The 72,089-nt window shown below is 33.1% G+C and overlaps 1 long non-coding RNA gene across 1 annotated transcript; it reads left to right on the top strand.

Moving 5' to 3' along the window:
• Positions 1 to 25,115: 25,115 nt before the first annotated feature.
• Positions 25,116 to 69,104, top strand: LOC129047820 (uncharacterized). Its single transcript, XR_010136459.1, has 4 exons — positions 25,116 to 25,351; positions 34,985 to 35,052; positions 40,579 to 40,664; positions 69,004 to 69,104. It is a non-coding gene; the product is annotated as an uncharacterized LOC129047820 (long non-coding RNA).
• The last annotated feature ends 2,985 nt before the right edge of the window (positions 69,105 to 72,089 follow it).

Below are 72,089 nucleotides of genomic sequence, written 5' to 3'. Positions count from 1 at the left end.
TATTTCTCCATCATTTTAAGAAAATTTACTCTAGCTTACAAGCATTGTGATATTAAATGTGGAGGATAGGGGACCTTAAAATTTACTGAAATACCTGTGCAATTATCAAAGATTTCTATTGCATGAATAAGGCACTGGTTGAAAACTGAAAAACTATCCTTCCACAGAATAAGTCAAAATTATTATTAAAATAATCCACACTGGAATGTATTTTAAAATTATTTTTGAGAAACAAAATGTTTCTTTGATCAGCATATGAATATATACTGGTTAAAAAAGAGGCTAAATAAATCAAAAAGTGATTTAAAAACTATGACTGCCTCTTTACACTGTTAGTGGGACTGTAAACTAGTTCAACCATTGTAGAAGTCAGTGTGGCGATTCCTCAGGGATCTAGAACTAGAAATACCATTTGACCCAGCCATCCCATTACTGGGTATATACCCAAAGGATTATAAATCATGCTGCTATAAAGACACATGCACACGTATGTTTATTGCGGCACTATTCACAATAGCAAAGACTTGGAACCAACCCAAATGTCCAAAAATGATAGACTGGATTAAGAAAATGTGGCACATATACACCATGGAATACCATGCAGACATAAAAATATGATGAGTTCATGTCCTTTGTAGGGACATGGATGAAACTGGAAACCATCATTCTCAGCAAACTATTGCAAGGACAAAAAACCAAACACTGCATGTTCTCACTCATAAGTGGGAATCGAACAATGAGAACACATGGACACAGGAAGGGGAACATCACATACTGGGGCCTGTTGTGGAGTGGGGGGAGAGGGGAGGGATAGCATTAGGAGATATACCTAATGTAAATGACGAGTTAATGAGTGCAGCACACCAAGATGGCACATGTATACACATGTAACAAACCTGCGCATTGTGCAAATGTACCCTAAAACTTAAAGTATAATAATTAAAAAAAACAACTATGACTGCCTCATGAAAAATAGCTGGTTGTAATTGGGTTGTTTATTTAGTAAACTGATGGGTAGTTGGATGAAATTAGCAATACTATTTTGTGTAAGTATTGATATCATTAACTATGCTCCTTATGAAATTGAGGTCCCTTAAGTTTTCAGAAAAAAAAAAAAAAAAAAAAAGTATTACCTACCACCTATCACCAGGGCAGCATCCTAGAGGTCATCTAAAAACCAATGTACTTTTTGGAGCATCTAACAAATAAAAGAATGGTCAAAGTAGTGTTTCAGCTTTCAGTAAAGAACTAATGAGCTAGCTAGGTTCTCTATATCTACTCCTAGCTTAACTTGAGGCCTGGAAACTGTGGACCCATTACTTGCTTGTACAGGGGCCTGAGCCTCTTGGTTCTAGCATACTGTACAGCCAATCCATTACAAATGTGTTAACCACACATAGGGTGTTAATTGGAGCTTGGCATCCTCTGGAGCATGACAAATTAATTCTCTACCAGTTAGAAATAAATAAAACTCAAAAGAGTTTTTATTAATTACCTTTTATTTAGAAAATTTAACCCTTTTTGGACTACCCCATTTACTTGTCACCAGTTTAAATAAAATTAAATAGCAATTTATACCTATATCTATTCTGGTCACACAAAATATATTAGTGTAGACTTGTGATTAACATGGGGTTTTCTTATATGTTCTATTTATTGCATGATACAATTTCTTTCCTTGATTGAAGAGTCACTCCACAGGTGATTGTTGCAAACTTGATGCAGTATAATCTAAATTTGCTTCAGTATAATCTAATTGGAAGGCATTATTGCATAACTGTTAGGAGAGTACCCAAAAAGACAGGTGGGACTGGACACAGATTTTCTGTCTTAAAACTGGCTCTACTAATTACTACATATGTGACTGGAAAAACTTTGATTCATTTTGTTCTCATATGTAAAATGAGGATTCAAAATATCTTAGGGTTGCTGTGAAGATTAGATGTAAATGGCACACATATTGTTGAGTGTAAAATCTCTGCATATGGATTGTAACAATTCATATCTATAAATCATGGATTATATTCAGAAAATTTCATCACATTTTCTGGTCTTGAACAAGTTTTACAAGATCATATATTTTTAAAATTCCTTTCAACATTTGGCAAGCCTGTAACTTCCTTTTGATCAGGTTAACAGAGTTATCAGACCCAGCCTTGTAAATGTACCTAGTCATGTTACTTCTCTTTACAAGATCCTTTCCAATAGCTTTTCATTACAGTCAAAGACAAAGCCCATCTTTTAATGCCCTCCCAGGCCTTGCATTCTCCACCATTCTCTCCACCACTCATTCTGCTCCTGGCACACTGGTCTGCTCTCTGACCCTCCAACCTTCCAAAGGAAGTAAGCTCCTGCCTCAGGATTTTTAATTTTTGTTCCCCAGGTTTCTGAATGATTTATTTCTACACATCCTTAAGGTTTCTAGTCAAATATCACCTTATTAGAGAACATTGATGGCCCCATTATATAAAAGAAAAAGAAATCTTCCATCCTTCGCCTTCCATCCTTTAACACTTTTTAGTTAGCCTAAACCAGAATATAAATTCCACGAGAGGAAGGATTTTTTTTTTAACTGCCTACAACAATCACAGTCACATGGCAGGGACTTAAATGAGTTAGAATGAGGTTTGGCTAACAATTATAAAATCCAAAGTGACAATGGCTTAAACAAAACAGAAGTTTGTTACATTCTTTTGTAAAAGTTCCCTATAGGTTTTCCAGGACTGGCATCATGCTCCCACTATCAGGATTGTGGGTTTCTTCATTTCAAGCCTCAACTTTCATGTGTCAGCTTCAATTCCAGGCCTCCAGACACCCTATCTGTATTCTAGCCAGCATAAAGAAGAAAAGAAAAGAAGGCCACCCCCACATCCCCATGTAAGGACACTTTGCAAAATTTGCACACATTACTTCCAGTATATCATGTTGAATATTAATTAGTCATACAACCAAACTGAACTGTCATGGAGTTTGCAAAATAGAGTATTCTGAGCAGATATGGCTAAAATTTTACAGTTATATTATTACAGAAAATAAGAAAAATAAATATTGGTGAACAATTAGTAGACTTGGGATATTTCTCGGTAAATATTTGCAGTAAAAATACGTTTAAAAAAAAACTAATTTTTACTTCAGTTTTGATTCCATGAATTGCAAAGCAAATTCATGCAAGAACAAAATATTCATGATATGGAGATATGATGATGATGGTCTAGCCATAGCTGTTTTTCATTCTTAACAAACTATTTTAATAATGAATGTTGAATATTCATTGAAATACTTCACTTTTAATTTAGAAGAAAATACACTGTATGTAAAAACTGAACATATACAGTAAAATATTTGTTTGGCCATAGACTCACAGTCACTTAACCTCTCATTCTTCTTTTTGATCTATCTAATAGAGAGTAAAGACTGATCAGCTCGCTCAGATATCCTGGAGTTCAATAAACCCTATTCTATTCTGTTTCATTACATTTTATATCTCAAAGTTAGTAAAGTCTGCTTTTTAACAAACAAAAAACCTACTAAAAACAATCTCAATCTCACTTTCTTTTAAAAAATAAGCTTCAATGAATTTCCCCTGTCAATTGCATTTTCTGCCTCTGACCTTCTCTGAGCTATTTCCCTAATGTGTGAGGCAAGGGATTCTGCCTGCCAGCTTCCTGAGCAGATCTAGGGGAAAATTAACACATCCACAACTGAGCTCAAGCATTGCTGACATCTGGTTTACTCATTTTCACAGCAAACTTGCACTGCACCCTATTGCCATTTTCTTATTCACTGTTTTATCATGTGGCTTATTTCAAGAAAATGCATTTAACTCTTAGGTACTACTCTGTGGTATGAAGTGTGGCAAATAGGAAATAAAATAACCTTGAAATAGCATTTCCACATATATTCGGCTATAATAATCACTTAATATCAAACCTCAGAACTTATGATATGCTCTTTTTGGTAGAAGCTTATGAAACCAGAGACAACATTGATATGTAAAGAAACTAACCTCACTTTCCAAGAAGAATAAGAATAAAGTAACAATTAAAAAATTACCTCTTTGTATAGGTTGGAGTTTATTGTTATCCCAGAAAGAGAATAAAGAATAACTCTTATTCATTTGTTGGTTTAATGATTTTTTCAATAGCAGGAAAATAAAACCAAAGTTGCAGACCTTTTGATTTTGAAAAATACCTTTGAAAATCACTGTGTTTATTTTTTGTGTTCTAGTAACTTGATTGCTCCAATTTATATAAAACTTAGAGAAATCTCTTTAATGTGGACCTCATATAATTTAGAATTTTTAATAAAATACATAGTACTAAAGATTGCTTAGTATTCTATGGCTAAAGATTCTGCTAAGAAATTTGTATAATAAGATTTGTATTATAATACACACAATGACATATAATGATCAAATCATGCTTTATAGAGAATAGAAAATTAATGAAGAATCTCTATCTGCCAATAATTAGTTTAATTTCAATGTTTTTATAAACTTAATATTAATTGAAACCACACGTAAAAATGTCTCTCTTCCATATCTTTATTGTGATTTCTGCTTCTAATCGGTCATTAACAATGCATTCTTGAATGTTCTGTTTTTTAAAAAATAGATAAATTCTTCAGTTATATATTATTAATCTGCACCAAAATTTCAGATCATATAATATTGTTACACTATTTGGGAGAAGAACTACAGAACTTATAAGGAGAAAAAACTGCAGCATAACATTTATGAACGTTGAAATAGAAAATTAAGAATTTTATGAAAGTGAAAGATGGTAATTTAAATGTCTGTGATATTTGACAACATTTATCAACTGTCACTTGGAAATGTATATTAAAAATATTTTTACAACCCTAATTATCAGGTAGAAATATGTAGGCATAGATATGTTGAAGGTAGGGTGTTAAACTTCAGCAGATTCCCCATGTAGTCATGAGAAAAATCTTTAAAAGGTAGCTAAAATTTTATTGCAAATTCCATGTTGCAGTTATAAATTTATATGGTTGTGTGGCTAATAAAACTCTACTTTTGCTAAAGTAAAATTATCTTTTTCATTATTAAAGAGTTATAATACCTAACTTTAAATTACATAAGTGAATAACAATTTTGAAAATGGATAGTTTTAAAAATCTTAAAAGTGCTTGAAAATAACATTTTTAAAACCAAATTATCAAATGAATTAGTTTTCTTCTATATTTTTTAATCAGCTTGAGTTTCACTAATGTGCACAGTTGTATTTGGAAAAGATATGAAGTTTTTACTCTTCATGAGACCACCCAAAAAAATCCATTGACCAAAAGTTAAATTTATTAGACCTAGTCACTCAAGGACAGTCCACCATAAAAGAGTCTCAACAGTTTTTTACAATGGGAGCATTAGAGGGAAATATTTACAGAGCTTTAAAACTGGTCTTAATTGTTTTAAGATGGATATTGCAAGATAGAGTACTGGTTGAGTGTGGTTAGAATATTTGACATAATGGCTTAGGATAGGTGTGTGTAGAGAGTCAACAATTTTGAAGAATTCTCAATAAACAAGCTGCTAGCCTTGATATGTACACTGTTTTAATTGGCTCATGATCCTGTCTTCCAGGAACAAGTATTTTCTACAGCAATTAGTTCAGTTATTTTTGATTTTCCTCAATGTTTTATAACATGGGAAAATATGCCTGTTACTACTGTCATTTAATATAGAAACACATTTTTTTTGGCTTAAAAACATTCTATTTGTGTAAACAGAAACACAAATTATTAATAAATAGTACAAATTTTTTTCTGATTACTGTTTGCAAATTTAATACAGACAGTCCCAAACTTAAGATGGCATGACTTATGATTTTTTGACTTTATGATGTTGTGAGAACAATATACATTCAGTAGAAACTGTACTTAAATTACTCATACAACTATTATATTTTCCACTTTCAGTACAGTAGTCAGTAATGACATATTCAACAATTTAATATAAAATAAGTTTTATGTTAGTTGATTTTGCTCAACTATAGGCTAATGAATGTGTTCTGAGACTGTTTAAGGTAGGCTAGGCTAAGCTATAATGTTTGGAAGTAGATGTATTAAGGGCATTATCAACTTAAAATATTTTCCATTTACATCGGGTTTGTTGGGATATCACCCCATCATATATTGAGGAGGACTTGTCTATATGTCTAAAAGTTTCTATTTATGCCTACTTATTCCTTTTAGTGCTATCTCATTACTTCCCTTTGTGTAAATAAACTACTGTACACACCCACAACCAAAGGCAAAGACTGCCACCCTACCCAACATGATAGACACGTCTAAGGAAAAATCTTTTTCCATGAAAACTACTCCATAAAATTGGAAGGAGTGACTGTTATACCAGACGCACATATATCAATGTAAGGACACAAAAAAACATGAAAAAGCAAAAACATAACACTTCCAAAGAAACACAATTTTCCAGCAACAGACTCCAAAGAAAAGAAAATCTATGGAGTACCTTAAAAGAAAATTAAAATAATGGCCTTAAAGAAATTCAGTGAGATACAAGAAAACACAGGTAGAGACTCCCTCCACCAAGAAATACGAAAGATCAATAAAATGAAAAGTTGACTTTTCTGAAAAGATAAAAAAATTGAAAAACCATTAGCTACACTAACCAAAAAAAGAGAAAAAACTCACTCAAGTAAATAAAATTACAAACAAAAAAGAAGATATTTACAAACAATACCATAGAAATACAAAGGATCATTTGAGATTATCATCAACAAATATACGCTAACAAATTGGAAAACTTAGAAAATGGTTAAGTCCTAGACACATATAACCTACCAAGATTGAACCAGGAGGAAACAGAAAATGTAAGCAGAACAATAACATTTAACAAATTTAAATCAGTAATAAAAAGTCTTCCAACAGAGTAAATTCCAGGATCAATGTCTTCACTACTAAATTCTACAAAACACTTAAGAACTAACATCATTTTCCCAAATTATTCCAAAAATTTTGAGAGGAAGAAATTTTTTCTAACTTATTCTATAAATCCAGCATAATTCTAATACCAAAACCAATCAAGAACATGAGAACAAAAAAGGAACTACAGGTAACTATAACTGATGTACAATGACAGATACATTTTTAAGAAAATAGTACCAAACCAAATCCAAATGCACATCAAAAAAATAAAATCATACCCTATGTTCAAATGAGATTTATCCCAGGGATGTAAGAATGGCTTGGCATATGCAAATTAATAAATGTAATGAATCATGTCGACAGATTGAAGAATACAAAACCATAATCATTGTGTTGACACAGATAAAGCACTTGATAAAATTGAACATCACTTCATGATGAAAAATCTCAACAAATTTATGTGGAAGAAACATACCTCAACAAAACAAAGGCAGTAAGACAAACCCACAGCTAACATCACATTGAACACAGAAAAGATTCCAACTTTCACCACTTTTATTCAACATAGTACTGTAAATATAGCCACAACAATTAAGCAAGAGAAAGAAATAAAGGGCATCAAAGTTGGAAAAGAGGAAGTTTAATTGTACTTCTCTCTAGGTGACATAATTTTTATATAAGAAAACTTAAAGATACTACCAAAACACTCTTAGGTCTGTTTTAAAAATTCAGTAAAGTTATAGAATACAAAATGAATATACACAAATAGGTAGCATTTCTGTACATCAATTAAAAACTAATGAAAAACAAGAAAGTCATCCTGTTTACAATAGCTACAAAAAATTTAAAAGTCTAGGAATAAATTTAACCAAAAAGGTAAAAAATATATTTTACAGTTTACAATGCAAACTATAAAACATTGATAAAATAAATAAAAGAGGACAAAACAATGGAAAGGCAATTTATGCTCATGCATTGGAAAAATTAATATTTTTTAAATGACCAAGGTATCTAGAGAAATCTGTAGATTTAACACAATCCCTACCAAAATACCAATGATATTCTTCACAGAAATTTAAAAAAAAAAACTAACCCTAGATTTCATGTGAAACCACAAAATATCTTGAATAGCCAAAGCAATAATGACCAAAAGAACAAAGCTGGATGCATCACACTATCTGGCTTCAAAATATACGGCAAAGCTATGTAACCCAAACAGCATGGTATTGGTATAAAAACGAAAGTTATGTCAATGGAACATAATAGAAACCCAATAAATAAATCCATATATTTACAGCCAACTGATTTCTGACAAGAGCACTAAAATCATACATCTGGAAAAGACACCCTCCTTCAACAAATGAAGCAAGGAAAACTGGATACTTATATGCAGAAAAAAATATCTAGATCCCCAACTCTCACCATACACAAAAATCAACTTAAAATGGATTAAAGACTTAGAAGTCAGGCCCAAAACTATAAAACTATTAGAAGAAAACAAGGTAAAATGCTTCAGAAGAAAACATAGGTAAAATGCTTCAGGATATTGGTCTAGGGAAAGATTTTATGGGTAAGACTTCAAACAATAGCAACAAAAGCAAAAACAGGAAAACAAACTATATCAAACTAAAAACCTTCTGTAAAACAAAGGAAACAATCCACAGGGTGAACAGATTACCTGGTAGAATGAAAGAAAATATTCACAATCTGTTCATCTAACAGGAACTATTACCCAGTATTTACGAAGAACTCAAACAACTAAACAGTAATAATAATAATCCATTTAAAAGTAGGCAAAAAATTAAATAAACATTTCTCTACTGAAGGCATACAAATGGTCAACAAGTATATGAAAAAATGCTAAACATTGCTAATCATCAAGGAAATGCAATCAAAACCACAATGAGATATTTTATCACCCCACTTAAAATGGCTGTTATCAAAAAGACAGGAAATAACAAAATTTGGTGAGGATGTAGAGAAAAAGAACTCTTATACACTGTTGGTGGAAATGCAAATTATTAAAGGCCTTATGGCAAACAGTATGGACATTTCTCAAAAAAACTGAAAATAAAACTTTCATATGATCCCAGCAAGTAGCTATCCCACTACTTGGTATTTATCCAGAGGAAAAGAAGTACTATATCAAAGAAATAGCCACATCTTCATGTTTGTTTATTTATTTATTTATTTATTTATTTATTTATTTTTGAGATAGAGAGTCGCTCTTGTCGCCCAGGCTGGAGCGTAAAGACACGATCTCAGCTCACTTCAACCTCTGCCTCCCAGGTTCAAACAATTCTCCTGCCTCAGCCTTCTGAGTAGCTGGGATTACAGGTGTGTGCCACCATTCCTGGCTAATTTTTTTAATTTTTAGTGCAGATGGGGTTTCACCATATTGACCAGGCTGGTCTTGAACTACTGACCTCAAGTGATCCACCCACCTCTGCCTCCCAAAATGCTGGGATTACAGGCATGAGCCAACACACCCAGCCACCTTCATATTTATTAGAGCACTTTTCACAATACCCAAGATATAGAACCAACCTAAATGTTCACCAACCTATGAATGGATAAAGAAAATGTGGTATATAGACACAATGGAATACTATTCAGCCATAAAAATTATGAAATCCTGTCATCTGTGGTAATATGGATGAGCCTGGAGGACATTATATTAAGTGAAGTAAGCCAGGCACAGAAAGATAAATACCACGTTTTCACTAATATGTGAAAGGTAAAAAAAAGATGAGCTCATAGAAGTTAAAAATAGAATTGTAGTTATTAGAGACTGAGAAGGGGAGGGAAGATGGAAAGATAGAAATGTTGGTTAATAAATACAAATTTACAGCAAGATAGGATGAATAAGTTCCAGTGTTCTATCACACTACAGAGTGACTATAGTTAATAATAATAAACTACCTATTTTTAAACAGAAGAAAGGATTTTGAATGTTCCCAATACACACAAAAATAAATGTTTGAGATGATGTGTATGCCTGTTACCCTGATTTGATCATTACATATTCTATACGTGTGCCAAAATATCACTTTGTATCTGATAAATATGTGCAATTATTAAAAGTCAACTAAAAATAAAAGGAAGAAAAATATCTATACTAACCAAACTGATATGCAAATATACAAATTCAACAACATGTCTAACAAAATTCCAATAGCATTTTTCAAAAAACAATTCTCAAATTCACATGGAACCACAAAAGACCCTGAATAGCCAAAGCAACCTTGAGAAAGAAGAATGAAGTTGGAAGGACCATATTTCCTGGCTTCAAATTATATTACAAAATATAGTAATCAAAATACTATAGTACTGGCATAAAAATAGACAAGTAGGACAATGGAACAGACTAGAGAGACCAGAAAACAAAACTCAAGCAAATAGGGTCAACTAAGTTTTGACAAGGACATCAAGAATATATAATTAAGAAAGGATATCTCTTCAATGACTGATGTTGGAAAACTGAATATTCTCATACAAAAAAATGAAATTAGAACATTATTGTACACCATTCATAAGAGTCAACTAAAAATTTATTAAAGACTTAAACTAAGTCCTAAAACCATAAAACTTCTAAAAGAAAGCACAGGGAGGAGGAGCCAAGATGGCCGAATAGGAACAGCTCCGGTCTACAGCTCCCAGCGTGAGCGACACAGAAGACGGGTGATTTCCGCATTTCCATCTGAGGTACCGGGTTATTCTCACTAGGGAGTGCCAGACAGTGGGCACAGGACAGTGGGTGCAGCGCACGGTGTGCCAGCCGAAGCAGGGCGAGGCATTGCCTAACTCAGGAAGTGCAAGGGGTCAGGGAGTTCCCTTTCCTGGTCAAGGAAAGGGGTGACAGACGGCACCTGGAAAATCGGGCCACTCCCAACTGAATACTGCGCTTTTCCGATGGGCTAAGAAACGGCGCACCATGAGATTATATCCTGCACCTGGCTCAGAGGGTCCTACGCCCACAGAGTCTCTCTGATTGCTAGCACAGCAGTCTGAGATCAAACTGCTAGGCGGCAGCAAGTCTGGGGGAGGGGCGCCCGCCATTACCCAGGCTCCCTTAGATAAACAAAGCAGCCAGGAAGCTCGAACTGGGTGGAGCCCACCACAGCTCAAGGAGGCCTTCCTGCCTCTGTAGGCTCCACCTCTGGGGGCAGGGCACAGACAAACTAAAAGACAGCAGTAACCTGTGCAGACTTAAATGTCCCTGTCTGACAGCTTTGAGGAGAGCAGTGGTTCTCCCAGCACACAGCTGGAGATCTGAGAACGGGCAGACTGCCTCCTCAAGTGGGTCCCTGACCCCTGACCCCCGAGCAGCCTAACTGGGAGGCACCGCCCAGTAGGGGCAGACTGACACCTCACACGGCCGGGTACTCCTCTGAGACAAAACTTCCAGAGGAACGATCAGACAGCAGCATTCACAGATCACGAATAGCCGCGGTTTTGCAGCCACTGCTGCTGAGACCCAGGCAAACAGGGTCTGGAGTGGACCTCTAGCAAACTCCAACAGATGTGCAGCTGAGGGTCCTGTCTGTTAGAAGGAAAACTAACAAACAGAAAGGACATCCACACCAAAAACCCATCTGTACAACACCATCGTCAAACACCAAAAGTAGTTAAAACCACAAAGATGGGGAAAAAACAGAGCAGAAAAACTGGAAACTCTAAAAAGCAGAGCGCCTCTCCTCCAAAGGAACGCAGTTCCTCACCAGCAACGGAACAAAGCTGGATGGAGAATGACTTTGACGAGTTGAGAGAAGAAGGCTTCAGACGATCAAACTACTCCGAGCTGCAGGAGGAAATTCAAACCACAGGCAAGAAGGTGAAAACTGTGAAAAAAACTTTAGACAAATGTATAACTAGAATAACCAATACAGAGAAGTGCTTAAAGGAGCTGATGGAGCTGAAAGCCAAGGCTCAAGAACTACGTGAAGAATGCAGAAGCCTCAGGAGCCGATGCAATCAACTGGAAGAAAGGGTATCAGTGATGGAAGATGAAATGAATGAAATGGAGCAAGAAGGGAAGTTTAGAGAAAAAGAATAAAAAGAAATGAACAAAGCCTCCAAGAAATATGGGACTATGTGAAAAGACCAAATCTGCATCTGATTGGTGTACCTGAAAGTGACGGGGAGAATGGAACCAAGTTGGAAAACACTCTGTAGGATATCATCCAGGAGAACTTCCCCAATCTAGCAAGGCAGGCCAACATTCAGATTCAGGAAATACAGAGAACACCACAAAGATACTCCTCGAGAAGAGCAACTCCAAGACACATAATTGTCAGATTCACCAAATTTGAAATAAAGGAAAAAATGTTAAGGACAGCCAGAGAGAAAGGTCATGTTACCCTTAAAGGGAAGCCCATCAGACTAACAGCGGATCTCTCGGCAGAAGCTCTACAAGCCAGAAGAGAGTGGGGGCCAATATTCAACATTCTTAAAGAAAAGAATTTTCAACCCAGAATTTCATATCCAGCCAAACTAAGCTTCATAAGTGAAGGAGAAATAAGATACTTTACAGACAAGCAAATGCTGAGAGATTTTGTCACCACCAGGCCTGCCCTGCAAGAGCTCCTGAAGGAAGCACTAAACATGGAAAGGCACAACCGGTACCAGCCACTGCAAAATCATGCCAAAATGTAAAGACCATAGAGAGTAGGAAGACACTGCATCAACTAACGAGCAAAATAACCAGCTAACATCATAATGACAGGATCAAATTCACACATAACAATATTAACTTTAAATGTACATGGACTAAATGCTCCAATTAAAAGACACAGACTGGCAAATTGGATAAAGAGTCAAGACACATCAGTGTGCTGTATTCAGGAAACCCATCTCACATGCAGAGACACACATAGGCTCAAAATAAAAGGATGGAGGAAGATCTACCAAGCAAACAGAAAACAAAACAAGGCAGGGGTTGCAATCCTAGTCTCTGCTAAAACAGACCTTCAACCAACAAAGATCAAAAGAGACAAAGAAGGCCATTACATAATGGTAAAGGGATCAATTCAACAAGAAGAGCTAACTATCCTAAATATATATGCATCCAATACAGGAGCACCCAGCTTCGTAAAGCAAGTCCTGAGTGACCTACAAAGAGACTTAGACTCCCACACAATAATAATGGGAGACTTTAACACCCCACTGTCAACATTAGACAGATCAACGAGACAGAAAGTTGACAAGGATACCCAGGAATTGAACTCAGCTCTGCACCAAGCGGACCTAATAGACATCTACATAACTCTCCACCCCAAATCAACAGATATACATTTTTTTCAGCACCACACCACACCTATTCCACAATTGACCACATAGTTGGAAGTAAAACACTCCTCAGCAAATGTAAAAGAACAGAAATTATAAAAAACTGTCTCTCAGACCACAGTGCAATCAAACTAGAACTCAGGATTAAGAAACTCACCCAAAACCACTCAACTACATGGAAACTGAACAACCTGCTCCTGAATGACTACTGGGTACATAACGAAATGAAGGCAGAAATAAAGGTGTTCTTTGAAACCAACGAGAACAAAGACACAATGTACCAGAATCTCTGGGACACATTCAAAGCAGTGTGTAGAGGGAAATTTATAGCACTAAATGCCCACAAGAGAAAGCAGGAAAGATCCAAAATTGACACCCTAACATCACAAATAGAAGAACTAGAGAAGCAAGAGCAAACACATTCAAAAGCTAGCAGAAGGCAAGAAATAACTAAAATCAGAGCAGAACTGAAGGAAATAGAGACCAAAAAAACCCTTCAAAAAATTAATGAATCCAGGAGTTGGTTTTTCGAAAGGATCCACAAAATTGATAGACCGCTAGCAAGACTAATAAAGAAAAAAAGAGAGACGAATCCAATAGACACAATAAAAAATGATAAAGGGGATATCACCACTGATCCCACAGAAATACAAACTCCATCAGAGAATACTACAAACACCTCTACACAAATAAACTAGAAAATCTAGAAGAAATGGATAAATTCCTCGACACATACACTCTCCCAAGACTAAACCGGGAAGAAGTTGAATCTCTGAACAGACCAATAACAGGATCTGAAATTGTGGCAATAATCAATAGCTTACCAACCAAAAAGAGTCCAGGACCAGATGGATTCACAGCCAAATTCTACCAGAGGTACAAGGAGGAACTGGTACCATTCCTTCTGAAACTATTCCAATCAATAGAAAAAGAGGGAATCCTCCCTAACTCATTTTATGAGGCCAGCATCATCCTGATACCAAAGCCTGGCAGAGACACAACCAAAAAAGAGAATTTTAGACCAATATCCTTGATGAACATCGATGCAAAAATCCTCAATAAAATACTGGCAAACTGAATCCAGCAGCACATCAAAAAGCTTATCCACCATGATCAAGTGGGCTTCATCCCTGGGATGCAAGGCTGGTTCAATATACGCAAATCAATAAATGTAATGCAGCATATAAACAGAACCAACGACAAAAACCACATAATTATCTCAATAGATGCAGAAATGGCCTTTGACAAAATTCAACAACCTTTCATGCTAAAAACGCTCAATAAATTAGATATTGATGGGACGTATCTCAAAATAATAAGAGCTATCTATGACAAACCCACAGCCAATATCATACTGAATGGGCAAAAACTGGAAGCATTCTCTTTGAAAACTGGCACAAGACAGGGATGCCCTCTCTCACCACTCCTATTCAACATAGTGTTGGACATTCTGGCCAGGGCAATTAGGCAGGAGAAGGAAATAAAGGGTATTCAATTAGGAAAAGAGGAAATCAAATTGTCCCTGTTTGCAGACGACATGATTATATGTCTAGAAAACCCCTTTGTCTCAGCCCAAAATCTCCTTAAGCTGATAAGCAACTTCAGCAAAGTCTCAAGATACAAAATCAATGTACAAAAATCACAAGCATTCTTATACACCAATAACAGACAAACAGAGAGCCAAATCATGAGTGAACTCCAATTCACAATTGCTTCAAAGAGAATAAAATACTTAGGAATCCAACTTACAAGGGACGTGAAGGACCTCTTCAAGGAGAACTACAAACCACTGCTCAATGAAATAAAAGAGGATACAAACAAATGGAAGAACATTCCATGCTCATGGGTAGGAAGAATCAATATCGTGAAAATGGCCATACTGCCCAAGGTAATTTATAGGTTCAATGCCATCCCCATCAAGCCACCAATAACTTTCTTCACAGAATTGGAAAAAACTACTTTAAAGTTCATATGCATCACCAAGTCAATCCTAAGCCAAAAGAACAAAGCTGGAGGCATCATGCTACCTGACTTCAAACTATACTACAAGGCTACAGTAACCAAAACAGCATGGTACTGGTACCAAAACAGAGATATAGATCAATGGAACAGAACAGAGCCCTCAGAAATAATGCCGCATATCTACAATTATCTGATCTTTGACAAACTGAGAAAAACAAGCAATGGGGAAAGGATTCCCTATTTAATAAATGGTACTGGGAAAACTGGCTAGCCATATGTAGAAAGCTGAAACTGGATCCCTTCCTTACACCTTATACAAAAATTAATTCAAGATGGATTAAAGACTTAAACATTCGACTGAAAACCATAAAAACCCTAGAAGAAAACCTAAGCATTACCATTCAGGACATAGGCATGGGCAAGGACTTCATGTCTAAAACACCAAAAGCAATGGCAGCAAAAGCCAAAATTGACAAATGGGATCTAATTAAACTAAAGAGCTTCTGCACAGCAAAAGAAACTACCATCAGAGTGAACAGGCAACCTACAAAATGGGAGAAAATTTTCGCAATCTACTCATCTGACAAAGGGCTAATATCCAGAATCTACAATGAACTTAAACAAATTTACAAGAAAAAACCAACCCCATCAAAAAGTGGGCGAAGGATATGAACAGACACTTCTCAAAAGAAGACATTTATGCAGCCAAAAGACACATGAAAAAATGCTCATCATCACTGGCCATCAGAGAAATGCAAATCAAAACCACAATGAGATACCATCTCACACCAGTTAGAATGGCGATCATTAAAAAGTCAGGAAACAACAGATGCTAGAGAGGATGTGGAGAAATAGGAACACTTTTACACTGTTGGTGGGACTGTAAACTAGTTCAACCATTGTGGAAGTCAGTGTGGCGATTCCTCAAGGATCTAGAACTAGAAATACCATTTGACCCAGCCATCCCATTACTGGGTATATACCCAAAGGACTATAAATCATGCTGCTATAAAGACACGTGTACATGTATGTTTATTGCGGCACTACTCACAATAGCAAAGACTTGGAATCAACCCAAATGTCCAACAAAGATAGACTGGATTAAGAAAATGTGGCACATATACACCATGGAAAACTATGCAGCCATAAAAAATGATGAGTTCATGTCCTTTGTAGGGACATGGATGAAATTGGAAATCATCATTCTCAGTAAACTATCGCAAGGACAAAAAACCAAACACCACATGTTGTCACTCATAGATGGGAATTGAACAATGAGAACACATGGACACAAGAAGGTGAACATCACACTCTGGGGACTGTTGTGGGGTGGGGGAACGGGGAGGGATAGCATTAGGAGATATACCTAATGCTAAATGGCGAGTTAATGGGTGCAACACACCAGCATGGCACATGTATACATATGTAGCTAACCTGCACATTGTGTACATGTATGCTAAAACTTAAAGTATAATAATAATAAAAAAAATAAAAAGAAAGCACAGGGAAAAAGCCCCTTGACATTGACAACAGCAGTTTTTGTTATTGTTGTTGTTTTGGTTATAACACCAAAAGCTCCGGCAACAAAAGCGAAAATAAACATTTTGTAAAAGCTTCTATACAACAGAAGAGACAATCCACAAAGTGAAAAAGTTATGTATGGATTGGGATAAAATATTTGCAAACCACACATCTGATAAAGAGTTAATCTCCAAAACTTACAAGGTCTTACACAACTCAATGCCAAAAAAATAAAAATTAAAAATAAATGATTAGATTATGAAGTGAGCAAATGAACCGAATAGACATTTTCCAAAGAAGACAGACAAATGGCCAACACGTATATGAAAAGCTGTTCAACATTATTAGTCACCAGGGGATTACAAATCATAGTGCAATGAGCTATCTTCTCATGCCTATCAGCATTGCTATTCTCAAAGAGACAAAAGATAAGTGTTGGCAAAGGTGTGGTGAAAAGGGAACCCTGATACATTTTCAGTGGGAATTTAAATTGATGCAGCCATTATGGAAAACAGTATGGAGGTTTCACAAAAAAATAAAAATACATAGCACTATCATACAATCCAGCAATCTCACTTCTGGGTATATAGCAAATGGGAACAAAATCAGTAACACTTAGACATGTTATTTCTGTCTTGTTTAGTGCAGCATTATTTACAAAGGCCAAGATATGAAAACAACCTAAGTATCCATCAATGGATGAATGGCTAAATAAATTGTGAGGTATATACTCACACTATTCAGCCACCTGTGACAACATAGATGAGCCTGCAGGATGTTATGCTAAGTGAACATGCCAGACACAGAAAGAAACGTATTGCATGATCTCACTTACGTGTGGAATTTTTAAAAGTCTAACTCAGAAACAGTCAAAAGGTGGTTACTGTGAATGAGAGGTTCAGGGGAGCAGATAAGGGATGATGGTCAAAGGGTACAAGTTTGGAGTTATGTTGGATGAGTAAGTCTAAAAATCTAATGTAAAGTGTGATGACTATAGTTTATAATATTGTGTTGCGTACTGAAAATTTGTCAAGAGAAATATATTTCAGGTGCTATTACCAAACACACACACACATACACACACACACACATATACAAACAAACATACATACACACAGAGTGAAGGGGAGATAGAGAGAGAGAGAGACAGAGAAAAGGTAAATATGTGAGGAGATATTAGACCGAAGTAATTATTTTAATATGTACATGTATATAAAAAATCATGTTATACACCTTAAATGTATATAATAAATTTAAAGACACATGTATAAAAAAAGGGCTTCTTGATTTCTAACACTCTATTATGAAAATACATCAAAATATGTAAATAAATAGCAACCCAATTTTAAAAATTAATTACAGTGAGAATAATGAAATTAATAATGGTTATGCTTTATGTTTAGTATAAGATTTATCCATAATCATATGCTACTGTTATCTCTACTTAAAGCACAAAGATACCAAGATAGACAACTCTAAACAATTTGAGAGGATCATCCACAGGTTGTGGCTAGAATTTGACTCAAATGCCTAAGTTTACCTACTAGAGTGAAAGGAACATTTCTACTTAAAATAATTTAAAACAATATTGAGTAAGTGAAAAAGAAAGATATTATTAGTTTTTTATTGTAAAACTAGGTGTTTCTATCCCAGAAAACAATCCAAGTGTTCTTCTCTAAAGATGGAACGAACTGTTTGGGAGACCTAGAACATTTAGTGGCCTAGAAAAATAAGAGGCGAGGTTGGCAAGTAATTTTTCCATATCCAGGATTTTAATCAACCCCATTTTTTGGACCAATATTCTCTGATCTTGGGACCAATATATCTCTTTCTGCTGTTTCATACATATATTATGTAGACTTTCTGGTATCCTCCAAGGCATTTTGAATCTCTCATTACCTGTATCCAACTTAAACTGTGGCTTTCTCCTTCTGTACCTATACTTAACACTCCTTAAATTGATTCTCACAGTGTCAAACTTGTTGAAATTTCTCATTGGTTATCTCTCTATATTTGACATTGTTCTAACAGTCGTATAATCTGTTGCTGGGTGTTTGTATGTAGTATTTTCATTACAATATCATACTTTTGAAGAGCAAATCAATGGCCTGGGGAAAAAAATCAGAGGACATAGTGCCTCACTACCTCTCTCTTTGTTAATGTTTTTCTACCTCAATCCTTACAATTTTTATCCCTTGTATGGACTTAAAATAGTATGTGTTGTTGGTTAGGGGAAGATCATAAGTGAAGACAAGTGAGATGAAGTAAACAGATAGAGTTTGACAATGGGGCATTCTGTGGAAAGTTAACACCATGGAGTAGAAAACTTTAATTGTTAGATACTTAGGTATCTGGAAACTTTAGGCATTAATGTGTGTGAATATTTCTATATAAGTTCATAATAATATACAAAAAGAACCCACAAATCAAATAGACTTGACGCCCAACTTGTTTATACCTTCCAAAGAGCCAAAAATTGAGAAGGCACTCATAAAAATTAATATCCAACCTCCACTTTCAAATTTTCAGTGCGACAAACTTCATCGAATAACTTCCCAGCAAAACAAATGAAACTGGTGAAAATTGCTTTAAAAAATCACATAATACCTGTTGAAATTGTCTTAAGGGTTTAAGTAAAAAAAAAAAAAAAAGTCACATTTATTCAGAGAAATCTATAGCTAAGAAAGGCCCTCCTGATGCCAAAACAAATCTTACAGAATTCCCTCAAAAACTATCCTTGCAAAGGGGCCTGTCTGAATCTATTTAGCAATGCCATAATACAATACCTGAGACTAGGTAGTTTATAAACAGAAACATTTTGGCTCACAGTTCCAAAGGCTTTAAGTTTAAAGTCAAGGTGACAATAGGTGATTTTCTTCTTTCTCTAACAAAACTGACTAAAGAAGAAATAGAAAATCACAATAAAACTATAACAAGTAAAAGACTGATTAATCTAAAACTACTCAAAATGTGCAAGATGGCATCTTGCATTCTGTGTACTTTAGACAGGAAAATTTGGATTCTCACGTGGCAGAAAGCAAAAAGGCCAAAAGGCAAAAGGAAGCCAAACTCACCCTTTTATAACAGTATTCATCTCATATATGAGATAATTCTCATGGCCTTATAACCTCTTAAAGGCTCCACCCCTTAATACTATTACAATGGCAATTAAATTTCAACTTGAGTTTTGGAGAGGGCAAACATTTAAATTATGGTAGGTATAAATTTTACGAGATCAAATGGTGAAGTAATGTGTGCTCCAAAGCATTATTGAAAATTATAGATTAGTTCGCTGTCATTAGCGAGTCTAACAGCTGTATATGACATCAGCATAGGAAGACAGCTCAATAGAGAGATAAAGGGAAAAGACAAAGAGAACTTTGATAAAACCACTGTCATCCGAAGGTAATGGCATATGCCTAGGGCTGTGCCTCTAAAAAGCAAAATATCAAGCTTCACACTGAGGGAAAAAATAGATTTTACAAAAATAAACCTGCCAAATCACTATGTAAATAAGTGGGAAAATAAGAAAAGCCCTGAGGTGGGGTGGGAATCAGTATTTAGAGTTACTACACTATATTGTCTAAATGTCTACTTTTCCACAGAAAATTACAAGAGACATAAACACACAGGACAGTATAGGAAAAAATAAGGTAACAGAAATTTCTTGGGAGAGGGTCCATATCTCAAATTTAACATCAGACACACAGATTTTAAAACAACAAAATGATTACCACAGTTAAAACTGAATATTTAATAAGGGTAAAAGAGTCAACCCATCTGGAAGATATTACAATTTTAAACACATATGCACCTAACAACAGAGCCTTAAATTACATACAACACAAACTTTAAAAATTGAAAAGAAATAAATAACTCAACAATAATAGTTGCACACTTCAATATGCTACTTTTAATAATGTATAAAATTACTAAGCAGAAGATGAAAAAAGAAATAGATGGTTTGGACAACATTATAAAATAAATAGAACTAACAGACATCTATAGCACACTCCACTCAACAACAGTAGAATAAACATTTTTCTCAAGTGCACATAGAATATTCCCTGTGAAAGATAATATGCTAGCCCATAAGCCAAGAATCAATACATTTAAAAGTATTAAAATTATATAAACAATGTTCTCTGATAACAATGGAATTAAAAATATACACCAATAGGAAATTTGAGTAATTAATATGCAAAAAAGAAACAACATATTCCTAAATAGCCAATAGGTTAAACAAGAGATTTCAAAATAAATTAGAAAATATGTTTTTGTAATTAAACAGAAAATTCACATTAAACTTACGGAATGCAATTAAAGTTGCAAAATAAATTAGTTAACTTTGATGAAACTGACAAATCCTAGAAAATCACAGAGGAATAAAACTGACTCAAGAAGAATTAGAAAATTAGAATAAGATTATAACAAGTAAAAAGATGGATTTAGTAATCAAAAATTTCTCAAAAGAAAAGTTCAGGAAGAAATGACTTCACTGGTGAGCGCTACCAAATATTTAAAGGATATTTAATACCATTTTTTCACAACTTATTCAAAACATAGAAGAGCAGGAAATATTACTCAATTCGTTTTATGAGGCTTGTATAATTCAATTTTAAAGCCAACAAAGTCATAACAAGGAAATTACTGCCCAATTATTCAAATGGGTATAGATACAAAAATCCTCAATGAAGTATAAAAAATTAAATTAAGCAACATATAAAAAGAATTATGCACCATGAACAACTGAGATTTGAACAAGTGAGATTTCTTCATTGTGCATAGGAATGCAAGTTTGTTTTACATCTGAAGATCAATTAACATAATACACTATATATTATACAATAAAGAATAAAAGCCATCTGATCATCTCAATAGATATAGAAGTGCCATTTAACAAAATATACTGATCCTTCATTACAAAAATATTCAAAAAACTTAGAAAAGAACTTCCTCAGTTTGAAAAAAGACATCTACAAAAAAACTCAGCTAACATCAAAATACATGGGGGAAGAGTGAATTGTTTGTCCCTTAGATCAGGAACATGACAAATATGTCACTTTTCACGATTTCTTTTTAACATTTTACTGGAAGTTCTAGTCAGGGCAATTTAGCAATAAATTAAAAGGCCTTTAGATGATTAAAAAAAGAAATAAAACTATCGTATTTGTAGATGCATTATCTATATAAGAAAACCTTTAAGAATCCACTAAATTATACTATGAGGACTAATGAACAAGTTCCAATAAGTTGCAGGATACAAATAAATATATTTTTAAAGCAAATTATTTTCTCTGTATGCTAGCAATCAATAACCCAGAAAAATAGTAAGAAAAACAATACTAGTTATAAAAGTAAAATAATAAAATTTAAAATAGAAACTTAATGAAAGAAGCATGAAACTTACATTGCAAAATTACAAAACATTGTAAACAGTAAAAGAAGAGCTAAGGAAATGGAAATATATCCCATATTCATGAAATGGAAGACTCAGTATCACTAAGATGGCACTATTCTGTAAATTGATATAGAAATTAAATGCCATATCCAATTCGTATCTGAATTCTATATGGTTTATTTGAAGAATTTCCAAGCTGATACTAAAAGTCATATGGAAATTCAAGTGCTCAGAATAGACAAAGCAATCTTGAAAAATAACAAAGTTGGAAGACTCAGGCTTCCCAATTTCAAAATTTATTGCAGTATCTTTGTCTTGATACTGCAATTAAGACAGTGTAGTACTATCATAAGGAGAGACATATAAATCGATGGAATATAATTGAGAGTACAGAAATAAATCCTGATAATTATGGCCAATAGATTTTCAACAAGGATGTTAAAATAATTCAATGATAAAAGATAGTTGTTGTTTTTTAACAAATGATGCTGGAGCAAGTGGATAGCTGTATGCAAAAAAATTAAATATAATCTCTATACCATATCAAAAATTAACTCAAAATGGAATAAGTCTCTGAGATAAAGGTTCTAAACTTGTGAAAGAAAATGGTTTCTTGACACCAAAATCACAAGCACCAGAAAGAAAAACTGTATAAATTAAACTTGATCAAAGTAAAAACGTTTTTACTTCCACTAATACCATAAAGAACAAAGACAACTCAGGAAGAGGGAGAAAGTATTCACGTTACATATCTGATAAAAGGCTTGTATCTGGAATATGTAAAGAATTCTTACAACGTAGTAATAAAAAGGCAAATAACCCAACAAAAAAATGGACAAACAGTATTCAAAAAAGATAAACAAATTTTTATCTTCAACGTTTTTGGCAAACACAAGGCATTGATTTACACTTATGCAGATGAATATAATAAAAAAGACATGATGACCGTTGATAAGAATGTGGAGAAATCAGAACCCTTAAGCATGGCTGTTGAGACTGTAAGTGGTTTCTCCCTTTGGGAAATATTTTGGAAGATCCTCAAAAGGTAAAACATAGAGTTGTCGTAAGACCCAGCAATTCTACTCATAGATATATATCCAAAATAAGTGAAAATATATGTCCACACAACAATATATACACGAATGTTTATAGCAGTGTTATTCTTTACAACTAGAAAGTAGAAACAACCAAAATGTCCGTGAATTATTAAATGGATAAACAAAGCAAGGTATATTCATTAAATAGACTACTATTTAAAATAAAATAAAGGAATCAAATCAAATACTGATAGATGCTATAAAATGAATAATAGGCCGGGCGCGGTGGCTCACGCCTGTAATCCTAGCACTTTGGGAGGCCAAGACAGGCGGATCACGAGGTCAGGAGATTGAGACCATCGTGGCTAACACAGTGAAACGCCGTCTCCACTAAAAATACATTAAAAAAAAAAAAAAATTAGCCGTACACGGTGGCGGGCGCCTGTAGTCCCAGCTACTCGGGAGGCTGAGGCCGGAGAATGGCATGAACCCAGGAGGCGGAGCTTGCAGTGAGCCGAAATCACACCACTGCACTCCAGCCTGGGCAACAGAGTGAGACTCCGTCTCAGGAAAAAAAAAAAAAAAAAAAAGAATATTTGAAAACATTTTTCTACGTGTAATAATCCATTCACAAATATCCCCATCACATTATTTTATTTATATTAAATCTACAGAATAGGCAAATAGAAAGAATATTATTGGTTGCCTAGCACTTGGGGAGAAGTGGGGAGGTGAGAGAGGGAGGAGTTAAGGAGAAATGGAGAGTTACTGCTATTGTGTTTGGGGTTTCCTTCTGGAGTGATGAAAATATTCTAAAATTGATGATGGTGATAATGCACAACCCTGTGAATATACTAAAACCCATAGAGTTATACACTTCAAATAGGTGAATTGTATATATTTGAATTATATAATACAGTTATTAAATTAGTATCTATTTCATATTACATTTTATGTATAATTAGTAATACATTTATATATTCATGTGTGTGAGTAAAAGTACTTAAATGCATATATTTATTTGTGAGAGAAAGTAAAAAGTACAGCATGTATGTCTTTGAATGACATTTGGAATCCTGAAATAATTGTTCATCTTTATATAAATGAACATTCTATTTCCTGAATAACATGTATTCTTTCTAATTTATTGTAGAATTAGTGCCCGCTAAGTGAACAATCTTCCAGAATATTTCTGATGGTTATGGTTACTAATAAAAACTTCAACTACAGAATTTTTATCACTAAGACTGACAAATCCATAGGAAAGGACAGTATCAAGTAAGAGCAAAATTCCATAATCTTTAAGAATTTCCTTAAGGAGATAACAATTTTGAATAAAACATGAAAATTTGCTCCCCTGGTTTGTAAACAAATGGTTACTTAATTGAAAATTTGTCCTAAAGCACTGCAGTCATAATCTCACTTCCATGTTATTCAGACTTTGCTCCAAGCATTTGCATTTCAATACACATTTTGACATTTTGCAATATGTACATGCTGCATAATCAAATGGCATGAAATATTCAGATAAAACATAACACATCAACACAGTGGTTTCAAAAATAGTGTTTTTATTTGTAACTTGAAAAATAAAGTTACAAAAAAAGTGTTCATTAGGGGATAATATATACATTAGGAACCTTGTGCATATACATGAGAAATATAACATGTATATGCTATATGTCTATATGAGAAATACAGTATCAGTTTTATAATTGACAAGCTTATTTACAATAATAATATTTATATACATTATGTTTTTTTTCCAGCAGAAATGCTATACAGATGTACTGTCCTTTCATTCACCACTGCTGAATTGTTTATTTTTATTCCAAATGTCACAACTACAAGAATATATTTCAAAAACATTCTAACCACTGATATGAAATTAACTTCATGCTCTCTAGGAATTTAGACTTCTTAGTGTATAATTATGAGAGATGATCTCTGGATATTGTTTTTTTTCTTTCTATTCCAGTATTAGGCAACAGTACCAATTCATCTACTTCTGACCTCCTTGAATAGGATCAAATATCTAAATCAACATTGTGATCTTTGCTTATAATCTTCTGTAATATTTGTTTTATTTCTTGTTTACTTTCGAGAAAATTTCCCTAAAAAAGTGAAAGCTGAAGTAAAGAACAATGTATAGTGAAATAAAACAAATCTGGGCTTTCACATTCTGCTTTTAATTCAAGAGGAAAAAAACCAAAAAACAAAACAACTCAACCTTTTTCCTGTAAGTACATTTTTATATATAAACGTTTTATTCTTAACCTATAAAATTGGTCAAAGAATAATAATAAACTACCAGTATGGCCAACATTGTTCTGATTCAGTCTTGCCCAAACAACAGAATCATTTTATGTTACAAAGAATTTAACTATCTTGGCCAGCAATAAGGCCTAAAAGATCTGAAGCAATCTAGCCCCACTGAACTTCTGAGGACTCCCTTCTCACTGAAGAACAACTTTAGGGGTTGGTGCCAAATTTAAGCAAGAGAGAGACCTTACAGAGGCAGGCAAGTCAAGTTCCACATAAAAGTCATTCTCAGCAAACTATCACAAGAACAGAAAACCAAACACCACATGTTCTCACTTGTAAGTGGGAGTTGAACAATGAGAACACATGGACACAGGGAGAGGAACATCACACACTGGGGCCTGTCGTGGGGTGGGCAGCTAGGAGAGGGATAGCATTAGGAGAAATACCTAATGTAGGTGACCGGTTGATGGGTGCAGCAAACCACCACGGCACGTGTATACCTATGTAACAAACCTGCGCTTTCTGCACATGTACACCAGAACTTAAAGTAGAAAAAAAAAAAACATAAAAAATTCTAAAATTGGAGGAGGGAAACAGAAGCAGGAAATCTGACAAGGCAACCTACCGTAGTTTTTAACGCTACCCTAAAATGACAGAAGTTGAAGTTCTGGAAAGCTATAAACGCTATGAGTCAAACTTTTTTCTTTATGTTTGTAAAAACAAATTAAAATAGGAATAAACAAGGGGCAAGTATTGAAGTTAAATTCCATAGAAAATTATTTTAAAAACAATTAAGAATAAGGAGCCTTATAACATCCTGATAAACATTTTAAGCATACTAAAAAGAAAATAATAATTATAATACTAAAGGAAGCAATTCGTAATATATTATTTCAAAACAAGTTGGAAAACATTATTATACACAAAAATTTGAAAGAACAACATAAACAGTATTATAAAAACTCAGAAATAGAGGACAATTCAAACAGATGAATTAATATGAAAGGAAATAATATGAAAGGAATATTTATTTTAATGAAGACTAAACTAGGAGAAACACATGGTTTAATACACACAACAAAAATCTATTAAGAGATACAGATGAACAAAAGAACATTTTAAAAATATACAATAACAAAGGATGGGATGAAACATATTAGAGAGAAAGTAATGAGTATTGAGGATTGATAAAGAGGATTGAACATATAGACACTACAGTTCCTGAAGAACCTAAGGAAAGTAGCACAGAAAATAATTATTAATATGTTCCTTTCAAGGTAAATTTTCTTTTAAAAAGTTTAAATTTCACATTATTGGATGCACTGTGCATCTGAGAATATTGACTATAATGGTAAAAATCTATCCTAGTGAAACTATTGCACTTCAAGGAAGATAAAAAATTAAACATATGACTTGGAAGGAAAATGAAACTAGAATCTTATCAGACTTTCAACAGCAATTTTCATGTGAAGATAGAGTAATATAACTAAGATATTCAAGGAAAGAACATGTGAACCATGGACTTTAGATTTAGGAAATTTGAGCTTCAAATGTGAAGGATAGAGTCAAACTGTTATCAAGTGGCAAAAACTCAGGAAATGTAGTTCCCAGGAGTTCTTCCTAAAGATTTTACTCAGAGCAGTCTTCAGGAAAGGAAGACAACCAGAGAGATTTAGGCATAAGAGGTGGTGTGAGCACTAATTGTTTCTATAGGTTCGAAATTCAGTGAGAATTAAAAAGGGGAGAAAATAGTATTTAATGGCTATCTGATCTGATAATTCAGATATATTGCAACTATTACCAAATGAGAAGATAATGAGGTTAGCATATATCAACATTTTAAAGCATGTTCAATAATAATAATTGGTGATAAATAGAAGTATTAATATTGTTAATCTATAACTGTTTTATGTAAAGAAGTTACTGAAAATACGTAATTATCAGTTATATTAATCCTATCATCACCTATTTTTATTGAAAACCAGAATTCTCAGTGTGGAATTAAGAAGATTCAGTTGTAATATGGAAGAGATTAAGTAAAATCCTTGTGATACTGCCACATATGGAATAGAAATAGCAGCATGAAAACATGAGGTATTTTACCATTATATATATATACACAAACACACACACACACACACAGAGAGAGAGAGAGAGAGATTTCCTAGCTAGTATATATGCCTAGTTTCATTCATTAAAAATGTCCTAGAAACAATGACCAGTGCAGAAGCAGTTGGCTTCCATAACACCAATAATGGACCTGATATGTCATTTCCTATTAGAAGAAACCAGAGCTTCATGGAACAACAACTGATTCTCATTGTGGGGCAGAAAATACACAAAAATCCTGAGACATCTTGACATATGGTTATTTAAGAAAGATCTCCAAGATATAAAAGCACTCTGGACCTCTCCCCAATATAAAAGCATTACTGAATGAAAAAAACAGCAACTTATTCTTGCATTAGGTTAAACTTATTCTTGCATTAGGTTTATTCTTGCATTAGGTTAAAACACACGATACCTAAAGTAAGAATTTAATTTCAGACAAGATATTGACAATAATTAATATGTCCTTGTTAGTAATTTTTTTAATTGTACTTTAAATTCTGGGATACATGTGCAGAACGTGCAGGTTTATTAAATAGGTATATATGTGCCATGGTGGTTTGCTGCACCTATCAACCTGTCATCTAGGTTTTAACCCCCACCTGCATTAGGTATTTGTTCTAACGCTCTCCCTCCCCTTCCTCCCAAACCCCTGATCAGCCCCAGTGTGTGATATTCCCCTCCCTGTGTCCATACTTTACCATTGTTCAACTCCTGCTTATGAGTGAGAACATACAGTGTTCGGTTTTCTTTTCCTCTGTTAGTTTGCTGAGAATGACAGCTTCCAGCTTCATTCATGTCCCTGCAAAGGACATGAACTCATTCTTTTTTATGGCTGCATAGTATCCCATGGTGTATATGTGACACATTTTTAAGAATACACTTCTGTGACAAAATGCAGGCTAAATTATCAAAATATGAAAAAAGTTGTGCGTTCTGGACCAACTCCTAGAAAGAATGCTTAAATATGTAGGAGATGGAGTCACTGCTTGCACACAATGAACACCAATTGATTTTCAGACCAACTTCAAGTTAGTTGGTTATCAAACCATTTGGAAAAGGTCAGTTTTTGTGTTAGTTTTCAATTTGCATTATGCATCAAAGCAGTTGTTTATCTGGTACAGGTCACAGGATTTTGATATATTGTAAGAGAGTTCTTTTTAAAACTTCTCTAATGAGGCACGTCTAGAATAACAGAAAGTTGTTTGTGGTTTATGGGGTTAAGCTAAACAAATAATGCTCTCTCCCTAGTGATTACCTATCATATCCAAATCTTAATGAATAATTGATATAGATAATGTAAAGGAGTTTTTTCATAGTAGAAAACATTCATCTGTTATATATTCATAATAAATTATTAGACATCAATAAACCTATTGTTATGACAAGTATTTAATACAATGTATAATTTTAAATGGTCACAGTGGATGAATAACTACCACTTCTAAGGCCCACCCACCAGCTCAATCCAATTGCAGGAAACATTGATAGTTTTATGATTCTAGTTTTGCAGATAGTCATAATATTTTTAAAAATAATTATGTGTTTACCTAGAACGAGAACCACACTAACAGGCCCTTGTGAAAATAAAAGAAAAAAAAAGAACATCATTGTAGCATTAGTAGGTTGAGATTTTAATGAAAAGGAGTTCAGAAATTGTGAATACCTCAGTTGACTAAGGTATAAATATTAATTTCTAAATATTAGAAATAGCTGGAAAGTAACAGAAGCCTAGTTCATTATTGATCTCATGATGAATCCCTGCTTAATCTAGAAAAATCACTTTCCTATCTATTGGCAGTTTCACTGCTTTATGGATTTGATGCCTCCCTTAACATCCTTATTGATAGCTAGAACAACACTTACTTATTTATAACTATACTTGCATGGTTTACTTTGCATACACAGAAGTCCCTTGAAACCTGAACACTTAATCATTCTCCTATTTTACAATACTAAAGGGATTAAATGTTGCTAGAGAAGAACCTGTGAAATTACTATAAAAGTTAGCAATTAGAAAAGTGGTCAACTTGCTGATAGCTTCCAATGAACAGTTCATTATCTATTTTAAAGCATTTAAGAAGTACTTTATTACTTATGTTGAAACCTAGATATTTTTCATGTCTATTCAAATGTAAATACAAAGATTTATAACACATAATCCCAAACCATTCCTACCTAAATCTAGCATCTTCTGAATCATATACTTAAACTTGACAAATGAAATGTCATTAACCTAATATAAATCCTCCATTTTCTGCATTGACATATGATAAATAAAAGGAAATCCCTTGTACCAGATATTGTTTCAATCCTAGTAAGCTAAATTTGTTCACACTCATGTCCATCTGGGGAATGTAGACCAGACTTGGACTTAAGAAGATGGAACATGACAGATTTATAAAACTAGAGTTCCTAGAGTAATACACTCTCAGCAGTAATTTGAAACACATTGTGCACATGTACCCTAAAACTTAAAGTATAATAATAATAAAAAAAAAAGAAAAAGGAAAAGCATCCTACTAATACAATTAGAACACACTGATACTTGTCTGTACATGGACCAAGGATGTGAGTGGTATTTCTCCTGAAAAAAAATCATATTTTAAGCCTGAGCTTCCACGGCCATGTATGTCAAATATATAAGATCTGCAGTGTTAAAACCAACAAATAGAAAACTATAATAAAACTTAATCAAAGCCCTGTTTTACTTAGACATCCAAAAACAAAATGGGTTACCCAAAGCCATTATGAAATACAAAGGTAAAACTAACACTTAGTCTTTAATTAACTTTAACCTAGTTGCTAGTCTTCCATGGAGCAGATTATACACATGACCAGAAGATTTAAGTTTTGTGTTGATATCAGACGACAAGCCAGGAGCTTGGGTTTTTCGGTTTTTCTTTATTTTTGTGTATTTATGTATGCATGTGTGTTTTGGGTTATTATTTGCTTTCGTTAATTGTTTTATCATAATTAAAATTTTAACCAAAATTTACAAAACATAATTCAATGAAAATGATTGACTGTCATAATAAAAATTTACCATAAAATTTCAGCCAATTGGTTATTCTAAAAGTTTGACTACTATTTAATCAATATGCTTCATTCAAAGAAAAAGAAAAAAAAATCAGCAATCACAAATTTCTTTTTTTTTAAATTATTATTATTATTATTATGGAGGTAACTCCATGTGGTCTACAGGGATCACACATTTCGGTTGAATATGCTTAGTCGCCTGAGAACTGTGCCACAAAGACTCCCTACACTTAGGCCTATTTTCTTCGGCTTCAGTATTAAGGATCACTGCTTTTGCAGATTGTGTTTCTCATTTATCTGTATTTCATGACCAATCTGTATTAATTCTGTTTTAACGGCCTCCTAGTCTTCTTAACTAGTAAAAGAGCTGAGGCCGGGCATGGTGGCTCATGCCTGTAATCCCAGCACTTTGGGAGGCCAAGGTGGGCGAATCACCTGAAGTCGGGAGTTTAAGACCAGCCTGACCAATATGGCGAAACCCCATCTCCACTAAAAACACAAAAATTAGCCAGGAGTGGTGGCGGGCGCCTGTAATCCTAGCTACTCGGGAGGCTGAGGCAGGAGAATTGCTCGAACCCAGGAGGAGGAAGTTGCGGTGATCCGAGATCGCGCCATTCGTTGCACTCCAGCCTGGGTGACAAGAGCAAAACTCCGTCTCAAAAAAAAAAAAAAAAAAAGTTGAGTGATGGTACCTGTCTTTGACTAAAAAAAAAAATGACAACAACAAAAAAAACTTGGCATGTTTACCGTATTCTGGAAAATTTTCAGCAACTAAGTACTTCCTCCTCATAACCAGGTCATCAAGCAAACAGTTCTAATGACTAATACTATTTTCATTTGGCTGTAAAAGGAATAATCCAATTGTCTTATCTGAGTCTGTTATTCTTGCAGTAGTTTTTCTCATATGTACCTGTGTCGGTGTTTCCTTTTAACTTGCAGTTGATGTTACCTGACGTTACCTGACGTTAATTTTCTCTATATCTGTAAGTGAAGGAAGTCTCATTATTGTACCAGACAAAACATAATTAGATTTTATAATGATGTGTTTTTAAGTGTAGCCCTTCACATAGGCCCTTTGGATATGTATGGATTGTAGGTATTTGCCAATATACATCATGCTCGTGTTTAATTAAAACACACAGATCTACCATCAAGGGAAAGGAAATGTATAGAAAGAGGTAAAAAGTTAATCAAGTATTGATTAAATTATAGAGTACAAAGGCTGTTTGGCTTGTGTAATAACACTTGTGTGGAAATATTAGGTGACTTGAGTTTGTACTCCATAACTTCTGAATGACTGCACAAGAAATCTGAAAGGATGAGTGCATCAATTTGAATATTTCTATCTCAAGAAGTTGAGACTCCCTACAGAAATGCAAAAAGGTGTCACGTCCAGAAATGAGAAAAAGCTTAGTGGACCAATTACACTCTGTTAAATATTGAACCTGAGCTTCTAGCTTTACTCAAATATGACAAATTCAGGTACTACAGAAAATGGCGCATATCAAATTAGGAAGAATTTCCAAGACTAAGAACACTCTTTGATAGTCAAGTTCAGAAATATTGGCTATGCTCTTCAGAAAAAGGCAAGCCCAAGTCTCATTACTTTCCTGTGAATTTGCTACAATTATTTTGTCTTGAGAGTGAAATGTTTCTGAAAAGATTGCTATGTCTTTGTTTACATCCAGGAAGAACTGATAACTCAGATTACAAAAACTCTTAAATTTGAAGGCATTATTGTTCTAATTGACTTATAAATAAGTATTTATATTTTAAATATGAGATAAATCTTATAAAAAGAAGAAATTGAACTTCTTATCTTAAATGACTGAAATATCTTGGCCCTTTAAGAAAAATATCTTGGCCCTTTAAGAAAAAAAAGTCTTATTGAAAATACCAGTCAAGAAAAAGTAAACTGTAATATCTATGGCAGATACATAGGTAAGAAAAAAAATGCAACTCAATATTAGGCTACCAACAAATATTCTTATTTTTAAAACCACTTAATAGTAAATAAATACCAAATCATATAAAAGTTAAAGCTGATATGATATTTCCATTTGGGGTGAATTCTTGGACATGATCATTTGTTTGGGTTAATAAATTTCATCTTGAAAGTATTATATTTTATTTTATCCAATACATTCTTATTCTCAGAAAGCTTTAGTTTGATTCCTTTTTCCTATAATTTATTATGTTAATTTTAACAATTTTTTGTTTTTATTTATTCAAACCTCCATACTCCATACTATGTTTTATGAATCAAAATACATCAAATTACTTAAAGTCATAATAAATGTAAAATGCACATATGCTTTAATAAATGTTTTGCATTGCTGTCTTCAAAATATATTTATTCTTAGGAACTACGGACATTGCTGCAAGTCATGTGGATTAAGTAAATCTACATACACCAGCTATATAAAATTTTAAAGTGCCATCTTTCTGGCAAGATTTAATATAAATAATTACAAAGAAAGTGCTCCTCAGGCTACAATGGTGTAACAAGACCTTAACTTAATTACCTATTGTGAACATTTGAAAAATCAGATAAAATACATAAAACAACTGTTTTCAGACATCAGACAAGCAAAACAAGACTATGGTATTTGTGGAAGGGAAACAAACAAAATGAATACTTCAGCAGCCCAGGTTTTCAGGCTGGAGCCGATTACTTCTGGGCAGTAGACCCAGGGAGGGAACTTACACAGCAGAGCTGGCATGGTGAACTGAGATGTAGATGGTAATGTGGGGAGGATGAGATGCCTGGGAGTTTGGGGGCAGAATAATTCCAGAGAGTAGGGAGATATAGAAAAAGAGTTCCAGAAACCAGTGATTTAAATAAACAATAAAATAATAAAAAGTGTCAGTGAATAATTTTGGAAGTTCATTAACAAAACTGAAATAGAATCTAAATGAAAATAAATATATGAAATGAAAGAAGGTCATTAGAATTATGGCATTCTTAAGGTCATTGTGTTTTTAAAGAAATATTAACTTCATTGACTATCCATCTACTCAGACAACTTTTTAACACTATTTTGTTACCTATTTTTTTCATCGTGTCCAAACTATTAGTCAAGATTCCAAAATTCTTCAGGATAGTATAACGTTTTTCATAAAAATAGTAACACAACCCTTATTAGCTGTGGAAAATTCTAGATAGAACATAGTAAATAGGTCTTGCCCTCCACCTCCATACGCATCCCCATCCACAATGCTTTGAATTTAAAAAAAGACTGCATTTAAGATCTACATTTCTCATAAAACATAAATTTTCATTCACATAACTCCTTTTAACATTTATCAAACACTAAGGATTTATGAATCAATCCAAAGAAATGGTATTATTTGGCTATTTTATATGCCATACCGGCATGAATCCAATCATAATTTTTATTATCTAGTCTCAAATTTATTCTTCCAAATACAATTTAGCATCCTTATAATTTTCATAATTAACATCCAACGAGCTTTCCTTGAAATTGCATAAAATTTGATATTTATGTACCTAAACAGACACATGGTGTTTCTCCTCCATTAATTATATTTTATCTTCCTTTGTAGTATTTTTTATTTTATTAAATAAGCTTTTAATATTAAATACCACTCTAGCATATGTAGTTTATAATTTGATAAGTGAGATTGGTAATTTTTCTTATTTTATTTTTTAACAGATATATAGGCTATCTATTGATCATTGATCAATAGATAGAATTTTGAATATCTATTAAAAATGTATGTACATTTTTTAACCAGAAAACTTACTGAATTCTATTATTATTTTTAGTATAATACTACATGTTTTGTGACGAATTACATGATGAATAAGGCATACAAAGATGAATACAAAGGTGAATAAGGCACAGCTTATTCATCAACATGCTGGACCACAATGAGTGAAAAATTGAATAAAAAATGTGTTTGTTGAAGAATAAATTAAAATATCTACATTTTTTCATTGTATAATATTATCTACCAGAAATATAGACAAAGGTTAGTAACAATTTACATAGCCTTGGTAGGTAAATTGGGAGGATGTGGGGTGAAAATACAAGACATAAGACAAAAGATCAGTATGTGTGTAAGGAAAAGCAAAATTGGATCCTACTGGGAAAGTTACATCATCTTTAAACCAATTTCCTCCTTAGTAAAATGAGGATAATTGCATTTTCTAAGGTCGTCGTAAATATAAAATTAGACTTTACATATAAAAGCACTTTGAAAAAAACAAAACACTCTTAATACACATCATTTTACAAATGTCTGTGAAAGAGAAACAATTTGTCTATGTTCTCCTAAATTGTCACATATTTTCTAAGGTAAGTGATAATAAATTAATAAAAGAATAATGGCATATTTCAATTATTTTATTTTTCTATTTTGATATGTAATGTTTACTCTTTTGTGTGGAAATGTATATTTGTTAAAACAGCTTTTGATGTTCTATGACCGACAGTGATTACCAGGCAATCAAGTTTATTGAACTGTGGAGAAAAATGGATATTCTTGAGCTCTCTATAAAAGGTACAGTAAATCTAGTAGCTGTGTAATTAACTTATAATTATGTAAGCAATAAAGGCATAATTATAAGATTATTAATATGATAAGATTATAAGGAATTTTCTGGCATTTAATTAACATTTACCGAGGCAGACTACAGCAAATTAAATATCAATTAATAAAAATAGTGACATTTATTTAGATACTCTATTAGTTGTCACAATTATTAACTTGTTATCACTGGCTTTTAAAATTCTGATTAAGTGTGTAAAAATCTCTATGATTTTTATGTGTTAAAAATCTAATTATATTAGTGTCCTATAATTTTAAATTGATTACACAGAATATCTCATAATAAATTTCAATATTATCCTGTAAATTGATGCATAATGGACATACACTAGTTTATAAAGCCAAATAAACATGTTCTCAAGAGCTAAACCATCTTACAAACCCTCTCTCTCTTTGTAGTACCCAATGTTATAATCTTAAAATTAAAAAAAATAATTAACCCTATGAGACAATTTATGTCTATAGCAAAACACGAAATATGGCTCTTCTATAGCTGTTCTATGTCTCTGACATGGATCTATGACTTAGAATACCTGCTTTGAAACATATAGCTGACTGTCTAAGATATATCTATGTAAATTCTAGCTTATCTATTTTAGTCTTAATCATCTGGTCCTAGCAAGTACATTGAAGGTGATAGATGTCTTAACTAGTGTAAAATACACATTCCATCCATATTAATTCTAAATACTCACCATTCAGTTCTTTCATTCATAATTCCCAGTTACCAAAATGATATAAAATGTTAAGAAGTATACTAACAAAAAAGCCAAAACCTTTGTAAAAAATAAATTATTACGTTAGAAAAAAATTAAAGAAAGTAGATCAGGAAAACCACCAAAAGTGATAGGTAAAATACCCTTAATTTATGACATTGTCTTATAATAAGAGAAATGATTGATTTCTCCTGAAATAAGTTCAATTTTACCAATGCATAGTGTGCACATCTTGGCCCATAAGAACTTACTTGAAAGGATACTACAGGTATATATATTTGAAAATCTTTTCTTTGAATGCATAGGTATGCATTCATTTATGAAAGAGTCTGAGAAAACCTGCAGAAGAGAAATCCATACAAGTTTGTCAAACAGAATTTAAGCCCGGAACTTTCAAATCATATCATACTAAGTTATCAACAAACTAGAACACAGAAATGCTCTGTTAGAATTACTTTGAAACTAAAAAAAGTACTTGATGCAGTGTTCCTTGGACCACCTTAGTTCTGAGAGTTTTAGTTATAAGATACGAAATGTGTGAAAATTAGTACTAAAAATGTTAGTGTTTTTCTGATTAATTTATGAAACTAAGTTGAGTGTGTTCCTTTTAGGTAAATCTGTGACATTATAAGAAATTAAACATCAAGTGTTATTAAAAAAAAAGGTGCTCATTGCTTGTTTACTTAAATAATAACGTATCCTGGCCAAAAAAAAAAAAGAATTCTTCAATATTTGGCTGTCAGAAGGTTCTCAGGTATTATAAACATTTGAACAGGCTGATATCACATTAAAATACAAACTTCTTTTCAACAAGAAAATAGTTTTTAAAGTTAAGCTATATTTAAATAAATAATATTCAGAGAAACTGTGATATAGCCAATGTATAGAGAGATATTTTAAATTCTAAAGCAATGACAAAATAATAAGCAAATAATAATAAAACAGAGAGTACTATCCCTGTATCTGAGGTATCTACTTTTGGAAATCTGTCTTTGAATTCAACTTTAACTACTGTATAAATATTTTATGTATTATAACTGACATTTAGATTTTGTGGTTCTTATAAACTCAACTGTTTTCCTTGCTAATATCTCTTTAAATGATTTAACTTAGAAATAAAATTTTCTGAACTAAAATTGACATAATTTACATATTATGATACAATGTGTTATTCTCTCATCATCTATGAATCTTCCTGTAATAAGAATGCTCTTTTAATCCGAAACATATCTTAATGAATCACATGTATATTTTTAATTTTAAACTTTTTAATGAGATGTTATATATAATATATAGTATATATTATATGTATTATATTATATATTATACATTATATATAATATATATAATATATATAACATCTCATAAATATATATAACATCTCATAAAATAGTTTAATATATATATATATATAATTCAAAAGGTATATACCATTCTACAAATTTTTCTGAAGGAATGTCTGCATAATACCCTCTAGGTCAAGAAATAACCCTGCTAGCATTTCGGGAGGTTTTGCATGACTTTTTGCAATTAAAATTACTTTCCTCCTCACTGGATACAACCACTGTTTTAGTAGCCATATTAAATAAGTGCTTTCTAGTTTTGTTTTGTTTTTTTTAGTATAGTTTTACCAATTATGCATTTTGCAACATTAAAATTTTGTATTTCCATTTTTAAAAATCTTTGTGTAGATTCGTATATACTAATCTCTAGCTTTATTCAAATTATACTTGAAGTTTTATCATTTTTGTATGTTACGTAGTTTTTCAATGCTTGATAAATATATTACAATTTATTCTATTGTTTGAAAATGTTTTTATTGTTTCCAGTGTTTTTTTATAATAAATAAGGCTTCTAAAAATATTCCTATCCATGTTCATATGCAAGCATTTCTGGAGTAAAGAGGTAGGACTGGGTCAATGGATGTATGTTTCATGTTAGCAGATATTGCAGCACCATTTCCTACAGTTCTTTTTTTACCAGTTTCAACTCCCAACAGATGTGCATGAGGATTTTCATTGATCTACATTCTCAATAAATCTTGCTATTGTGTCATTTTTACTAACCCGATTCTTTTGGCTGTGTAGTGACATTTAATTTATATTTAATTTTTTAATTTGATAAATAAGCATTTGAATGTCTATTAACATGCATATAGATATTAAAAAATCCTCATTTGAGAAGATCCTGTACAAGCCTTTATCCCTTTTTCATTGGCCTTTCTGTCTTTTCTTTTTATTTGTGGGGATTCATTTTATGTGATCTGGCTACAGGTATTGCTTGATACAGGCATTGCAGACGTCTTTTCACACTGGGTTGAATTTCACCATCGTAATGGTACATTTTAATTAATACCAGGTCTAAATAGAGGTTAACATATCAAACACCATTTCACATAGTATTCTGTTTAAGAAAAGTTCACTGATTGTGAATAGGTAAGTTTTCATGTAAAAGCTTCATTGTTTTTCTGCTCTTTTTTAAATCCATGATACATCTATAATTGCTTTTTGTATATGATACTAATCAAGGGATATTATTCCCTTATAAAAATGAGGGTATCCAATTTAACTAAAACCACTTATTGAAAATGTAATTTTCATCTTGTTGGGCTGAAGACATTAATCAAAAGACTGCTTATATATGTTCCATTGGTTATTGTCTGTTCTTACAACAAATAACAACTTCTAAATCATGACATGGATTTTGATACTTAATTCTGTAATTTCTCCAGCTTTGTGTTTCTTCCACAAGTTTTCCTTGACCATTCTGGACTTTTGACTGGCATGTATACTTTAGAATGAGGTTGTGAATTTACACAAATGTACAAATTTTATAGGATTTTATAATTTCATTAAGTGTATAGACCAGATGTATAACAGAGTTTTTAAATATTTGAACATTTTCAATTCAAGAAAATTTACTTAGGTTTATAAAAACACACATATAATTATATTTAGTATTTATACGTGTAGAATTTAACTTCCTCAGATTAATAAAGAATCTCTCTGATTAGGAACACAGCAAGGATGTCCACTCTCACTACTCCTATTCAACATCATACTGGAAGGCATAGCTAATACAATTAGACACAATAAAGGAAAAAAGAACCCAGATTAGTTCACTGGTGAGTTCTAGCAAACATTTAAAGATTAAATTAACCAATTAATGTTCTACAATCTGTCCTAGAAAATAGAATCAGAGCAAATACTTGCTAAATCTTTCTGTAAGGCCAGCATTACCTTAATATCAAATCAGAAAAATACAAGAAAACACACCTACAGACCAATAACTCTGATGAATATAGATTCAAAAATCCTCAACCAAACATTAGCAACTTGCCAATAATGTATTAGAAGAAATCTGTATCATGTGGAATTTATTACACTTATGCAAGGCTGGTATAGCATTTGAAAACCATGAAATCCATTATGTTAACAGGCTAAGGAAAAAAGTCATATGATCATATTAACAGATACAAAAAAATGTTGGCAAAATTCATCATCCATTAATCATAAACACTTTCAGCAAACTAGGATTAGAATTTAACTTCCTCAGATTAATAAAGAATAGCTATGAAAATATTTACAGCTAATATAATGTTTAATAGTGAGGAATGCATGCTTTCCTGCTAAGATCAGGAACACATTAAAAAATACATAAACAGATGAAGAGATATTTCATGTAAATGAATTTGAAATCTCAATATTGTAAAGGTGAAAATTTGTCTCAACTTGACCTATAGAATCAACATAGCCCCAATCAAGATTTCTACAAGTTGTTATTTTGTGCATATCAACAAACTTATTCTCAAGATTATAGAGAAAGGCAAAAAACTCAGATAGCTAAGATAATATTTAAGAAGAACAAAGTCAGAAAACTAATATGACTAATACTACAAGACTAATATAAAACTACAATAATAAAGACAGTGGTATAATAATGGAAGATTAAACAAATATTTCAATGAAACAGAATAAAAAGCCCAGAAGTAAATACAGTAATCATAACTCAACAACCTAGAGATAATAATACGTAATATTAGTCTTTTCAACATATTGCATCATGATGTAAGAAAAAAGAGACTAGAAATGGGGATTATGATAACTGTCCTCAAACTTGTACACTAGAAATTAAGGTAACGATTAAAAAACTTTTGTGCCTTTTCTAATACTAGGTTATTTTAATAAATTAAAATATTGATTATTCTCTTCTACATAGTGTATTAAGATTAGAACATATTGTTAAATCAGTAGCAATCACTTCTTCCGTATTTCCATTCTTGATTTTATAAGACAATGTTTTATTTATATATTAACTCAAGTTTTATCAAAGCAACTCTTGGATCACAGAAATAATCTGCCTGTTATGACCATTTAAGAAACAACGTTTCAGCATAACATAGTAGAATCTGCTACTCGGTATGGGTTTCAAATTCCTTCATAATTTGATGCCACACTACTTATTTGATACACTTTCTCAATTCTTGTCAATATACATGTAGTATTCTAATTTCATAATACCTTCATAAATTACAAATCTACAGCATTGAAAAAGATGACTTTACCTACTTATTCTGAGTATTCAAATTGTTCTCATTTTTTAAAAAAAAATAGTCTTACAGTTTATCTTCTTTATGACACATTATCAGGCAACTGTGTCTCTCACTGATTTCCGTCAATATTAATGTACTTCAGTAAATATTATTTAGTTGATTACCTCTGTTGCATTATTTACTTGTTTGTATATTTTTAATTTTTTCCAGAGTACATCAATACCTTCTTCATATTAACACCATAGCTTCTGGTCCACTTTATCTTTAACAGCTCCAAGAATTACATTATATGTACAGTAAGTGCTAAATATCATTTAATTTAATTAATGTTTGAATTCTCTACTAGTGCAGTGGTTTTTGTTCCGTGATTTATTGGTGAAAGACAGATAATTCCCAAGAAACTTGTTGAAATAGATTTCTCTCACCTACCCCAGATCTGTGAACAATGAAATGAGCCCCAGGACTTTTTAAAAAGAGCCTCACTGATTTTTTTTTTTTAATATACTTTAAGTTCTGGGATACATGTGCAGAATGTGCAGATTTGTTACATAGGTATACATGTGCCATGGTGGTTTGTTGCACAAATCAACCTGTCACCTACATTAGGTATTTCTCCTGACACTATCCCTTCACTAGCCACCATTCCCCGACAGGCCCCTGTGTGTGATGTTCCCCTCCCTGTGTCTGTGTGTTCTCATTGTTCAACTGCCACTTATGAGTGAGAACATGTGGTGTCTGGTTTTCTGTTCCTGTGTTAGTTTGTTGAGAATGATGGTTTCCAGCTTCATCCACATCCCAGCAAAGATATGAACTCATCCTTTTTTATGGCTGCATAGTATTCCATGGTGTATATGTGCCACATTTTTTAAATTCATTCTATCATTGAGGGGCGTTTGGGTTGGTTCCAAGTCTTTGCTATTGTGAATAGTGCTGCAATAAACATAAGTGTGCATGTTTCTTTATAGTAGAATGACTTATAATCCCTTGGGTATATACCCAGTAATGGGATTGCTGGGTCAAATGGTATTTCTGGTTCTGGATCCTTGAGGAATCACCACACTGTCCTCCACAATGGTTGAACTAATGTACACTCCCACCAACAGTATAAAAGCGTTCCTATTTCCCCACATCCTCTCCACCATCTGTTGTTTCCTTTTTAATGATCGTCATTCTAAGTGGCTGGTGAGATGATATCTCATTGTGGTTTTGATTTGCATTTCTCTAATGACCAGTGATGATTAGCTTTTTTTTTTCATATATTTGTTTGCCACATAAATGTCTTATTTTAAGAAGTACTTGTTATATCCTTCACCCACTTTTTGATGGGGTTGTTTGTTTTTTTCTTGTAAATTTGTTTAAGTTCCTTATAGATTCTGGGTATTAATCTTTTGTCAGATGGATAGATTGCAAAAATTTCCTCCCATTCTGTAGGATCCCTGTTCATTCTGATGAGATTTTGCTGTGCAGAAGCTCTTTAGTTTAATTAGATCCCATTTGTCAATTTTGGCTTTTGTTGCCATTGTTTTTGGTGTTTTAGTCATGAAGTCCTTGCCCATACCTATGTCCTGAATAGTAATGCCTAGCTTTTCTTCTAGGGTTTTTATGGTTTTAGGTCTTGCGTTTAAGTCTTTAATACATCTTGAGTTAATTTTTGTATAAGGTGTAAGGAAGAGGTCCAGTTTCAGTTTTCTGCATATAGCTAGTCAGTTTTCCTAACACATTTTATTAAATAGGGAATCCTTTTCCCATTTCTTGTTTTTGTCAGGTTTGTCAAAGATCAGATGGTTGTAGATGTGTGGTGTTGTTTCTGAGGCCTCTCTTCTGTTTCATTGGTCTGTATATCCGTTTTGGTACCAGTACCATGATGTTTTGGTTATTGTACACTTGTAGTATAGCTTGAAGTCAAGTAGCATGATGCCTCCAACTTTGTTCTTTTTGCTTTGGATTGTCTTGGCTATCCAGGCCCTTTTTTGGTTCCATGTGAAATTTAAAGTAGTTTTTTCTTTTTTTTTTTTTTTCTTTTATTATTATTATTATTATAATACTTTAGGTTTTATGGTACATGTGCGCAATGTGCAGGTAAGTTACATATGTATACATGTGCCATGCTGGTGTGCTGCACCCACCAACTCGTCATCTAGCATTAGGTATATCTCCCAATGCTATCCCTCCCCCCTCCCCCCACCCCACAACAGTCCCCGAAGTGTGATGTTCCCCTTCCTGTGTCCATGTGTTCTCATTGTTCAATTCCCACCTATGAGTGAGAATATGCGGTGTTTGGTTTTTTGTTCTTGCGATAGTTTACTGAGAATGATGATTTCCAATTTCATCCATGTCCCTACAAAGGACATGAACTCATCATTTTTTATGGCTGCATAGTATCCCATGGTGTATATGTGCCACATTTTCTTAATCCAGTCTATCATTGTTGGACATTTGGGTTGGTTCCAAGTCTTTGCTATTGTGAATAATGCGGCAATAAACATACGTGTGCATGTGTCTTTATAGCAGCATGATTTATAGTCCTTTGGGTATATACCCAGTAATGGGATGGCTGGGTCGAATGGAATTTCTAGTTCTAGATCCCTGAGGAATCGCCACACTGACTTCCACAAGGGTTGAACTAGTTTACAGTCCCACCAACAGTGTAAAAGTGTTCCTATTTCTCCACATCCTCTCCAGCACCTGTTGTTTCCTGACTTTTTAATGATTGCCATTCTAACTGGTGTGAGATGGTATCTCATTGTGGTTTTGATTTGCATTTCTCTGATGGCCAGTGATGGTGAGCATTTTTTCATGTGTTTTTTGGCTGCATAAATGTCTTCTTTTGAGAAGTGTCTGTTCATGTCCTTTGCCCACTTTTTGATGGGGTTGTTTGTTTTTTTCTTGTAAATTTGTTGGAGTTCATTGTAGATTCTGGATATTAGCCCTTTGTCAGATGAGTAGGTTGCGAAAATTTTCTCCCATTTTGTAGGTTGCCTGTTCACTCTGATGGTAGTTTCTTTTGCAGTGCAGAAGCTCTTGAGTTTAATTAGAAATTGACACCCTAACATCACAATTAAAAGAACTAGAAAAGCAAGAGCAAACACATTCAAAAGCTAGCAGAAGGCAAGAAATAACTAAAATCAGAGCAGAACTGAAGGAAATAGAGACACAAAAAACCCTTCAAAAAATCAATGAATCCAGGAGCTGGTTTTTTGAAAGGATCAACAAAATTGATAGACCGCTAGCAAGATTAATAAAGAAAAAAAGAGAGAAGAATCAAATAGATGCAATAAAAAATGATAAAGGGGATATCACCACTGATCCCACAGAAATACAAACTACCATCAGAGAATATTACAAACACCTCTATGCAAATAAACTAGAAAATCTAGAAGAAATGGATAAATTCCTCAACACATACACCCTCCCAAGACTAAACCAGGAAGAAGTTGAATCTCTGAATAGACCAATAACAGGAGCTGAAATTGTGGCAATAATCAATAGCTTACCAACCAAAAAAAGTCCAGGACAAGATGGGTTCACAGCCGAATTCTACCAGAGGTACAAGGAGGAGCTGGTACCATTCCTTCTGAAACTATTCCAATAAAAAAAAAAAAAAAGAAGGAATCCTCACTAACTCATTTTATGAGGCCAGCATCATCCTGATACCAAAGCCTGGCAGAGACACAACAAAAAAAGAGAATTTTAGACCAATATCCTTGATGAACATTGATGCAAAAATCCTCAATAAAATACTGGCAAACAGAATCCAGCAGCACATCAAAAAGCTTATCCACCATGATCAAGTGGGCTTCATCCCTGGGATGCAAGGCTGGTTCAATATACGCAAATCAGTAAATGTAATCCAGCATATAAATAGAACCAAAGACAAAAACCACATGATTATCTCAATAGATGCAGAAAAGGCGTTTGACAAAATTCAACAACGCTTCATGCTAAAAACTCTCAATAAATTAGGAATTGATGGGACGTATCTCAAAATAATAAGAGCTATTTATGACAAACCCACAGCCAATATCATACTGAATGGGCAAAAACTGGAAGCATTCCCTTTGAAAACTGGCACAAGACAGGGATGCCCTCTCTCACCACTTCTATTCAACATAGTGTTGGAAGTTCTGGCCAGGGCAATTAGGCAGGAGTTTTTTCTAATTATGTGAAGAAAGTCAATGGTAGCTTGATGGGATAGCATTGAATCTATAAATTAGTTTAGGCAGTATGGCCTGTTTCACATTGTTGATTCTTCCTATCCATGAGCATGGAATGTTTTTCCATTTGTTTGTGTCCTGTCTTATTTCCTTGAGCAGTGGTTTGTAGTTCTCCTTGAAAAGTTCCTTCACATCCCTTGTAAGTTGTATTCCTAGGTATTTTATTTTCTTTTTAGCATTTGTGAATAGGAGTTCACTCATGATTTGGCTCTCTGTTTGTCTATTATTGGTTTATAAGAATACTTGTGATTTTTGCACATTGATTTTGTATCCTGAGACTTTTCTGAAGTTGCGTATCAGCTTATGGAGTTTTTGGGCTGAGACGATTGGGTTTTCTAAATATACAATCATTTCAAATGCAAACAGAGACAACTTGACTTCCTCTCTTCCTTTTTGAATACCCTGTATTTCTTTCTCTTGCCTGATTGCCCTGGTCACAACTTCCAATACTATGTTGAATAGGAGTGGCGAGAGAGGGCATCCTTGTCTTCTGGTAGTTTTCAAAGGAAATGCTTCCAGCTTTTGCCCATTCAGTATTATATTGGCTGTGTGTTTGTCATAAATATCTTGTACTAGTTTGAATTACATTCCATCAATACCTCTTTAATTGGGAGTTTTTAGCATGAAGGGCATTGAATTTTATCGAAGGCCTATTCTTCATCTATTGATATAATCATGTGCTTTTTGTCATTGGTTCTGCTTATGTGATGAATTACATTTTTTTGACTTGCATATGTTGAACCAGCCTTGCCTCCCAGGGATGAAGCCAACTTGATGTGGTGGATAAGCTTTTGGATGTGCTGCTGGATTCGGTTTGCCAGTATTTAATTAGGATTTTCATATCAATATTCATCAGGGATTTTGGCCTCAGGTTTTTTTGTTTTTGTGTCTCTGCCAGGTTTTGGTATCAGGATGATGCTGGCCTCATAAATGACTTAGGGAAGAGTCCCTCCTTTTCACTTGTTTGGAATTGTTTCAGAAGGAATGGTACCAGCTCCTCTTTGTACCTCTGGTAGAATTTGGCTGCGAATTTTTCTAGTCCTGGGCTTTTTTTAGTTGATAGGCTTAATTACTGCCTCAATTTCAGCACTTATTATTGATCTATTCAGGGATTCGACTTCTTCATGGTTTATTCTTGGGAGGGTGTATGTGTCCAGGAGTTCATCCATTTTTCTAGATTTTCTAGTTATTTCATAGAGGTGTTTACAGTATTCTCTGATGGTAGTTTGTATTTTTGTGGGATCAGTGGTGATATCCCCTTTATCATTTTTCTTTTGTGTCTATTTGAGTCTTCTCCCTTTCCTTCTTTATTAGTCTAGCTAGTGGTCTTTCTATTTTGATAATGATTTTTTAAAAAACAGCTCCCGGATTCATTGATTTTAAGGGTTTTTTGTGTCTCTATGTCTTAATTTCAGACAAAATAGACTTTAAACCAACAAAGATCAAAAAAGACAAAGAAGGGCATCACATAATGGTAAAGGGATCAGTGCAACAAGAAGAGTGAACTATCCTAAATATACATGCACCAAATACAGGAGCACCCAGATTAATAAAGCAAGTTCTTAGAGATCTACAAAAGGACTTAAACTCCCACACAATAATAGTGGGAGAGTTTAACACCCCACTGTAAATATTAGACAGATCAATGAGACAGAAAATTAACAGGGATATTCATGACTTGAACTCAGCTCTAGACCAAGCAGACCTAATAGGCCTCTACAGAACTATCCACCCCAAATCAATAGAATATACATTCTTCTCAGTAACACATTGCATTTATTCTAAAAATGACCACATAATTGGAAGTAAAACACTCCTCAGCAAATGTAAAAGAATGGAAATCATAACAAACAGTCTCTCAGACCACATTATAATCAAATTAGAATTCAGGATTAATAAACTCACTCAAAACTGCACAACTACATGGAAACTGAACAATCTGTTCCTGACTAACTTACTGGGTAAATAACAAAATTAAGGCGGAAATAAATAACTTTTTTGAAACCAATGAGAGAAAGACACAATGTACCACAATCTCTGGTACACAGCTAAAGCAGTGTTTAGAGGGAAATTTATAGCATTAAATGTACATGGGAGAAAGCAGGAAAGATGTAAAATCGACACCCTAACATCATAATTAAAAGTACTAGAGAAGCAAGAGCAAACAAATTCAAAAGCTAGCACAAGACAAAAAATAACTAAGATCAGAACAGAACTGAAGGAGACAGAGACACAAAAAAACCCTTCAAGAAATCAGCAAATCCAGGAGCTGGTTTTTTGAAAAGATTAACAAAATAGATAGACTGCTAGCCAGACTAATAAAGAAGAAAAGAGGGAAAAATCAAATAGATGCAATAAAAAATGATAAAGGGGATATCATCACTGATCCCACAGAAATACAAACTACCATCAGAGAATACTATAAACACCTCTATGCAAATAAACTAGAAAATCTAGAAGAAATGGATAAATTCCTGGACACATACACCCTCATAAGTCTAAACCAGGAAGAAATCAAATCCTTGAATAGACCAATAACATGTTCTGAGGTTGAGGCAGTAATTAATAACCTACCAACCAATAAAAAAGCCCAGGACCAGATAGATTCACAGCCGAATTCTACCAAAGGTACAAAGAGGTTCATTCCTTCTGAAACTATTCCAAACAATAGAAAAAGAGGGGCTCCTCCCTAACTTATTTTATGAGGCTAACATCATCCTGATACAAAAACCTGGCAGAGACACAACAAAAAAGAAAATTTCAGGCCAATATCCCTGATGAACATCGATGTGAAAATCCTCAATAAAATACTGGCAAACTGAATCCAGCAGCACATCAAGAAGCTTATCCACCACGATCAACTTGGCTTCATCCCTGGGATACAAGACTGGTTCAACATATGCAAATCAATAAACATAATCCATCACATAAACAGAACCAATGAAAAAAACCACATGATTATCTCAGTAGATGCAGAAAAGGTCTTCAGTAAGAGCCTCACTGATTTTTATGCACACCACAGATGGGGCAACTGAGTTTCTAGATTGCTAACATGCAAAGCTTACTTCTCATGTTATTTTGATGTTCATGAGCTTCAAAAAGAAAAGCATTCTGCAATATTTATTAAACATTTTTAGAGTCTTCAGACTAAATAACAAGACATTATTAGGAAAAGTATATGTACTTCTATTTTCACGTGTTTTCTCAATTGATAACATTTAAAATATCACACACACACAAAATAGGAAACACTAATAACAACCCTCCTAATTACCTCATAGTGCTGTGCTTTGAAGTATACTTTTTAGGGTGAAATACTTTGTTAAAGAACAAATTAATTTTAAATAATTAAAAATATAACTGTTTCAAAAAAATGTATATCATTGTTTGATACACTTAAATTCAGTGTATATCATTTTGTTCTCCTAAGCATCAATTTTTATATTAAGAGAGGAAGAAATTTATATAAAATATAATTTAGGGAAAAATTAAATAAGGATATACTTTCCAGGTATGAGGTTAATTTGTAATTTATACCTGTGCAATTCTGAAAGCCACTGGATAGCTTCATTCTGATATAAAGGCACTGTTCCCATAAGACTGGACATTTATACAACATAAATGAACAGCTGCACGGTATACTGGTTTCCAAGGCTCACATTAGCACCACGTTAATCCATGTATATTTGCAAATTGTTATGATCATTGCTCAGAAATGGCATCAGTTGCAGCTGCAGCAATTCTGAAAATATTTCAGACTTGTGATGGCTGGAACAACAACACAGAAATTATAATCATCTGACATCCATCACCACAGCTCCTTCACTTGATTACACCAGTCAACAAATCCTGGGCAGGAACACAGTGAAAGAAGGAACAACACCAACCTCGTATGCTAAAGATGTTTGGGTTTTTTTTCTTTGATTCTCACCATCCTAGTACTTTACCATCTTTCTTCTATTTTTGAAAACTGTCTAATATACAAACAGAATCATAAAAATAAATGATTTTTTAAAGTGTCCACTAATATGCTACTTCTTAAGAACTAAATCAACAAGGATCTTCTTAAAAATCCTAGTTCCATGTAAAGTGATGTTGTTACTAAATATTATTCTGAATATGATTTCAAATAGAAACATACTTTCTGTTTTCATCTTCCCCTTTGTTTTCTATTTTACTTTGACCAAGCTATATTTTACCCTTACTGGAAGACTAAGTATTTTCAGAGTATAGGGTAAATAGATAGGATTTCTTTTTCAATGCTATTGTTTCATGTCTTATCTCTTAATCTATATATTATGGCTCACCAATTTTATACTGAGGGCTACTCTGATAATTAATTTCTAGACATTTGCAGTAGATAATTCAGCCTCAAACATTTTATTATGTCACAGTTTTAACCTTAGTGTTAGTATTCTTTTTATCCTTTCGGACAAGCTAAGCAAACTTACAAAGTCCAACACTAAGCAAGTGCTTTTAGCCAATATTGAAAATATTTGTAGAATACGCTAGTGAATGCATATTTATGCCAAATCAACTATTATACGATACTGTTTTTCAAGTCAAGATTTAATTAGACAAAAAATCCCAGTGTTCAGCATGCAATACAGAATCTTCTATTGGACGATTCTTGCTTATCTATTTTTCTGATCACAAACTCCACGTATTATGTCTGAATATCCCTAGATTTTAAGTGTAATATTTCATGTCTTATGCATGGTGTTCTCTCCACCAGATTTTTATCTCCTAATAAGATATTTCAAATAACATTTCCTCAAGGAACCCATTAAAAGTGTATATTTCAACTATTTTTTAGCAGATTTACAGATCTGGGCAACTAACCATGACCAAAATCTAATCAAGAATATTTTCATCACACTAGTTTTTATTCTTTTAATTTCTTCCTGTACATTGGTGCTGCCATTGGCTTCCACTCTTTTACATGAACATAGTTTTATTCCCATCTGACTCCTTTAGGTTGCCATTGTATAATCTCTGTTTCTCCTCTCTCTCTCTCTCTCTCTCTGACACACACACATACACACTACAAGCCCAGTTGTATAGTTGCATACATATTACTTTATTCAAATTTTTAAAATAATTTAGTAAAAGAAAGACAAAATATATAAATATATTGTTGTTTACAATTTTCTACAGAATGCCCTTTAGCACCACTCTGGTTTTTTTTAATTTGGCTTTAAATTAATGTCTGCTTTCAGTTGCTTTGAAATTTGAAGAACTTATTTTTTGTGTGTAACAGATCTGATAGCAACAAATTTTATTTCATCTTTATTTTGGAAATATTAATTTTTTTGCCATTTTTCCTTTTATTTTTAGTTGACACATAATTGTATATATTTGTAGGATACAAAGTGATATTTCTTTTTTTTATTATACTTTAAGTTCTAGGATACATGTGCACAATGTGCAGGTTTGTTACATATGTATACATGTGCCATGTTGGTGTGCTGCACCCATTAACTCGTCATTTACATTGGGTATATCTCCTAATGCTTTCCCTCCCCCCTCCCCCCACCCTACAACAGGCCCCGGTGTGGGGTGTTCCCCTTCCTGTGTCCAAGTGTTCTCATTCTTCAATTCTCACCTATGAGTGAGAACATGTGGTGTTTGGTTTTTTGTTCTTGCGATAGTTTGCTGAAAATGATGGTTTCCTGCTTCATCCATGTCCCTGCAAAGGACATGAACTCATCATTTTTCATGGCTGCATAGTATTCCATGGTGTATATGTGCCACATTTTCTTCATCCAGTCTATCATTGTTGGACATTTGGGTTGGTTCCAAGTCTTTGCTATTGTGAATAGTGCTGCAATAAACCTACGTGTGCATGTGCCTTTATAGCAGCATGATTTATAATCCTTTGGGTATATACCTAGTAATGGGATGGCTGGGTCAAATGTTATTTCTAGTTCTAGATCCTTGAGGAATCGCCACACTGACTTCCACAATGGTTGAACTACTTTACAGTCTCACTAACAGTGTAAAAGTGTTCCTATTTCTCCACATCCTCTCCAGCACCTGCTGTTTCCTGACTTTTTAATGATCGCCATTCTAACTGGTGTGAGATGGTATCTCATTGTGGTTTTGATTTGCATTTCTCTGATGGCCAGTGATGATGAGCATTTTTTCATGTGTCTTTTGGCTGCATAAATGTCTTCTTTTGAGAAGTGTCTGTTCATATCCTTCGCCTAAGAAAGCAATGGCAACAAAAGCCAAAATTGACAAATGGGATCTAATTAAACTAAAGAGCTTCTGCACAGCAAAAGAAACTACCATCAGAGTGAACAGGCAACCTACAGAATGGGAGAAAATTATTGCAAGCTAGTCATCTGACAAAGGGCTAATATCCAGAATCTATAAAGAACTCAAACAAATTTACAAGAAAAAAACAAACAACCCCATCAAAAAGTGGGCAAAGGATTTGAAATATTAATTTTTTTAAAATTTAGAACTTTGATTATGTCACCCACTGCTTTCTTCCTCCATTGTTTCTGTTGAGAAGTCAATTAATAGTATTAGGTTTCCCTCGTATGTGATGAGTTTTTTTGTTTTATTTTGTTTAACTGCCTTCATGATCTTCTTCTTGTCTTTGGCTTTCAATATGTGATGAAGACTTGTCTGAGTGTGGATTTCTTTGTGTTTGTCCTACTTGGAGTTTAATGTGTGTCTTGGAAAGACAGATTCATATTTTTCATCATCTTTGGAATGTGTTTAGCTATTACATTTTCAAATATTTGTTCTGCCTCCTTTTCTATATTCTTTACTTTTTGTACTCCTATTATGCATATGTTGGGGTTCTTAATGATGCCTCACATTTTTCTAAGCCTCTGTTCATATCATTTAATTTACTTTTTTCTATCTTTTTTAGATTGATAAACTCTAAAGTCTATCTTCAAAACTGTATTTTAAAATAATATGTTGGTGTGAGGTGATGGACATGTTAATAAGCTTCATTGTGCTGATCATTTCACACTGTACATATATATCAAAGCATCAAGATGTACACTTTAAATAAATACAAATTTTATTTTTCAATTATACTTCAGAAAAGCTGAAAAAGCAAAGATAAAAGAAAAGCCATTTCACCATTTAAAAGAAAAGATAATATAATGACGAAACTATAAAGACTGAATAACATCCACACATACACATATAGAGAATTAATGTTGTAGTTCTTTGGTTGGTCATTTGTTTGTTTAGTGACTTGATTGAACTATTTCTGTGAAATTCATTTTCACTGTAGTTTGATGTCTCTGATGTCCCTGTTCAGATTTTTTTCTTGCCTTTATCTTTTTGCTTGATGACCAATAATATAACATAATCAAGTGGGTTATATTCTAAAGATATAAAGATTCTTTATTATTACTCTCTCAGTAAATATAATTTGTCACAGAAATAGAGCAAAAAAGGTGTATGATTGTCTCCTTCGATTGTAAAAACTCAGTGGTAAGACACATGCTAAAAGTCTCATTAAAACACTACCTCAAAAATTATTCTATAAAAATAATTTACTTCATTGATTTATTTACCTATTTTTTTAACTGACATAAACGTTAGCATCATATTTCATGAGAAAACAATGAAACTTTCTCTAGAAAAGGCAAAGAACAAGATAAAGACCTCCTTTATCACCAAAAACATTTACAAATCTTCTAAGGCTATGAAAGTAAATGAGAGTAAAACTTAAATAGAGGAAGTAAAATTATCCTTATTTTTAGATGATTTTAGTATTTACCTTGAAAATCCAAGATAATTAATTAAAATTACAAGTAGTATGATAATTCAATAAGGAGCTGGGCAACAACAACCAGTGAATAAATAAAATTAATGAAACAGATCTATTTATATAAGCAAAAAAATTGAAAGACTTAAGAATCAAGAGGAAATGTGCAAGATCTATAGGAAAAACAATTTCACATGCTACTTAAGGTGACAAAGGAAGACTTGAACAAACATAAAGCATAAAGCCATGGTTGTTCTTGGCTAAAGTTGCATGAGGTAGAACTAGGTTCTAAGCAGTAGGTGATTAGTTAACCGTATAGTCAATCTGTTTGGTGACCAGATACTCTCTTACAAAGACTGAGAAGTTGCCTGAGAGCAATCTGTCACCAAACAGATATTTCATCACAATAATGGGTGATGAAAATATAGTTCTTTTTATGGTAAACAATCAAAACCAAGCATATATACTGTACTATGAAGGAATATTTACATTTCAGATGAAGAAGTTTACTCAGAAACTGAATTGTAATTGTAGGGCTGGGTATTTGTTTGTTTGTCTTAAACATCACAATAGAAATTCGTAGAGATATCCCCCTACTACCATCAATCCACACAGGAGTATAATAAGTGATGTATCATAATCCTAGAAGAAATAAAAGTATTCCAAGGCACTGGACTGTGCTCTAGGATAAGAGAGTATATTTTACTTAATTTAAAAAATACATTTAGTGCACTCTATTTACTCATGTTAAAAACAAAAAATATTGACTTTTGCTTCTAAGGTTAATTAACTGTATCTTACAAATGTATTCATCTTTCTATATAAATAATGTCCGAATATAGTGCCTGCAGGTTTGGGTAATGTTAATAAAGCATTTTCTTTTTCTGGAGTCCTGAATAGAAATGTTTCTGTGGTTCTGCTTTTACAGAGGAAATTTATTGTATTAGGACACAGCTGTAAATTTTCTCCCTCCAATCCTATAAATTTCTTCTAAATGTTTAATGGTTTATAACTATAATTATTCTTGTGTGCCAACATTAAACTTTAAAAAGTTTAATTTAGAGACTATTCGGAGAAACTCATCTTTTTTACAGCCTCATAAATAGTCCTTTGATGAAATGAGCAGAGGCTCTGTGTCTGCCCGAGGTGAATACAAATGACACCACATAGACTATACTTATGGGGAGGAAGTAAATGCATTCATGTCTAAAGTGATCAGCCAGTGTCCAAAAGCAATGGCTAGTGATATGTTCAAAGATGAGAAGTGGCATGATTCACAAGCCTTATGTCTTTTTCCTTCTCTTCCTCATTCTCTGCCTCCTTTACCTCCCCTTCTTATTATTCTAAAGGTTCTCATTATTTTCAATGAGTTCTAACAAATAGGGGATGGTGTAGAGGCAGAAAATATTGGACATACAAATTCCTAATACAGAATATACAGTTCATGGTTTCTACTTATTTAATATATTTCAGTGCCACTTTTGAATACTATGTAATGGAGAGTGCATAGCTATATTATATATTACTAAAAATATATGTTCTTTGCAAAGTTTAATTGCTGTATCACACCATTTCAGGGACTACAGTGAATGAGAACTTCTTTAGTTTCAAAGCAGCTGTCAACATTGAGATAAGTAATAGAAACTTTCAAGTGAACAACATTACATAGAGTGCTTCCACATATGAATTTATAGATAATATTTACTATATATTCAATTAAGATAAATTAACTAGTACATTTTTTGCAATTTAATTCAATTGCAACAAATTTAAAATTTCTTACCTACAGGTACATAGAAAGACAAAAGATTATCCTAAGAAAAATCAAAATTTAGTTTCCACTTTTAAATTAGTATGTTATTACATTTAAACCTATATGTTACCACAAAAAATGCATTTTCATTTTGAATAACTCTTTTAACAGAAAATATTTCTAATCAATTTTGAAATATATTAATATCTTGACTTAATCCAAAGCAGATTTCAGATGACAAATAATGAAATATCTACCTTAAATAATTGTTACTTCTATATATTAAATGTACATGCATACATTCATTTGTAGCATATAAATTTTTTTACATTTAAAACTAATATACTGCTAAATGAAAACAAATTTTAATAGATAAATAGATGTAAGAGGCTTAAGCATGACTAAAATCACCTATTTTCCTGTCCAGAGTAATCTGTTTATTCTGTAATTCAAACATGATGTAAATTGCTTAGCCCACTGAGACCTGTGTCAGACGGCTGACTTAAAAAAAAACAAAAATAAAAAATTTATGTAATTTTATGTCACTAATTTGTGGCAATTTATTATAGGAACAAGGGAAAAATAAAACGATAAAAATTCAGCATGAGTGCTATAATATATGTTAGGGTAAAATGTATGACAACTATAGCACAAAGGTTGAAGGGGTAGAAATAAAGGCATAGTATTGCAAATTTCTTATACATGGAGCAGAATAAAATCACTTATTGGTAGACTATGATGGATTCAATGGTATATTATAAATCCTACAAAACCGCTAAATAACAAAATAAAGAGTTATAAATAATAAACCAACAAAGGAGATGAAGTAAAATCACACACACACACACACACACACACAGACAATGATAGGTAAGTATAGGAGTTATATTAGCAGGGTGGTGGAATAGGAGGTTCTATATTTCATCCCTGTAGAAAAACATCAATTTAAGCATCATATATGGTCTTTGCAAGGACCCCAGAATCTAGCAAAGAACTTGCAGCACCCTAGAAGAGCACAGGACTAACAATGGCCTCATTTAATTGGGTGTGAAGAATGGCTTCACTATGATATTTTTTTTTTCATCTTCCCCTCCCTGAAGTTGGCACACCTCAAAACCAAGAGAGAGATCATCTTAGCCTATTATTTCTACCACAAGGGAAAAAAAGGAGACGGATGTTCCCAATGTCCACCACCTTTCAGAGCACTTCCTGAGATACCTGCTCCTGTCTCACCTCACCCAAAGTACTGAGGGATACAGCATAGTCGGAACACTTAGAGACAACTAAGAACAGAGAGGAGGAGCAGATAGCTCTCAGCAGTCAATGTAGCCCCAAGTAGCCATGGATTCCAAGCACACAGCTCAGATTGAAGCTGTCAGCCTAGATCATAGCAGCCAGTGCACATTGCTGCAGCTGTGAGGCCTCCAGCACATTGTGCAGCTCCCAGTTAGCACCATAGCTCTCAGTAGCTGGTACAGACCTAGCAGCTGTCAGAGCTCAACATTTGGTGCAGACAGCTGCCACTCACCTGGATTATGGCAGCTGGTGAGAATCTCAGTAGATAATGATCACTGCAGATGGCACAATATTCAGCAGACTATGGATCTCAGCAGTCATCCAGGATCTCAACAGTGGCTGTGACTCTGAGTAACTGGCTAGGCTCTGCGGAATTCAGAGAAGGCACACAATTCTGGCACTTCTCCCTCAGGAGAAAGGGAAGGAGAGAAGAAGAGTTTCTCATGATGTTCTGGCCTCTCAGTTCACAATCCTAAGAGAAAGGAGGGAGTGACTCTCAGTACCTGGTGTGGATCAACGGGATTGGGAAAAGATGCACTATTCTGATTTTTTAGTTTTCAGGAAGGAGGGAAAAAAGTGAAACTTGTGCCAGCATCTCAGCATTTTAGTATACTATCCTAGGGAAAAGAAGTGGGCAACTTTTAGCACCCAGCTCAGTTTTGCAGATTTGGAAGAAAGCTCATGATTCTGAGATTTCTCCCAAAAGAGAGGGAGAGTACAGAAACATGCACATTCATAAAACAGATTTGAGAGACTTCAAGAATCTCTAGCTGGGTTGAGTGAAGGGAAAAACTCAGCTAGAAATTCTTGAAGTCTGAAATCTGTTTTATGGATGTGCATAACTGCTGAAGCCAGTCATAAAGACTAGAAGAGGTCATTGTTGCTGTAAGTACACAGATTTACAAAACAATGCAAAGCCACAAGGAACATGAAGAATCAGGAAAACATGACACTGTAAAAGGAACAAAATAAACCTTCAGTAACAGACTGCAAATAACTGGAGAACAGTGAATTGCCTTCACAGAATTCAAAATAATCATCTCAAAGAAGCTTAATTATATATGAGGATAGATGTATAAACAAAATGAGAAAAATGATACATAAGCAAAATCAGAATATTAACCAAAATATAGCAACCAGAGAAAGGAACCAAAAAGAATTCTGAAGCTGAAGAATATAATAATTGAATAGAAAAATGCAATAGAAAGCTTCAGCAGGAGACTTAGCCAAGTAGTAAAATGAATCAGTGAATTTAAAGACAGGTCACAGGTATTATCCAGTCAAAGAAATGAAAAAGAATAATAAAAAATGAAGGAAAAATAAGGAACATAAGGGATATCATAAAGTTAACCAACACAAATATTATGGGGGACTCTGAAGAGAAAACAGAGAGAGAAAGAAAGCATATTTTAAAAATAGGTAAAAACCATATCTTTCCTATATCTGGAAAGAAAATTTGGACATCCAGATTTTTGAAGCCCAGAAGACTCCAAATGGGAAAAACTCAAAGAAGTCTACACCAAGACATATTATTATCAAATTGGCAAAATTTGGAGACAAACAGATAATTTTCAAAGCAGCAAAGAAAAACTAAACCATCGTGTAAAATAAATCCCCTTTAAAACTATCAGCAGATTTCTCAGTAGAAATCTTTCACAGCAGAAGGGAGAGGGAAATAAAAAATAATGGCTAACCAGTGATTGTATACCCAACAAAAATGTCTATTAAAAAGGAATGAGAAATAAAGTCATTTCTAGACAAAAGTTGAAGGAACTTGTTACCAGCATACACTCCTTACAAAAATGCAAAGGAAGTTCTTGAAGATGAAATAAAAGAAATATAGACAACAACACAAGAGCATATGAAAATATGACTCACTTTATAAAGCTAACTATAAAGACAATATAGTATACTGTTTTGCTATAATGATAATATGGGAGTCATTCATAATTTTCATATACAATTAAAAGTCAAAATATTAAGAATAAATATAAGTATAAATATGCTATTGAATCCATAATCTTAAACAATATAAACTGTGTTATCCATAACATAAAGCACAGGTTAGGGGAGTAAAAGTATAGATGTGAATGAAGGAAATATATTACCAATTGAAATTGGCCTATTATATGTATAAGATATTTTATGTAAGCCTCATGGCAACCATAAAAATTAATATATATGAAAGAAACACAAAAGAGAAAGAGAAAGGAGTGAAAAAAATCACTAAAAAAATCAAGAAAACACAAAAGACAATAAGAGGAGAAAAAAGAAAAGAAAGAACTATAACAAAGACAGTAAACAATCAACAAAATGTCAATAAGAAGTCCTTATTTCCCAATAATTAAGTGACTATGTATTTCACTTAAAATATATAGTCACTCAGTTGATTAAGAAAAAAAATAAAAAACACCCAACTAGATAATACCAAAAGAGACTCACTTTATATTTAAGGTTTAAGGACACATAGAGTGGAATTTGTAGGGATGGAAAAAGACATTTATTGAAAATAGTATAACAAAGAGAGCAGGGGTAACTATACTTAGACAGAATGGTATTTCAGTTACAATTGATTCCCAGAGACAAAAAAGGACACTATATTAAGATAAAAGGAGAAATTTTCAGGAAGATGTAACTAATACAGCAAATATTAACGTATAAATAAAGGGACAAAGGGACAGCAATTCAATAATAGTAGGAAACTTCAATGACCCACTTTCAACAACAAATAGGACCCCCAAACAGAACATTAATAAGGCAACAACAGTTTTGAAAAACACTGTAGATAAAATAAACCTAACAGACATATCCAGAACATCCCATCTAATGGCTTCAGGATTAACATTCTTCTCAAGTGCACTTGGAACATTCTCCATGATAGAGCATATTTTGGGCTTAAAATGAGTCCTAACAAAATTAAGAAGAATAAAAGCATATCAAGTATCTTTCCTGACTACAAATGTAAGAAACTAGAAATTAATAACGTAAGGAAACTTAGAAAACCAAAAAAAATGTAGATATTTAATAAAACACTTCTGAACAAATAATGGGTCAAAAAAGAAATAAGAAAAAGAAATAAGGAAATATCTTCTGAAAACTAAAAATTAAAACACAACACAGAAAAACTTACAGAATACACCAAAAGAAGTACACAGATGTGTATAGTGATAAACACCTAAATTAAAAAAGAAGAAAGATCTCAAATAAACAACCTAACTTTAGACCTCAAAGAACTCAAGAAAAAGAAAAACTAAGTAAAAGTTTCAAAAGGATAAAGTAATAAATGAAAGAGAAACTAGAAAAACAACAGAATAAGAGTTGGCTTGTTAAAAAGACAAACAAAATAGATCAACCCTTAGCTAGACTAAGAAGGAAAAGAGACAACATAAAACTTTAAAAATTAAAAATGAAGGAGGAGACATTACAACTGAATGCCACAGATATAAAAAGGATCAAAAGATACTGGTATAAATAATTATATGCCAACAAATTGGATAACTCACAAGACATAGCCAAAAGTATACACCTATGGTGACTGAATCAGTAAAAAGTACAAAGTATAAACAAATTAATATTAAGTAAGAAGATTGAATCAATAATCAAAAAACTTCTGACAAAGAAAAGTTCAGGACTAGATGGCTTTACAGGTGAATTCTACCGTTTAACAATGGTAAAAACCAATTCTTCTCAAACTCTTACAACATCACTGAAGGGGAGGAAACATGACCAAACTTGTTTTATGAAGCCAGCATTACCCTGATACCAGAGCAAGAGAAAGATACCACAAGAAAATAAAAATACAGGTTAACATCCCTGATAAATACAGATGCAAAACTCTTCAACAAAATACTAGCAAACTGAATTCAACAGCACATTAAAAGGATCATATACCATGAGCAAGTAACATTTATCTGGGGGCCTCAGCACTAGTTCAATATATAAAAATCAATTCATATAATTTACTATGTTAACATAATAAAGGATAAAAAATCATATAATCATCTCAATCGGTGCAGAAAAAGCATGTAAATAGTCCTGATCTTTGAAATCCATAAGGAACTTAAATCAACAAGCCAAACACAAATAATTCCATTAAAAAGTGAGTGAAGAACGTAGATACTTCTCAAAAGAAGGTATAAAAACAGCCAACAAACATATGAAAAAATGTTCAATATAATTCATTATCAGAGAAATGCAAGCCAAAACTATAATGAGATAAAATTTCACACCAGTCAGAATGGACTTTGTTAAAAAGTCTAAAAACAACAGATGCTGGTGAGGCTGTGGAGAAAAGGGGATGCTTATATATTACTGGTGAGAATATATATGAGTCTAGCCACTGTGGAGAGCAGTTTGAAGATTTCTCAAGGAACTAAGAGTTGAACTACCACTCGATCCAGCAATTCCATTACTGGATATATACCCAAAGGAAAATGTGTCATTCCATCAAAAAGACACATATATCTATATGCTCAACACAGCACTAGTCACAATAGTCACTAGTGCCCATCAACACTGGATTGGATAAAGAATGTGTGGAATACTACACCGCCATAAAAATGAATGAAATAACGTCATTTGCAGCAACATGGATGCAGCTGGAGGTGCTTACCCTACGTGAACAGACACAGAAACAGAAAACCAAATACTGCACATTCCCGGAAGATGGATTCATTCACACTTCAAACCTCAGCATCATGCAATATACCTTTGTAACAAACCTGAACATGTACCCCATGAATCTGTAATAAAAGTTGAAAAAAAGCAAATAAAATATATTCAATTTGCTTGTATAACAAAGAAGAAATAGAAAGTTGGAACAGCCCTGTAACTGTTAAATAAATAAAAACCCTTCCACAAGGAAAAAAATAAGAAAAGCACTTAATAAACTCTAACACCCTTTTATGCCTTTCATAATGAAAAATTTCAACAAAATAGGAATAGAGAAAAATTACCATAATATAATAAAGGCCATATATGAAAAGCCTACAGCTAATATTATACTCAACAGTGAAAAACTGAAAGCTTTTCCAGGGAGGTCAAGAACAAAGAAAGGATGTCTATTCTTGAAACTTCTATTCAACATAGTATTGGAAGTCCTAGCCAGAGAAATCACACCAGAAAAAAAATAATAAAAGTTATCCAAGTTTGAAAGAAGAAATTAAGTTGTTTCTGTTTGCAGATGACATGTTTTTATATAAAGAAAACCGTAATGATGCCACAAACAAGCAACAAAAAAAACTTTGCTAGAATAAAGAAATTAAGTAAATTTGCATAAAATTAACAAAAATCAGTTGGTTTTCTACACAATAATAACAAACCATTTGAAAAAGAAATTAGAAAAATGATTCCATTTATAACAGCATAAAAAATTAAATACTTAGGTATAAGCTTAAGGAAGGGAAAATCTTATACATTGAAAACTAAAAAATCTGATGAAAATAGAGAAGATACAAACAAATGGAAAGACAATCCATGATCTTGGATTAAAAGACAATATTTTTGGCCTAGTGCAGTGGCTTATGCCTGTGATCTGAGTATTTTGGGAAGGGTAAGGCAGGCAGATCACTTGAGCCCTGGAGTTTGAGACTAGCCTGGGCAACATGGTGAAAACCCGTCTCTACAGAAATGCAAAAATTAGTCTGGTATGGTGGCGTGTGACTGTAGTGCCAGCTGCTGGGGAGGCTGAGGCCAGAGAATCACTTGAGCCTGGGAAGGGGAGGCTGCAGTGAGCCAAGCCAAGACTGTGCACTGCACTCTTGCCTGCGTGACAGATCAAGACTATGTCTTGAAAAAAAAAAGACAATATTCTTAAAATGCCCACACTACCTGAAGTGAACTACAGATTCAATGCAATCCGTAAATTCCAATAGCATTATTTTTTACAGAAACAGAGAGAATCTCTAAAATTGTTATGGACAACAAAACTTACCAAATAGCCAAAATAATCTTGAAAAAAGAACAAAGTACTATAGCATCACACTTTTTGACCTTAAATATATTATAAAATTATATTAGTTAAAATAGTGAAGTGTTAGCTTAAAGATAGACATATAGACTAATTGAACAGAAATAAATCTATGCAAATATTGTCATCTGATCTTTGACAAAGGTGCCAAGAATGGGGATTGAGTAGTCTTTCCAATAAGTGTATTTGGAAAACTGGCTATCCACATGCAAAAGAATGAAACTAAAACCTTATCTTACACCATACAGAAATCAACATAAAATGGATTAAATACTTAAATATAACATATGAAATTGTAAATAAAATAAAACATAGGGGAAAGCCTCACGACATTGGTCCTGGCAATGATTTCATGAATGTGACAACAAGAGCCAGGAGAAAAAAAAAAAAGTGTGACTACATCAAACCAAAAAGCTTCTGCCAGACAAAGAAAACAAATGAAAAGAGAATCTATAAAATGGTTCAATATTGTTATTTTATGTGACTATTTGAATTTTTTATTTGTGTTTACAATTTAAAGATTTCATAGAAGCAACCCAAGTTTTTGTTTATTTATTTATCTGTCAGTGGATGAATGGATAAACAAAACGTGGTATATACATAAAATAAGGTATTAATTGACTTTATAAAGGAAGAAAATTTGGACTCATACTACAATATGAATAAACTTTGTGGACATTATGCTAAATGAAATAAGTCACAACTAAAGGACATTTACTGTAGGATTCAATTGATAAGAGGTATCTTGTGTAATCAAACTCATAAAAATAGAAACCATAATGGTAGTTTCCAGGGGCTGGGAGGAAGGAGAAAAGGGGAGCTATCACTTAATATATATAGAGTTTCAGTTTTGCAAGATGAAAAGTTCTGAAAATTGGTTGCACAACCATGTGAACATGCTTAACACTACTCAATCGTACATTTAGAAATAAGATAGTATATTTTATGTTATATGTTTTTTACCACAATAAAAAAAAGGTAAAGCAGTGAAAGAGTATGAACAGCAGCAAAGTGTAATATTTCTGTTCGTTAAGTGCAAATTTGAGTTTATAACATGTAATATGTTACTACATTTGAATCATATGGTTTTATACATGTGCTTGATAGTCTTTTTATTTCTTATATTAACTGTGTACTCTTGTGCTTTATTCATTTCTTGCCTAACATTCTAATGTTTTTTAGTCAATTTGTGTAAGCTTTTTAAATATCAAAAGTCATATTTGTTGCTACAAAAATAAAAGAAAAATTAAGAATTAACTATGTCCAATTCTGAGTGGTTGAGACAATTTATAAAATAATTTTTGTAAGTTATTGGATGATCATGAAAACCAGATTTATTGAAACAGATTCAGGAAATAATGACATGGCAGCAACCATAAGTCACAAGAATAAATAAGAATTTCTGAGGCATTTATATGTCCAGGATTTGCATTAAGTTACCCTGCAACAAGTATGTGGGAGTGTAAATGAAACAGGCTGAATATTGATTATTATTTAAACTGCACGATGGGCACATGGATTAATTATGGTAGGCTATATGTTTGAGAAAAGTCCATAATACATGATTTAATTTCATAAAATTGCATTATGTATAAGGGATAATTAGTGTAATAATTTTGAAGATAAAGATGCCAATAATCACATTAAATGTAAGTACTCTAAACGCTTCATTTAAATGTGAGAGATCATGATATTGACTAAAACACCAAGGTCCACTTATATGCTGCCTATAAAGATGCACTTTAATTATGAACACAGAAATAAAATTATATGTTTGAAAAAAGATATGACATGCTAACACCAATCATAAAAGGGCTGGTGTAACATACTAACATCAGACAAAATAGATCACAAAGAAAAAAATATTACCAGAGATAAACAGGTTATTTTGAAGAGTAAGAGATCAATCACTCTTCAAATTTCAATAGTCCTAAAGATTTATACAAATAATCACAGAGCTTCGAAATACCCAAAGTGAAAACTGATTGAACTGAAAGGAGAAAAAGCAAATCTACAATTACAAGCAAAGATCTTAACACCCTTTTCTCAATAATAGAAAGAACAGGTAGATAGAAGATCATTAGTAATATAGATGATCTGACCAATTTTACAAACAAAATTTACCAATTTGATATTTATAGATTACACACCATCAACAGCAGAACACCATTCTTTTTAAGGAAACATGAGACATTTGCCAAGATAGATGATATTCTGGAACAGAAGACAAATCTCAATTGTTTTAAAGGATTCAAGGCATACAAGATACATTCTCTGGACTTTTCAATCAATTAAACTAAAAGAGAAATCAATAAAAAAAAACCTCTGGAAAATCCCAAGACATATGAAGGAATAAGAGTGAAAATTAGTTATAATTTTGAGCTGAAGCAAAATGAAACTGCAACATATTGGAATTTGTGTGGAGCTGTTAAAATAGCACATTTATAACATTTACAAAGGACATTTATAACAAAAAGGCTATACCAGAGGGAAAAAAAGATCTAACGTCAATGACCACAGTTTTCATCTTAACACACTGTAAAGAAAAGTGAGAATTAAATGCAAATAAATTTTAAAAGTTCTGAATGAAAACATGAAATCAGTGACATAGGAGATGGGAAAAAAAAATTTCCAAAATCATGAATAAAAGAGATTACATCACTGCATATTCTACTGGAAATAAAAGTGTAATGTAATAAATGTTATATACAACTTTATGCCAATATTTCTGAAGACTTAGTTAAAATGTACAAGTTTTTGAGAGACAAACTCATAGCACAATAAAAAATAGATAACATATATATACATATATAAATGAAATTGAATTTGTAAGTCAAACTTTTTCAACAAAAACAAACCTCCAGATGCTAATGACTTCACTGGTTAATTCTACTAAACATTTAAAAAACACGAAATGGCAATTCTACAAAATTTGACTAGAAACTTGAAGAGAAGGAAAATCCTAATTTATTCTGTGAGGGCAGTATTATCCTGATATTACAACCAGAAAAATACTATAAAGGAAAAAGACAACTATGGACCAACATTTCTCACTAACATAGATTAAAAAAAAAAAATCTGAATAAAAATCTAGCAAAGAAATCTACCACTACACAAAAACTATATAATACATTTTGAACGTGAAATTTATCATGGGAATAAAAAGTTGCCTTTACATCCAAGTATTAATCCAGGTAATTCACGATATTTACAACTTTTTTTTTTTTTTTTTTTTTTTTTTTGAGACCAAGTCTTACTCTGTCACCCAGGCTGGAGTGCGGTGGCTCTATCTCGGCTCACTGCAACCTCCAACTCTCCGGTTCAAGTGGTTCTCCTGCCTCAGCCTCACGCGTAGCTGGGACTACAGGCGTGCACCACTAGGCCCAGCTAATTTGTTATATTTTTAGTAGAGACGGTGTTTCACCATGTTGGCCAGGCTAGTCTCTAACTCCTGACCTCAGGTGATCTGCCCGCCTCAGCCTCCCAAAGTGCTGGGATTACAGTCGTGAGCCACTGTGCCTGGCCACAGTTTATTTTTTCTTTTAAGTAAAATTGTGACATGTGACTAAGGCATAGAGGAAGCATTTGGCAAAACTCAACATTTATCATGATGAAAATCTCTCATGAAATAATAGAAAAGAAGTCTTCAACTTGATACAGGACATACACAAAAACCTGCAGCTTGTGCCATGCTTAATGGTAAAAGAATGAACGTTTTATAAGTTTGGTATCAAAGTAAAAATATCTGCTTTCACTACTCTATTCATCATTGTACTACAAATTTTAGCTAGTGCAATAAGGGGAGAAAAAAGAAAGTCATACAGACTGGAAAGAAAAAAAAACAATACTCTCTAAAATCAGATGAAATGATTATGTAGCATATTACACAATCCCAGGAAATCTACAAAAAATATTATAGAACTAGTGAGTTTATCAAGATCACAGAATACAAAGTAAATACACACACACACACACAAAAGAATATTTATGTGTACTAGGAATGAACAATTGGAAATAAGCAGTTTTTAAAAATATTCATAATAGGTCCCTTAATCAATGGAATTATCACATTGTCTGAATTCTCTGGCATAATCTCTGTATTTTTCTATTGGCTAAGATTTTCCTGGAGTACCTGATAGAAAGGGGGGTTTATTTAATCTCTCTGATAGAAAAAAAAGCAAAACATTTATTTATTGGGATCTAGTTAAGTATCTTTCCTGGTACTCTTTGCAGGGGTTTTACTATGTATACATTTAAATCCATCTGAATCCAATCAATACATAAATATCACACAGCAGATTAAACAGGGAAAGTAAGATATGAAGATCATGCAGCTCTACTAAAGGAGTGACTATAAGTATAAGGAAACTCTGTATGGTGCTCGAAGAATGAGAGATAGTACTCAAGGAAGGACAAACTTGGAGAGAGTCCAGATTTTCTTGGAGATTTAGTTCAGCCAACTGATAGCAGAGAAGTTTACTGGTTTGCTTAATCCAGAACTAGTCTGCCTAATTCAGAACTGGTCTGCAGTCAGTGGGCAAATAAGCAGTGTCAGTGTGCAGAGGGAGAGGCAGCTTGCTGAGAACTCTATAAAACTGCTGCACAGGGCCTGCAGAAGGAATCCCAATGCAGGTGAAGGTGGGAAGTCTTTTAGCCTTACTTCCATGAACAGGGCCGCTGGAAGCTTATTGCCAGGCAGGACCTTGTCTGCAACGTTGATGTTCTCAGTTCCACACCACTGGTAACCCACTGGGCAGCAGCAGGAAACAGCAAGAGAGCCTCTTTCTCTCCCAAGGTCCCTCTAACCCTCTCTACTGAAAAGTATCAGATGGTGCTCACCATAAAGAAGGATGCTTTAAAGTGATTCTGTCCATTATGGCAGGGCATTTATTGAAGGAAAAATTTGAATTGATAACTGGCATACTGTTTAAAGTCCTTTATCCTGCAGGTTACACAAGTCAAATGAAGAGTATTCAAGTGTGTGCTATAATAGTTCTCTTTTCACAAGCTATGACCAATAAAGAAATATAAACTATTCCTGGATTTTCCAGACATAATTATGACCCTTTAAAAGTTATGTTTTTTTTAAATTACCCAATTATTTTCACCAACACAAAAAAATCTACCATGATCACTACACTTGTTACCTATAGCCTCACATTGTTCTTTCACTCCTTATTTTTTGTCTCTACATCCTTATTTTATACAACTTTTCCTTTCTGTATGCAACTTCATCCCAATTACCATTCAAATTTCTTTATGATCTCACATTGTCATCTCTTAATGTTTTAAACAGATTTATTAAAGTAGAATTGACACAAGATAATCATCCATATTTAAAACAGACCATCAAATACATTTTAACATATGAATAAAACTGAAAAATCATGACACACAAGATAATAAACACAATCATCGACTCCAAAGTTTGATAGGCTTCATTGGGCTCTCTTATTAACCTTCCCTCTCCATACACTGATTTTCAGGTAACCACAGATCAGATTTCAGTCACCATAAGATTCCCTTATTACCTCTTTAATATTTCTAGATTGTGTAATTAAATCATCTCTCTTATTTCTGATTTTGGTAATTTATAAACTTTCTATTTGTTGATCAGTTTAACTACAGATTTATCAATTTTATTGATCTTCTCAATGGCGGGCACCCCTCCCCCAGCCTCGCTGCCACCTTGCCGTTTGATCTCAGACTGCTGTGCTAACAATGTGCAAGGCTCTGTGGGCGTAGGACCCTCCAAGCCAGGCGCAGGATATAATCTCCTGGTGTGCCATTTGCTAAGACCGTTGGAAAAGGGCAGTATTAGGGTCGGAGTGACCCGATTTTCCAGGTGCCGTCTGTCACAGCTTCCCTTGGCTAGGAAAGGGAATTCTCTAACCCGTTGTGCTTCCCAGGTGAGCAGGTGAGGCAATGCCTCGCCCTGCTTCGGCTCACACTCGGTGCGCTGCACCCACTGTCCTGCACCCACTGTCCGACAAGCCCCAGTGAGATGAACCCAGTACCTCAGTTGGAAATGCAGAAATCACCCATCTTCTGTGTTGCTCATGCTGGGAGCTGTAGACTGGAGCTGTTCCTATTCAGCCATCTTGGAACAGCCCCCCAACTAGGTTTCAATTTAATCTGTTTTCTCTATTTTGTGTTTTATTTTTCATTGATTCCTGATCTGATTTTTATTATTATAATTTATCTGTTTAAATTAAATTTAATTTGTTCTTTCTATAGTGTTGTAAGATGAAATATGAGATTTTCTTCTTTTTTTAAAATATCCACTTACTGATATATTTTAAAAATGTTTCTCAAATATTAATAAAATTCTTATCATTTAAAACTGAAGCTACATCTCATAAATTGTGTGTTGCATTTGTATTTTCATTTAGTTCAATATGCTCCCTAATTTCCTTTTTGATTCCTTCCTTGAGACACTCATTATTTAATGTGTTTAATTTAGTTTCTGAATATTTGGAAATTTTCCAGAGATCTTTCTGGTATTAATATCTTATATCTCATGTATCTATTCACACATTTATCAGTGTTCTTCATTTATTTGTGGTATCATTTTCAAAACAGTTTATCCCTGAAGATATGTCCTAACTTATATACGATGATGTAGCAGAATAATTCAAAACCCAGTAAGAAATCCATGTAAACCATATATAATAGATGATATAAATGTAAGAAGATAACAAAAAAATAGTTTAATCAAATTTACATAATATGTTTTAATAGAATTAAAGTTCATATAATTTTTAATTGAAGTTCCAATAACATTCATGATGAACAAGTAATCAATAAGTATGTTGGTATTTAGCTGCTACACAGCTCAGTCCCCCAACATGTGTTTTAGCAATGATCATTTAATGTTAGACCATGTCACTATAACTAGATATTTATGAAATTTAATTATATTGATTAAATAGTATATTATTAATATAAGGTATTTTTGAGGATTTGCAAGTTTATAATGGATATATTGCTGTATATACTCATGAATGTCTTTTAAGAAATCATTAAAGTATCTAACCTCCATAATGATCCTATTAAACTTCAATTTAATGCCTAGTTAAGTATGCTTAGGGCAAATCATTTAGGCTATGACCGTACAGATTAAATGAATTAAAGAATCAAAATGTTATCTGAATAATTTTAGCCAAAAGTAAATTTTAAAATCTAAATTAGCTAGGCCAGATGTCTACTTTAATTGTATATTTTAGATACATCTATATAACTCTTACATTATTCTTTTCTCAAAGAGTAAAATTTAAATTTTATTAAAACTACAATGGAAGATCCTCAAGGTAGAAAGCATTTGTTCATTTCTGTACTTCACAGTTGAACATGGACTATTGAATTAACAGAATGTATAGAGGTTATGCATAGTAAATTCTTAATAAAAATGGCTAAACCTGAATTAGAAACACTAAATGATATTTACATAAAATCAATTTTCATAGAGTATAAAATTTTATAGTCTTTATCACAGGTTTTTAAAAATATTATTATATGGTCGTCCCTTGAACAATACTGGTTTTAACTGTGCGGGTACACTTAAACACAGATTTTTTTCAACCAAAATTACACTGAGTATGTAACTCCTGCTTTCCATTCTATTAATATGTCCTTCACCTCTTCTGCCTCTGCCACACCTGAGACAGCAAAACCAACCCTTCCTCCTCATAATCCTCAGCCTACTCAACGTGAAGACTAGAAAGATGAAGAGCTTTGTGATGATCCACTTCCACTTGATGAATAGTAAATACATTTTCTGTTTCTTATGACTTTTAATAACTTTTTTAGCTTATTTTATTGGAAGAATGCAGAATGTAATATATATTATATATATATACACAAAAGATATTTAAATTGACTTTATCTTATTAGTAAGTCTTCTTGTCAACAGTTGCTTTTAGTTCTTAAGTTTTGGGGGAGTCAAAAGTTATATATGGATTTCTGACTGCACAGGTATCATTCCCCTAACTTCCATGTTGTCCAAGGGTAAATTGCATAGTAATAATAATCTTCCAAGAGTTTTTAATGTAAAATTAACCCAGGAGGCTCTCCTAGTATTGTCTGTGCTTGTATAAGTAATGAAGATTTGGACACTAAATACCTTACCTCAGCTAAAGTAATGTCAACTATCCAACAAAGTAAGCAAATTTATTGATTCATTATCTCAATAAATATGTTAGTCACATTATACATATATTTTTTCATTCATTATATAAATCCCACTCTTCTGGATGCTGAATCATATTTAAAGATTAAAGGTGCATAGAAACTTAACTTGTCAATCCAAAGGGTAAAGTATATGCAAATAAAACCATTAAAAAGTACAAATATATTGGGACTAATGCAAAAAAATGTATAAGTGAAAATATTTAGATGTTCAGAAAACTAGGAAATTATTTCTAAATAAAATAATGAAGGGAAAGTTTGTAATAGAAATAAAATTTTACCTTGTTCTTGAAAAATTGGCAATATTTGGAAAATATGGGGATTGTAAAATGAAGAACTAGGCATACTCCATTAGAGTAAAGTTATGATGGTGGAAATATCTATTGTCTGTCCAGGAAACCACGGGCTGTAAGTTTGGCTGAAGTAGAGTACATTAGAAGGAAAATCATAAAGAAGATGAATTAGCAAATTTCTGCATTTAGTGGTGCAGTGGGTGAATTAAATGTCAAGATAAGGTGTTCGGACAGTGACGATATTTTCTAAAGTGAATGTTTTGATAATAATTTTTCAGAGAACAAATCATATTTGTTAATTTGAATGTTTCCATCAACTTATATAACTTAAATATCATTTGTTTAAATAAGTTTGAGCATACTTTGAAGGGAAATAAATAAAACCTAAAATATTTCTTCAGAAAAGTAAAAGTCTTCCTTATCCCTAACCCACCAAAAAAATAAAAGTAATTTTATTTCTCTAACTTTTCTTCCTATAACAGTACAACAAATGATACAGCAGTATCATTCACCTCAGGCCCCCGCTGTTTTTATGATGCAGCAGATCCTCCAGTTCTCATGAATAGTGATCTATAATCCCATTGAAGTTGCTATGTTAGTGACTTTACATAAAAGTTACTACTTCAGAAAAAGAAGAGCAGAAAGAGTTCAATAATTCTCCATAAGAATTAAATGTTAATGTTGAACTTTTGGCATCAATAAGATCAGTTGATACATCAGTTAGGAATTTGGTCCTAACTGGAAAGTGTCATAAAATTCAGACCAAAAGTAGCTTCAAGAGACAATTATTGGTTGATGTGACTGTAATATTAAGTGCAAAGTTAGTTTAAGAAGCAGTTAAATGGAATGTTTATGGCCACAGTATTTATTTTCATCACTCTATAGCTCAGCCTCACTTTTTCCCAATTTATTTTTCTTTTTTCTTCTTTTCAAGCCATTCATAGCAGCTTTAGATCTGACACACCTCAGTTTGAATCAAGCTGTACAATGCAGGTTTCTTTCCCAGATGACCCATCAACAGTATTATCTCGTTTCATTGGTATTTGTCAAAATGGAAAATAGATTTTGATTAAAATTTGATGCAGGGATTTTTTGTGTTTTCAATAATAGTTTTAGGTATGGGAAACTTATGTGGCAATATGAAATATTCCTAAGACTTCTCCCTCAACCAAAAAGAATTCTCATATTTTGTTCAATGTCAAATCTAAGACTTCATGAAAGGCTATACCTGCCTTCCCACTTTTTAGCCTGGGCTTAGGCATTTATAACTTACTGTAATATCCCCTTTTACTATACTCCTGCAACTGTTTTATCTCATCAGTCCAGTTGGCCCCTGGTACAATTTCTGGATCCAGGTACTTCCCCTCATTCTTAATCTGTTTATCTTTACAGTCTACTTTCTTCTGTGTATAGATATTTTAAAAATATTTTTACAAGAATATGCGGGAAAGTTTTTGTTGAAGTAGAAGACTGTATAATATTCATTTTGACTAGAAAGTAAAAAAAAAATCACTTCTAGTCAATAATTGTGTGTAAGATAATGGACTAGCTTTCCCCTCTATCTTTCATGCCTCAAAATTCATGGCATCACAGAAAAATTCAAAGGAGATGTAGTGGAAAACCTTCTTTGTGGCTTTAAGGTAAGTTTCTCTCTTTTTAAAAGGTATATGAAGACAAGATGCTATTCTTACCATCTTGTTGTCTTTGAGTAATTTTGTTATAAAGTTAGATTTCTGGGGATAACAGTACAACTTATAGTCAGGAGTTCCATAGGTGGAGAAAAACCAACATGATAGAGATGCCGGAATGATAATTTGAACAACAACAAAAAAAAACTAACACTCATGAAAGTTCAGTTGAGTTACTGAAGTAACTTGCCTTGGAAAAAGTGTATCACTGGGGATGCTAAGTAAGACACTGTGTCTATATTCCATAATCCACTTTAAATTCAGTAACTTAAAGCTATTTAAAATCTAAGGTATACTAATTCTTAAAGGTGAACCTGGGACTAACATATTACTGTCCTCATATTTGTATTTGTTAATTCATAAAAAATTGAAAGTAGTATGACAATATGAGTCTATCAATTTCAGCTTAATTCAATATTAAGGGAGAAAACTAGTTACATTTGCCATTTTGTACTTCAGTGGGGCTCTGTTTACCTCAACCTCCCTAACTCTCAATATTTTTACCTCTTTCAAGTCCTCTGACTACTGCTTTGTTTCCAGGGTTATTTCTAAGTGTATGCCTTATGCTTTGCTCATGCCTT

This window comes from Pongo abelii, chromosome 13, assembly GCF_028885655.2.
Source record: "Pongo abelii isolate AG06213 chromosome 13, NHGRI_mPonAbe1-v2.0_pri, whole genome shotgun sequence".
NCBI lineage: Eukaryota > Metazoa > Chordata > Mammalia > Primates > Hominidae > Pongo > Pongo abelii.
The sequence above is the reverse complement of the archived record's forward strand: the minus strand, read 5'-3'. Positions and strand labels throughout refer to the sequence as shown.